The 60948-nt window shown below is 40.2% G+C and overlaps 1 long non-coding RNA gene across 2 annotated transcripts; it reads left to right on the top strand.

Moving 5' to 3' along the window:
• Positions 1-16032: 16032 nt before the first annotated feature.
• LOC146442412 (uncharacterized) lies at positions 16033-24747 on the top strand. Of its 2 annotated transcripts, XR_014850252.1 has the most exons (3): positions 16033-16142; positions 20514-20612; positions 24495-24747. It is a non-coding gene; the product is annotated as an uncharacterized LOC146442412 (long non-coding RNA). The 2 variants fall into 2 exon arrangements; XR_014850251.1 differs by lacking the exon at positions 16033-16142 and having other exon boundaries at positions 18781-20612.
• The last annotated feature ends 36201 nt before the right edge of the window (positions 24748-60948 follow it).

The following is a 60948-nucleotide window of genomic DNA, read 5'->3' as shown; positions in this document are numbered from 1 at the left end:
ATCAACCTCCTGCTGCCTCCTGAAGAGTGTTCTGAATGCTCCGTTAACTATATTGATTAGGTTGTCATGAGTTTTTGTCTTTATCACTTGTTTTTCAAGTCCTTTCTACGTACTCAGTAACATTCACATCCAAGTTGACCTTTTCATCCTCCTCACATTGTTAGAGAAGGTTCATAATTAGACAAAATAAAAATCTCTGCTTTTCTTTGCTCTGCTTAGCCCATATATTATGCAGTGGGAATAAAACACAGTCAGTATTGTTTAAGTGCCACTGGAATAAATCAAATGGCATAGCTTTCTTTTTAGAGAATCGCTGCACAATTAAATAACAGGCATGTGATTACTTAAAAGTGATATCTATGTAAAAAGAAGTGATTTAAGGTAAGCCTTAATGCAAATCCTTTGTTCTCATTGTCAAGTAGTTTAGACATTCCACAAAAGCTTGAGATATGGAAAAGTGTTACTTGCAGGAGTTGCTCTTTTAAAACATCCCCACAAGCTCCCTGCCCTTGTTTGTCAAAAGCTGGCAACTGAGCAATTGTAGTGGTAGTGTTCATTGCAGTAAAATTGCCAGCACACACACACAGAGGAAGCTGCAGGGCACTATCAAATGAGTCTCCCCCAGGTCACTTTGGCACTTTTCCTTAAGAGTTAAATATTGTTAGCACTTTGACCAAAGCAGTCAGTAAGTAAATAAGAACTTGTGGGAATATTTCTTTTTAAAGGGAAGTCTGGTATGAAACAAGTCATAGTTTTCGATGTAACCTTGTTTCTTTGCAAGGGACCAACCAAACTCTGCCTTCTGAATAGGCAGAAACAAATAACAGAACACAGCTCTCTCACTCACAATTTCCAAACCTGCTTTTCCAGTGTGTTGTATTCCCTAAAAGCCTTCCTGCTGTTTTATCTCAGGGATACACTCACAGATGTTTCTCTAGTTTTCTGCTGGTTTTCTCCAGCCTTCCTCCCACACATTCAATTTTTCAAACCATTTCTTAGCCTCTGAATTTATGCCCAGTGTCAGGAACCCCTTTCCCATTCCAACTATTGCTTTACTGTCACTGGGTGCCACCATTCCTGCAGCAGTGACTTTTCTTACTTTTTATTGCCATTGCAGTACTCAGCCTTCACATGGCTCCCTTCAGTCAGCTTCAGTGAAGGCTGAAATAGACTTGACAGCTTTAAATATGTCTATAATGGTCTTGTGATGCAGTACAAGACCTTTCAATACAGCACAGTTTAGCACTGTATCACTAGGAAAGCATAGGGTTGTTGGTTATACCCATCTTCCCACTTAAGCCACAACATTAATATTTATTGTTGTATTAATTATAATCATGAAAGCAATCATATACACATGCACACACAAACGATATTGCAGAGTAGGATCAAAAATCAGGTATAGTCACAAAAATATTTTTCATTGATTCATATCCAAGAAACTAAAACTTTTTTGAAGAGAGAAGGAAAGGTGATGATTCATAGGTCAAACCCTGAGGGTTTTACTCTATTTTGAGGCAATACTGCTCTAAAATCAAGGAGACAGAAATTTACAGCAGGATTTGTGAATTACTTTGGATATACTGTAACCACTACAAATATACACTTCTGGAATAAATCAGATTTACAATAGTGTTGTAAATGTTCATAATTTGAAAAGGTAGGAATTAGAGTTTGACAAAATGAGGTTATTTTTATCTTTTACAGCATTTTAGACCTATCCCAGGATATTGCCATTTAATGGATGTCCAAAATTAAATAAGGAGTAGCCATTAGAGAGCAGACCAGGCTGAAGCTAGAACAGAGCCATGGAGTTTAGGCCAATGTAGGATTCTTCTGTCAGGTGTTTCATTTGCACCTAAAAACTTGCTTATTTCAGCAACAAACCACTTCATAGAACCCTTTCCCAGCCTAGCAGCATGGAGATAAGGAAGGAGTCTCTGGTTCTTGCATCTGTTTCACACATCTTCTTATCAGGCACTATCTTAGGCAATGAAATCCTTCTGTAGGCAACAGAGCTTTAATCACAGTTTTTGTTTATCTAAAGTGAACAAATTCCACTGGACCTTTACAGCCTTAATGACATTCTGCTTACAAATAGTTTGGATACCATAGCCATAATATATGGCTGCTTTGTAGTAAACAAGAGGATAGCTACAGTTCAACTTCCCATGACTGGTGTGCACATTTGTCATTAAAAAGATGTAGAACTCCAACTGAAACATGTCATCTCTCAGCCAAGTGTAAAAGAACTGAAACAGAAATTGTCTTTCAGTACAAATGGTCATTTAAAAAAGCTTAGAAGCACATAAGTGTGGAAATATTCGTCATCATAGATCCCATTTTATGATTAAAGGCAAGCTGGGCATCCTCGGGGTATCACTAAGTTGCCTTCAGGGAAAGAAAAACTCTGCATACTTAATACTTTGGAAGGCAAAAAGGAAACCTGTAGCTATGGTAGAGCAGTGGCCACCTATTCTGGTGATGTATTAATCTTGCCTCATTGAACACTTGGCAAGATAAAAGCATGGAAAGGTCCTACAGAAAAAATCCCCAAAGGAATCACAGAAAATTCCCCTCAGATCTATTGCAGCCATCAGGAGAAGTGATTTTCAGATCCACCCATTAGAAAGAATGTTCATAACACTCTCTTTTCTTCAGAGAGCTGAATACTAATTTAGAACTCAACTATGTGGAAAAAAAATAATTATTGAGAGAGTGGTGAAAGACTTTTATGAAGCTAATGAATTAGCTCAAATTGGAAGAGAAGGTCAGTAAATTCAAGACTTTTTGAAAGCTCACTTATCTTCCTCTGTTAAAGTAGTAGCAACAATTTAATACACTTTGGGCTGTCCACTTCCTGCAAGCTTCTGAACTGCCAGAGCAGGCATGAAGAATTTGGTGTATTTTTGTTAATTTTTATTGTTGCTTGGGATTTTTACAAGGAGATTTTTGCACTTGACATTTTCCCCAAGACCATTCATTTTCTAAGATCCTCTAGAGCATTAAAATATGGCAATATTTTTTTAGACAAAGCTAGGCACAACTGGTGATAAAAGGAGAGTTAGTCCTGATTTACATCACAGCTAAAAAAATAAAATTCTTTGCAAGAATACCTTTGCAAGAAATGAATAAAAATCCCACTTCTTTATTTACAAAGGAAGATTCAGTGCACTCTTGCTTTCTGGTGATTTGAACAGACTCTCCTGTTTTAGTACATTTCTCATTTTGTGGTACTAATAACAAGAATTTTTAACATATTTTAGGATATTTCACTCTAGGGAGTGTGACTTATTTTTGAAAAAAAAACATGGTGTGACAGAATTCTGTGTTTGCTTTTTCTCATGGTTTCCAGATCAAACACGCTGACTACATAAATATTGTACAACTCTCCATGCAAACTCTACTTGGAATCTCAGAGCTCACACTAAGATCTCCCTTTCTTGTGTATCTTTGTCAGTGGTAATGATTCAAGAGAACACATTGTATCCTCAACAGTAAGTTTTGCCATAAAAAGGTAAAATGGTACAGAAATTCTTGAGCAAGTGGATTCCTAAGGGGTAAGTCATTTCCCATGGACTTACACAACAGCCTGGTTGTGGAAATACCTTTTTGCACTAACACAGTGTTAGGCAGGAACCATGGCAACATGGTTGAGATGCATCCAGACTCAAGCTGAGAAAACCCTCTTTGTCCTGTGCCATGCAAAGGTGTCCACAAACTCAAATTTATCCAGTACTCCTGAATTACTATGTTGCTCTATTTCTAAGTTTCCTCTGCTTTAGAGAGGGAGATAAAACAAAAGCCTAGAAAAAGCATGGGTAATCCTGGAGAAATGCCAAAGAAAGGGGGAAAAAAATCTAGCACCAGTGAAAAGGGAAGGAGGAATTAACACCTTAAAAGCTTCCTGTCACAGTAGGGTTTGTCTTTAAGGAAAGCTTGCTAATATTTCAGCAGTCTGGCATTTGTCACTATTTTTGAACACTGAAATTAATAAATTGCACTCAAAAATATAATTGTATTTTAAAATCACAGAGACATGACAAGGGACATAAAAGAGATCTGGGGCCAAGTATTGTGCAGGGTGGATGCAGCCAGTGTGCTCCTAAATTTGCTCACAGCAATGCAGCCAAAACCAGTTCACACCACCTGGCCTGGGAGCCAAGTTTTACTCCCATGAGAATATACACTTAGCAGTGTAGATGTAATTTTCAGGTTACAGGGTATTCAGTCAAGCAGATGTGATTAGAAAGGGACCAGGCAATTTAAAGGCAGTTGTCTGATCCTGAGTACTACATGCTTTTAAGCAGATAGTTCAGTGTCTGAGAGAAAAACTACAGTTTCTATGAAAGAATCACATCAGATAAGTCTTTAGTGCTTTTACTTATTGTGCTCTGTGTGACACCTTTTGACAAACACAGACTGCTTTATTTCCAAGAGATTGTTCCTGTGACATGCTATTTCCTGCTCTCGGAGGGAAAGGGCTTTGAATGCTGGTAAACCAAGCTGCAAAATGTGAAAGTGTCATGTAATGTCATTCAATTTTGGTTTAACAGGTGAAATCTCTTAAACTGAAGATACTAAAATGAGTCTAAAGCACAGCTTCTCTTTAATACTCATCTTCATACACTATACATAGATGAATAGGTTAGAGGGAGCATTTGAAGCTTCTGGATTGACTTTATGCACAGTTCAGACCACATATTTTTACAAAGCAGTTCTAGGAAGCAGAGATGAGCAGGACAAATTCTTTACAGACATAAAAATTCAGTTGAAAGTTTGAGAATGGAAGAGAATAAAGAACACGAAGAACACAAATACTTTTGAATCTCTGGCATAATACTAAAATAATAAAGGAATAATAAAGGAATAAATAATTCAGAAGGGACAGACCATGTCCCTTCACTGCAGCTTTTGGAAAGGAAGAGCATGACCTTAATCAATATTAAGGTAAAATCCATTCCTAACCTACCAGCTATTATGAGCAATGTTTTATTTGCCAGATAACTCTATACCTTCAAAGGTCATCAGTCAGAAGGGAACAACACTGCTAGTGTTGAGGAATCCAAGCTGCAGTGTGAGCTGCAGATGGAGCTCTGCGTGGTGGGAACACAAGGCAAAAGGCCTTGAATTGCTGACCCTTTGCACAGCAAAGGGCACAGGGACCTGTGGCTCCAGCCAGGTGAGTGGACACTCAGAGACACAGCAGTACCCCATGGCTCAGGAGGAAAAGTGAGACTTCCACAAGCTTAGACTGTGAGGAGATAAAATCCCAGAGATTCCTGTATTCAGGGTCCCTCCTTGGAGGCAGCAGCTGGAGCTGTTTCTGTGTTCCTGTGGCATGAATAAATTGCTCTCTGGAATGGGAAATGGGAGACTCTGCTATGGGTGGAACCAGTGAGGAAACCTGGTCTGACTGCCTGAGTGGGCTGTGAGGGGAGCCAAGCAGGGAGTCGTGTGAAGGAGCTTTGATCCCAGCAGTGAAAGGCTCCAGTGGTGGAAGTGTGACTGCCAGAGTGACTCCTGGGTGGTCCCAATTACTGTGGAATGACCTCAAGAGGAATTTGGGGGACAGTATCTGGAGAAACAACTGATTAACCTCACTAACTTTTGACAGTCCCAGAGCTAATGACATTACCCAGTTTACTGCATCCTTTTAGACAGACCACTTTGTATTTCATAAGAGAATTCATACCAATACTGGAAAAATTCAACATTAAGAATAAATTACCTAAGAACCCTTTCTCACAGTTTCCTCCTTTCTCAGGGAGTTGCAGATAGCTGCTGATACAAATATTGCATCAGCACACACTGAAGTTTGAGAAACAGAAATGTTCTCCCTTAATATGCAAGTGATGTGATCAGTCCAATAAAAAACACAAGTCTTTGCCACACTTGTCATGTTCTCAGGATGTTATCACAACTTACTGAAACTACCAGAGAAGTAAAATAAAATCTGAGGCTCCTTAAGCTTTGAGGGGGCATTGAAATTCAAGAGGAGTAATAAATACAGAGGAGCTGTTCCTAGAGAAGCTTAGGGATTTATCTACGCTACTTCCATTAATATATATTTGATGGAAGTTGAGCAAGTAAATCCCTGTGCACTGTGGTGAACACTACGAAGAGGGTGCTGAAACAAATATTTATGTTTGAATAAGTTTTCCTCCTCCAGATGCTATTACATGTATTTTCCCATGCCTTTCCATGTCCAGTAGTGTCCCCAGTGTCTTAATCTCAAAGGGTCCCAACAGAACTGGGAGAGTCACTTCACTGATGGAATGCTGCCCACTCTGAAGTGGTGGGCAACAACCTCTCTATGTCTCACAGAGAAATTTTGATCAAGCTGAGTGGGGCAATTCAGAATTTTAATAGGTGCTGTGATCCTTGTGGAACTAATGGGTAACTAAATTAGGGAGAGATGAAACTTCAGACAAATAAAAAATGCTCAGTTCATTTTTTCAAGGAATTGCCTTGAATTCCACCTTAGCAGGGCAAAATGTTCAGGCAGTATAAACCACTCTGACTACTAAAGTCAAAGTAATTATGCTGATCTGTACTAGTTTCAATAGAGCAGGAAGCAGGTCAAATTGAGCCACTAGATTAAACCTCTAGTACCAGTGTAGAAAGAGTGGAAGAATCAAAAGCCAAAATCAGATAACCACACAGATCTTCCCAAAGTGTGAAAGCACTCTCAGCACAGCTCATATCATCCATCTCTGCTATTACACACAGAACATAAACTTTGTCTAGTCAGAATGACACTCTCTATGACTTCAAGGAGATAGGCTTTTGAATTATCTGGGAAAGCTGCGGTACAGTGACATTAAACTTAAATTTATGGATATGCCACTTAAAATCTGAATGTAGCAAGCTCATTTTTACAAACAGTGAAGAGGAGAAGATAATTCCTTTGCATAATTAAACAGCCAGCAATGTCATTAAGCTAGCTAACTTCCTTTGCTGCTTTATGGTAAGTTGTCCATCTTCAGTCCACTTTAGGGCTTGGACTCCAAAGACAAGCTACTAAGGTTCATAAACTAATGAATAAAGTAAATTTTCCAGGAACATATGCATACATTTTTTCAGACATGCAAATGTGTCCAGTTATTTTTTTCATATCAGTAGGGAAAACAGAAATCCACATGCTCCAGTCCATCAGTTCTGTTTCTGTCAGGTGATGGTATCCCATGTTTCCAAAGGCAAAAAGCATCCCAGACTTGACAGATTGTTTTTAATGCACCTCCAACCTCTGGTGTCTTCTAATCTTGAATAATATTTGATTGGATCAAATCCAGGAGGGGAAAATAAAGCTAAACGTGTTCCAAAATGTTAGATTTTACAGTTTCATATCACTGTATTTTATTATCCCTATATAGTTTCAATCCTTATTGTGACATGTCTGTGTATTTCTGGCCTCTATGCCACGGTGAAGCTATGAGTTCAAACATAAATAAAAAGCTGCATGAAGAAATATATTCTTTATTCAGTCTTGATTTTGCCATCTTCTTCTGTCGCTGAAAGTGTCCTTGATCTGGAGTTGGCAGAAAACCAGAAAGGAAACTCCCAGTCTTTGTCCTTTGCACTGTAATTGCATAAAGAAGCACAAGACGGAGATCCAGTGTAAAAAAGAACTTCCAAAAATATACTGTGATTTATGTGAAGATAATAAAATTCGAGGGAGAGAGATTTTGCGAAAATGGATTGTATACCACTTCCTCACAACCCTTCCCAAAAAACTACGTGTACTGATATCAGAACAAATAGAGCAATGTCTTCTTGTCCAAGAAAGGCAGCAGAGTCTGGAATACTCAAACCAAGCACAGATGAACAAAATTTCACTTTAAATTCCACTGTGATTCATCCAGAATTTTTTCAAAGTTAAGAGCCATGATTCTGTTTATTCTTGTCCATTGATTGCTGATTTGCTCCTTAATGTCCTGCCAGATCCATCTGAGCTTATCCATGAAAGAAAAAATAGCTGGACAGGTGTCACTGGACTCATAATTTGTAATTCAGGTTTCAGAACTGAGAGTAGTTCTGGCACTGCACTTTGAGTTTTTCATGGATCAGAATTCAAATGAAGAAAATAAGTTTTTCTTCCTCAAATGAAGAAAATAGGTTTAGGTGGGCAAGTGATCCTGCCCAGCTACATTTGTGAACTGAACTCAATTGATTTTGGGAGTCGCTGATTTCCCAGTATAGTCCTACACAGGAGGGTTCTTTCAAATTGCCATAGTTATATCTGCTGCATTTGGATATTTGACATTTCAGTCAAGAATCTCTCCTTAATTACTAGGGCCTAGCATTCATTCCATTTGGCACTGAAAAATTAATTTTCCTTGATATGAAAAACCTCTTGCAAAGAGCCTATGACCTCAGTTTTCACGTACCAGCTCCACTGACACTAATTAGGAATTATAGTCTGTGTCCCAGAAGATTCCAATTATCCCAGTGAAGAGTTGCTTTTGCTGAGTTCACATGAAAGTTTCCAGAACAGAGCCCAAAACCCCAAAATGTCCTATCAAAGACCATATTAGAGCTCACAATCAAGTGGAAAATGGAGTTCAGGTGTTTTAACTCTTCTGTTCCTTTTGCTAAGCCTTACAATGATTTGGGACCAACCCCACTGGTATTTTCCATCCTACTCTTGCATTCAGGTCTGTGCAGCTTTCGCATGGCTTTGGCAGAGTACAGCATTAATGGGCAACTTGAGACCTCTTTCATCTCAGCAATAAGGGATTGAGGGGGAGAAGCTTGGGGAAACAGGAGCTGGGGGAAACATCCTCTACTTCTACAACATGATTCACAAAATCTCTTAGTGTAACAAATCCCATTGAAAGCAGTGGAACATCAGTGTGAGCAGTCAAGTCAGTGCTAAAGCACCCACAGGTACTTACCTGTCTTTCAGGAAAGATGTCCTTGTTTAAGTGTGTCACTTCATGTGGCTAGCACAGGTCTTTCCCATGAGAATTCCTTTTGTGTTTTATAAATAAAGTTTGGATGTTATTGAAAACAGTGTCCCAAGATCTGGACGGTGCAGGCCTGGCCAATCAGGCCTAGGGGGAGGCTTCTGACTGACCAATCTGGGTGACTTTTGAAAACTCTATATATATGATGAAATCAAAACAATAAAGGTCTTTCCTTCTTGCCACTGAGAACTGGATTCTTCTCTCTGCTAGCGGCTCAACAGCGACAACTTCATTGTCCCTGGTTGTTTGTTTGAAAGCCTCTGCAACCCTGTTCTGTGTTTGCATTAAGCTGTAGCTTTAAATCAAGGGGGAAAAATGTTCATTTTTCTCATAAGAAAGCAATAATCTCCCCAGCTTTGGGAAGTATAAAGGAGGAATTGTATAAATTGCAGTTGGCCAAGGTCAGCATTAACTTAAGCACTGGAGCTGATTGTTGGCATTTGCTCTTATCCACAGAAAGAGGAGAGGTTTTCAGGTCCTTTGGAGTTCCTGTATAAATCCATCCTTCCACTCTTTAAAAGCAAACAGCCAGGACTGCATTTGTAGTGAGACTCTAAATACATTTTCTCAGCTTGACAATTCCTCTGCTCACATTACCACTGCTGAAATTTGAGGGCAAGGGAGGAAGAAAATGGTGACGATTTTTATCTTGCCAATTTTAAAATGAAAATTTGTCTCCATTTTGCAGTCTCCTCCAATTTGACATTCCAGGGAGCTCAGTCCAGATTAAAGGCAACACAAATTCTCCTTTTCTGCCTGTATGAGCTTGGCTGGAGCCTCTCTGGTAACTCTCCCTGCAGACAGGCAGTTCAGCCAGTGAATCTGTGAGCCTCACCTGTCTGTTAGCTGAGCCTCATAAAAATACGAAAAATATAACCAGAAGTCTCATAAATAAGAGAAGATTCTAAAGATTAGATAGGCATTCATTATTTGGTGTTTTGGGGTAGGACTCTAAACAACAGATTTGTTTGAAAATTTTGATTTCTATTTTACATGTTTTGACAGCATTCTTTTCATTCCAAGATTGTTTGAAAAGTGTAAATCACAAAAGAGAAATGCATATATTTTGTTATAAAGATATCTTGCACAACTGCTCCTGGCCAGATTTTTGACAATAGCTTGCTATCTCCCACCTTCTTTTTTCCAGCCAACATCACATATAGCATTCCCTCATTTACATTTCCAAGCATAAATATGAAGATAGATTGTAACCTATATACTTGCACATCTAGGTTTCAGAAATATTAGCAAAAAATAAAAATCAAATTCTCATGCATTAATTGTTCATTGCTTCTGTTTTTTCTTTTTTTTTCCTCAAAGAAGTTTGACATATTAGCATGAAAAAGAAAGATTTTAATATTTTTTTAAAAACTTCTATGATCCTCATTTCCAATATATTCTGTGAAAGCAATAGAGAAAATTCTGTGAAAATTCTTTTTTGCTATGTGACAGATAACACAAGTGTCAAAATTATGATAATTCTTGTACTTTTGACCTTAGAATAGATAAATTGATATTCTATTTTCTCCGTTTCTGAAGAAAGAAACCTCCTTGCCTTCATTTTTGACAGAAATCTTCTCATGATTTTGGACTGATAAAGACAAATGTGGAAGAGAAGTAGGATTTATTCTAGCTAGATGAACAGATTTGACACCCATGTCAAACATTATTATAACCTATATGCTTCAAACGTAGACTGTAAGTTAAATAGTGCACAGGCTCAAGCCAAGCATTACAAAAGCAAAATGTTTCTCAGCCCACATACTTCTTACTATAAGTTCTCCATGGTTCAGTAATGAACAACATGCTGAGACAACATTTGAAGCACTGCAATGATGCACAAAGTGCACAAAGTGCACAAACAAAAATTAATACATTTAAAAGCTGAAATTTGCTGCAGCCATATGAACCTTTCAAAATCAGGTTCTGCATGAGGGGAGATGATGCTTGCAGGGGTAAAACAAATTCACAAGCCAGACTACAGATCTGCTTGCTCACTCACCCTCTCCCTCAGCATGCAGCAAATACATTCCCATACCAGCTTTTTAAAGCCCTGAGATTATTGAATCTTTACCAATATAAATCCATGGCTTTGTGTGCCCTCACCTTACTCCAGCAAGAAATTTAAGGAGGACACCCTTTTGCTTGGTGTTCTTGAGGTATTTAGCTATTTCAGTGGTGCTTTCCAACCTCTTTTCCCCAGGGAGATAATAAAGGGGTACAAAGTTGTGGGTCAGCTACTCAACACCAGCAAATATTTTCCCACACTTACTCTCCACTGCAGACTTCTTGTGGTTTCCACTCTCTGGAGCAGTCCTGTCCAAAGAGAGATGCTCCATCGGCCAAAGAATAAAATGAGGCTATTTTGGGGTCCACCAGGATTGCACAGCTGACACTTCATTGGGCAGGATTCAGGATGTGGCAGGACACCTCTCCCTGGCAAAGACTCCCATCAACACTGAAGAAAAATGACTCAGCTCCATGGAACTTCATGTGCTGTGGGCTCCTGAGCCCATGTTCAACCTCAAGCAGTGCCTGCTGCTGGGCTCAGCCTGGGAGTCCCAGCAAGAGGAAACACACATTTCACTGAAGACCAGGGCCTCAAGTCAAAAAGAGGCATGTTAAGAATGGAACATTTTGGGCCAAACAGAGCAGAGCAAGAAGGTGAATGTTGAAAATTAATGAAGTTTGCTTTTTCCCCAGCAGATCAGAGTTTGCAATATGCTTCTCCCCCCTCTTCTCTCTGTATGTATGCAACTCTTTCCCCTGTTCCTAAAGCACATGGACCCTTATTTCTTAAATATTCCACCTACACAAGCAAAGTATCAGTACTTCATGGATGTGTTACAGGGATAAACTCAGCAGCATTGAAGAGGTTGTCAGGCCCTGCTAATGCGAGAACTGTGAAGGTGATGCATGACATGGCAACACAGAGCTTTTGAAGTCCCATCTCAGCTCTATTCCAGCTTTGCCACTAAGCCATGCCTCAGTTTTCCCAGCTGTAAAAGTGTGTATAATCTCACTGCTCCCCTCTCAGGACTGCTTTGATGCAACTCACTGTATGAGACATTTTAGAGAGTTTATAATGAGACATTATAAAGAGTAGATGCACAGTTCCTGCTTCTTTTCCCCCATATTTACACTGAGGAAAGCAGGAATTTTGTTTAAATTTTTCAAAAAGCTGATGCTTACAGGTCTGGTGTTGATAAAATATGGCCTGCTAGCTTAGCAAAACCACAGGAACAAAATGAAAAATCTGCTAATTTTGTTTCCTGAGAACAAACACACAAAATGAATGTCACGCATTTCAATAACAATTGGCGTCTATGTAGTTCAGAGAAAAACTTCTTGTCCAAGGAGACAACAGATTTTATTATACAAATTAGGAATAGCAATCGCCTGCCAAGACAAAGAAGCATTGATCAGAATGCAACACACAAGGAAGGAAGAAAGGAACTCTGATTTAACCTGCAGAATACTAAAATTATTTCTGGTCAACTTGTGTGCTGAGGACATAAGCTGAAATTCTCTCTGACTGCCTAGCTCAAGGAGTACATGTGATGAGATTCTCTATCAGCTCTTCAGTGATGGTGCTGGGGAAGCCATGTCCAGCTGTCCTGGGAAGGAGTGAGCACCACACCTCAGCAGCTGCTGCCCCTTGGCTGCCCACACTCCCCAAAACTGCCCCAGTCCTGTTTCCATGGGATAAGTCTAAACCATCAATATAAACTGCTTGCTGTCCAATCTATCATTTTTTTCTAAGTGTTATCAGTACTGGAGAGGTTAATGAAGAGGTTAGATTATCTGCAGGGAGGTGACTAGCAGCAGGAGAATCTGCCCTGTGTGGGGCCTTGGCTCCAGAGAAAAGAAATCAGTTGGGAATGAGGTCAACAGAGGGGAAACAAGCTAAATCTCCTTCCTTGCTAAATCCCTCATCAACTAAATCTTCTATCAAGCCTGCTTCATCTAACCATTGCCTAGTCCTCTGTGCTTGACTGGGAAGGGCAATTCCTTAGAGGAACTTGAGTGAATGGAAGATAAGAAGCACAGGATGGGCTCATGATGGCAAGGGAAAATATTTGGGATGCTGTAAGGGAGCCTGCCCCACTGCAGCATCCTGGGCTGCTTAAACCTGCTGAGTTGTCCCATCACCCTTCTGATTTGTACCTAAATCAGCAACACCTGAAAACAAAAAAGGGCCTAATGAGTATATTTGGCCCAAATATCTCCATCATCCCCTCCCTGCTCCCCAGGTACATGGACAAAAATAATTTTCATGCTGAGCCTTTGCTGATATATGCTTTTACAGGCCTGAACACTCAGCACCATCCAGGTCCAAAGAGAGGTAAAAGGCAGTTATAATTCTACTTCACCACACTCTACTTCAAATCAAAATTAAAGCCATTTGTCTAGTTCAGCTTAAATAATGCATTCTTTTTTACATTAAAATATATCCATCTCTGTTTTGAATAATAGGGTGCATTCATTAGGCCAATTTGGCTTTCAGGAGTTGCTCTGCTACCTTTTCCAGCTCTGATCCATCAAGACCAGATGTGCAAATGGTGTTTGGGAACTCAGCTCCCCCAGTGTAGGTGGATCTTTTTTTACACACTGTTCAGCTCCTGTCACAGGATGCCAGGTCCTGCATGGGTAAGTACAGAGTAACAGAATTTAGGTAATAGTGTCACCATAGCACACACAGTTCTGGTTTTAAAGTCAAGAGAAAATTTTCCACTTACTTCTTTGCAGGAAATAGGTAGGAAGCAAGACAGAATGTTAACAGCCAGCATGAAATCCCTTTCTCCCTGACATAAATAGAAAAATGTTACCTTTTAAATACAACGTTTTCACCATCTTGCAGCCTTTCCCTTCAAATGAAATTCTTCTTCTCTTCTGATCATACAGGTTTGCCATTTTCCCCTCCCTTTTCCTAACAGGCTTGATATCTTTAGAAAATTTAGCCCACCATTTTGGCAAAACACATTTGGAAGGAATTTCCCTCTGTTTCCTAATACTGAGCAACAGAGCCTCTAAAATGCTGATAGAGAGCACATTTTCCTGGGGCTGCAGGGAATGAGTCATGCCAGACAAATGCCAGATCAAACACAGAGAGGGATCAGGATCTGGCACTGGCTGGCCTAAGAAAACAGCATTTCCTTTATCAGTCTCGCCGTACCTACCTGCTGCAGCAATTTTCAGGGTGCTATTCAGCAAGGGGATAGACTGTCCCACGCTGTCTTCCTGCTTCAAAGTCTCACAAATGGGCATGAAATAGATAGCTGTGCACTGGGAGAGGCCCTTCTGGGATCACAGCTCGGCGTGCTCTGGCTCAAGGCCATGCTGTGCCTTCAGCACCAAGTGTTCCCCTGGCCTCGGTGGGGACCAGTGGGAGTCAGTGCCTCGGAGTGCTGGGCCTCAAGGACTCAGCTGTTAAATACCATTTGAAAAGGCATTTTGGTGCCTAACTATATTCTCCAGATTTAATTACTGCATAAATCACATCTGTGCAGTAACCTCAGAGTGCTGGGATCAGAAAGAAGGTCCCTCAGTTCTCAAACAGAAAGAAACCTCCTATTTCTGTGTTTTGCTTGCAGTTGCTGGGAGGGGTGAGACATGAGCTCTCAGAAATAGCATTCACTTGGTGCCCAGCTCTGCCATCCACATGGAATGGGTCACACTGAGGTTTAGGGAAGCAACTTAATGACTCTGTCCCTATGGCCCCATCTGCAAAAATTGGTTGTTTCAAGGTTGCACCACTCCTGCTGAAAAAGGTCCATTAAAAGTGTGCGTATGGCTCTGAATGCAGAAAGTAATGATGAAAAGTAAAACCACATATCTTTTTGGTGGAAGTTTGGTTTCACTGGTTTTTTGATTGAAGTTTTGGGGTTTTTTCTGTTCTTGGAGAATTCATTTTTGGATTTTATTTTGCCAATTCTGCACATCCCAAACCTTCTGGCCACTATTGGCTAAAACACTACTTGAGGAGAAGAGGATAAACTGTGAAGTTTGGTGTGCTTTGTTCTCAGTAAGTGAAAGAGCACTATAATTCAAAAAAAGATCTGCACCATGCAATAAAGTGCTTTTCCCCACACTTCTCTGTCAGCCATGCTGAAGCATGGCAATTTTCCCTTTTCTCTTCTGGTCAATTGTTACAAAAGTTTCATGTGTTTTGCTCCATATTTATCATCTGAAATAGGGAAATAATATAAATATAAAAATAATTCTGTTCTAATCAAAATTCCAGAAATAATTATTTTTATCCTTAAATTACCTGCATTAAAGTTACCTCAAGGTCCACTGCAAAGGTATAGTAATTATTAGCTTAATTATTAACATCTCTCAGCAAGCTAATTAGTTGGGCACCAAATTAAAACCATTTTGGCCTGAGGTCTAAAGGGGCTAAACCAGAAGCTTATTTTAATATTTCAAGTTAAATGTTCAAGGTGACAGAATTTCTGTCTCTGAGAACCACAAGCTATTTTATGGTGGAAAATGAAATTAGAAAAGACAAAAAAATCAAACAAAAATTATGAAAATTGGCCCACACCTTAACTTTAGGCATTGCTAAAAGATGGATGTATCACCTTTCACTCTCGATGATGATGGCAATACTTGTTGAGCAGGCTGGAGCCTGATTATTCCACCTAAGAGGCCCCACCAGGACAAGCTGTTTTGTCAGTCTGAAAGGACCATCACTAGAGGGGACAAATCATCCAGATTTCTTATCATTACACCTTTATTGGAGACATTCTGAACTCTGTGACTCCCTCTGCAGCAGAGGACACAGAACCCTACAGGAAAAACATCCTAGGTTGTAATATAGATGTATTTCTATTGCCCCCTCTACAAGCTGTTAAAGCAGGTGGGGCACTGGTTGTTATCTCCTGCTATGACTCACCCCTGATAACTCTTAATGAGCTATCAAGAACCCACCACGACTCATGGACTTATCTCATCCTATTGTGAGATGCTCCACCCAGGAGGGAGGAGCCAAGCATTCCCACCTGGATATAACCTGGCCTTGGAACTGCCCAAGTTACCCCTGTCTACTGGGTTCCCAGAGGACAAGAGCTACCACTGGACCTTCAGCTAGTGACCAGCCCTTCCGCAGGATCACTGCTTCAACCCAACTACTTCACTTGGACTGTTACCACTACCCTAACAGGGTGTCAGGTTGTATCTGACTCTGTCAGTGTTTTTTCTTGTATTATTGCATTTATTTTAAATTTTGCTATTGAAATTATAATTCTGACTTGCAATCTCCCACTGGTTTGTTTTCAAACTAATTCAATGAAACTTCTGGGGATTCATCTGTAACCATAGCAGGGATTAGATGGACTGGGCTGTGGTGACACAGCCTTTGGAGTTTGTGGGCTGCTCTGCCCTGGGCAGGAAGGTGATCTCACAGCAAACAGTCTCTGTCATGTGTAAAAGAGACCACGAGTAAATCCCGAGACCACGAGTAAATCCCCAGACCAGCCAAGCCCTCTAGACAGCCAGAGACAGGAGTGCACTGATTTCCAGGTCCCATCTCACCCTTCTCAGCAGTGGTGCCTCTCCCACAGCAGGACCCCAAATGCCACACTCAGCCATGTCTGGCATGAGGGGTCAGAGGTGCAGTCCAGCAGGATTGTCACTCACCCTCCCTATTGCCATGGGGCCAGAGAAACAGCCACAACACTACACATCCAGCAGGACAAGCTCATCCCTGTCTCCTCAGTGGAAAATATGGCATGAGGAGCTTTGCTCACTGGTTCTGGAAAGAGAACCCTATTGCAATGGTAGGCATAGCTTTGGGAAAAGCAGAGTTTTATCATGCAAAACCCTACATGTTACCCCTCTTGCTAAAGGAAATTCAGCTGCTTACCCACAGCTCTGGTGTTCTCATTTTGTGAAAATGAGGAAAGCTCATGTTTTTTAATTCTTCTTTTACATACATGTCTGAGCAGCCCAGAAAGGCTCTGCCTCACTGCCACAGCAGCCAGTCTTGAGGGGTGGTGGCAGCCCTGCAATAGCAGGGGACATCCCAGGGCAAGCTGGGCCATGTAGCTCATCCATCTCTATCTCAGGCACCAGTCACAGCCATGTGTCTCACAAAGGGATTTGTCACCATCCCTCAAACCTCATGTCACAGCCACTGCTCTGTACATACTTGGTGGGAGGCTGACAGAGAACCCTCTCATGTTTATCTAGCACAAAAGTCTTTTCAAGGCTGCTGTTTTCCTTGTTGTGCTATGAAAGATAACAGCTTCATACAAAAATAAGCAGGTTTGCAAACACTTCCCGGGCGCTATCATCGTGCTGGTGTAATATACCTGAAGTCTGATGCAAAGCAGCTTTTTAGCAGACACTTTCTGCTCCTGCCTACCCCTGATACAAATGTTTTTTACAAATGTTTCCATACAAATGGAAAAAGCTAAACTGATTTTTTTCTTTTGAACAACTCAAAATAACTAAATTTATAAATGAAACTCTAATCAAAAGCTAAACTATCCAAATATTTTGTTAAAATACAGCAAGAAATAACTTCCTTACCAACTGTTGATTATGGAAATGAGTCAAAAACTCAAATGGGTTTAAGAAAAGAACCTGATAATTTTATGAAACAACACATACTAAGGTAATAGGGTCTGCATGAAGTATAAATTGAAGCAACCAGCCAGTATTCCTCCCATTCTCCTCTCCAGTGTCAAACATGGACAGACCCAAATTTTTGGGGCCAAGGAATGAGAAAATGAGGGGATTTGCACAGCACTTCCCCATCCCCTCTGCCCTCCTGCAGTCCTGGCCTCACATGCCCACTCCCAGCACTCTTCTCAAGCTCCAGCACAGCTCCTGCTGGCTACCAGGTGCCAAAGCTGCACTGGGAGAACAGGAGGCAGGAAGGGTTTACTGCAGTTTGTGTCGAGGCTGCTCTCCCCCATTTTGGGACAAGACAGGGGGTTTGTTAAGGGGATGTTTCCCCTCCCTTTGGGGCTCTGACCATGTACCAGGGTATCGGGACTTAAAAAAACATTTGTTCACTATGGTGAAACACACTGAGGATGATTAATCAGAATGATCTAAGCAAAGTAGTAGAAAAATGACCACACTAAAAATTAGGATGCAGGAGAGTCTGTGCACAGACCAAATCTCTGGCCTCTTTTAATCCAGAGAGTTGAGTCTTCTGTTCAAAACACTCCTGCAATCCATCCCCACAGTGAGTCTCACAGCCTGATTATTGCCCATTCAAACTGAAAAGACTGACTGAGGACTCTGGATATTCAGTTTCACTTGGAGCATGATAATTCTTTATCCACAGAGATCACCTAACCCCTTTTCCAAGCATCTCTTGCAGAATTACAATGGCTTTCAAGCATGTCTATGAAAGACTGCAATTGTTATAAGTTTATATTTTTTTTAAATGTAAGCAGGGTTAGTCCCTTATTTCTGAAAGAAAAAAACCTTATTTTTAATCAGATAAAACAAATGTCCAGATAAAATTCTGAATAAAACTTGGGCTTTATTTATATATCAGTTGGTCAGTTAGTGTTCCCTTTAGGTTGCAGTCCTTATAAATAAGTTTCATAAATAAAAAAGCAGTGAAGCTCACCTTTAACCACACATGAAAATAAAGGAAAGAAAATGGTGTGGTTTCTTACATACAGCGTTTTCTGACAACACATAAGCATTTCTCGGATATTGCTTTAAACGAGAAACAAAGTACATCTTATATGGAAGAAAAGGTTATTTTTTGATTTGATTTGTGACATGCAAGGGAGACTGAGGATCGTAAGAATAACAAGTTTGGGGGGCATAATTGGCACCTGAAATGCTTCAGGATCCTCTGTGGTCTAGCAGTGGTGACCAAATCAAACCAAAGAGAGGAATTGCATGCAGCTCACAAGCATTATGCCCACAGCTGGGTGTTTTGCTTCATTCTAAGCTATATGTGTTTTAGCAAGACCATCTGGACACTACCAAATTGGTTCTGAATAGAGAAATACATATAAATCAGACTTGTAAACAGCAGCTTCCTTCCTGTCTAAGGCTGCATGTCAGGTCTCCCTTGTTTGCTGCACACCTGTTTCAGAGTATACAGGGTAAGAGTTAGCCAGGCTGCACCTGCACACCCAGCAAAACAAGGGGCAGTAGGTTAGGTGTGGGAACCAGAGCTGGGAGTGAGTTAGGGTGGAGGAGGAGCATGGATAGAGACCATAGGGTTTTGCTTTGGGAGCAGAGGGAAGGGCTGTGGACAGTGTTATCTGAGAGCTGGGGAGGAGGGAGGGCAGAAGGCCAATACTGCCCAGCTTCCTCACACATCTGGTGCCTCTCAGTCACATGCACATTTTTATAGGTGGCAAGATAAGGCACTAGCATTTGGCCATCCCTAGAACTCCAGAGGATTAGCAGTGTAAGAGGAATTTAATCTCCCAACGTGTCTAAATAACATTTCAGTTTATGCCATTTGAAGGGTTCCCAATGCTGTTGGCAGCCCAGCAGCAGAGAGAGGCTCCCAGTGAGCTTCCCAGATGGGAATTTTCTCTGATATACCAGATGGATTAACTTTAGCTCCAAAGACATTGCACGCTAATGGACAGGAGGGTCATGCCGCAGAGCATTGACTGCACAAAAGCAGGTTGTTCAACCCTAGAGCAGTCCCTACTTGACTACCCATTTCTCTCATAAATAGTCACACCTGTGCTTGAGCAGGAGCTCTCTTCAGTAATTTGAACAGTATTGGTTTCCACCATTCACACGGGCTTAGGAAGAGAAGTGCATTAAATCTCAGTCATCTTCTTTTTTCAGAGATAATGGACATTGATAAAGCTTTGCTATTTAAACATCTTTGATCTCTCTGTGACATCTGCCTTCTATTTCATAAGCTTTAGGTAAGCAAGCAGATAGACTGGGAATTGGATGTACTTGTTTATATGTGGACATTCATACACAGACATCCATGTCCACATTAAAGCTCTTTTGTCTTTCAGTGTCTAACAGGCAAGAAAAAGCTCTTGACTGCTATGTCTGGCACACTGCTTATCTGGTCCTGAAGTCAAAATCAATCAGGAAACACTTCGTTGCTGTTACTGGTCATTGAGTTACCAAATCTGAATTCACACAGGCAGGCACTCTTTCCCACTAAATGCAAAGCTGGAGTGAGTGGATACTAAGCAGGATTTCCTGTCCTCAGGGGTCCTGTGGGTCCATTTCATCCTCTGGGCCAGAGCTCCTAGAGCATTCTTGGATCGCTTTGCCTGTTACTGTGTGAGAGTGTACTGGGAAGCCACAGGGTAAAGATTCTGAGACAGCTGTTGAGTGGATTGAAAAACTATCTCAATTTCCAGGTGAATAAGGGGATTTCTGCTCGGGTCATATCTCACGCCCATTGTTTTCTGTTAAGTTTAATCTATAGGAGTCAATATAAATAGGAAATTTTCAGCAAAGCAATTTGAAGTCTCTCACAAAGTGATGGGGGGAAAGGAGAAGCATTAAGTTTCTTTCTCCTGACTTAAGGTCTAAAGCTGTGCTAACTGAAGTTAAAAACTATTCCACTTATTTCAGGAGCAGAAATATCCTCGTGCATTTAAATCACTAAAAGCCTGAAGTATCAAGGTATTTCCACCATGTAGACCATTCTAGCAGCATAACAGACTCTATCAGGTGAGTAGAAGTGTAATTTATTCTGTTAGCATGCACAGATGACTCTTCATCACCAGACATATGTAACATCTAATAGAAACCCAAAGCATGCAAAAAAAGTAGTTACTTCTCTGAATATTTGAGAGTAGGAAGAGAATAAAAAGGATGACAAAGCAAACTCCTTAGCCACGATTTAAATAAATATTGCACAAATTAATTAGATAATCCAAGCACTTCTACAAGAAAAAAATTGTTTCCCCATGATTAAATATACATTACTGCTGGAGGTGTCTGAGGGGTCTTCCTGTCATAGCACTGGAATTCAGTGTCTGATCTTCCTACCTGAGCTTAAACTCATCTGCTGGCAATTCCTTGTCTTTTCAGTTTATAAGTGTGTCTTGCTCTCCTTTTTAAAGAAAAGGTCAGTCTCTTCACTTAAGTAATGTCATTAAGAAATCAAACCTCATTTTTTCAGCTTGTGCAGCTGAGCTACTGAAAGGCACAACCTCCATTCACCTCAATTCCACATTTTGAATATGAGGGAAAAAAATGGAACTGCAGATAATCACAGGCAATGAAGAGTAATTTGTCGTAGTCTGTCTCCAGGATTGTTCCCTACAGCATATTTTCCAACTTTTTTTTCCGATCATATTAAATTACTCATTTAATAAGCTAACTGCTCTTTCCTATCCTAGGGGAGACTATTTTGCAGTGCAAGATGTTCATGTTGTAAGGGTCTCTTTGTTTAGCTTATGCCATTATTCCTAGTTATATATTCTAATATCAGTCTACCTGACTACCTTTTCACTATCCTGCAGCCTGTTTCTTTATGTTTCTGTCAATACAATAAACTGATTTTGCACCAAAGAAAGAACATGTATTGTTATTAGTTTCCCCAACTCTCTAATTATTCTGCTCAGGAAGTGTTATTTAATGTAATGTACAGTATCAGCTTATTCTCATGATAAAAACATGTCTATTTTTTTTAATTAAACAAAGATAATACTGTCTGCAAAATCAATGTCAGTTTAATATATTTTGCTGCTTTCTGGTTAGCAGGTGGCTCCCTCTCTTTAAAAAACAAGACAGCTTTCCCTCCAATCATGAAATTAGGAAATTTTGTACCAGTATGTAGTAGTCAAATTGAGAAATTATTCTGAAAGAGGGAAGGCTGCTTCAGTTAAGCTTTATAGCTCTTTGTTCAGCTCAGATTTCTAGTCAAAAGCCAAGACTGAACACAAATGATTTTAGTTTTGATGCAATGACTTTTTGGGGCATAAGTCCCACGGAGAATTTGAAAATGGGATAAGACTTTAGATTGCAGTTTGGGGTTAATTGTTGTCAGTTACACCTTTAGCCTGTGGTTAATCCAAGATCCCCAAAATCCATCCATAATGTTCCTTTTATGATTACTCTGATGTTTCCTTTCCTGAACAGAGCCAGATTTGGGCCTAGGGTATAAACTACATTGAGCTATGCCATATTCCAGCTGCTTCACACATCCTTAACTCATGTTTTATGTGAGTTTATATGATGCTGAGGGCATTAGTTTAGCAATGGCCAGTTACCTGTTGATAGCATGACCATATCCAAGTGAAAAATTGTCTCCTCCTGGGAAATATCTCAGGATGTTTCTGTTTAGTTCAGCAAACAGCATCAAAATGTACAGGAGCTGAATTTCTGTTCACTTCAGTAATGTGATATTCTGCTGCTGACAGCCTCCCTGGATGGCTTGTAGTCAACTTTCAAATCCAATAAACCCACGATATGGGCATAAAAATGAAGCAGAGTCAGATAAACATAAATGAGAGAGCTCTGCCAAGGAAACTGATAAAGCACTGTGCAGGACATAACAGTATAAAACCAAGAGGCCAAAGAGAAATTAAATAGGCCTTGGATATAGGAATTTCCTAATCAATATGTCTACAACATTTCCCCTCCCTGGAAGCACTACTTGCCTCTTTTTTGTTCATCCAGGCTTAGAAAAATCTGGAATATGAGGCAAATATTTTCTGTGGAAGTTAATGGTTCTAATCCCATCATGTGATTCATCTGAAATTGCACCCATTGTTTGAATCATTCAAGGGCAGGTTTGGAGGGCAGAACTTTGTCATCATATGTAAGGCTGAAAATGTTCGTGACATCCAAAAAAATATTTCTCCTCTCTTTCTGAGTGCTGCCCCCACCTATGCTTCCTTGTGCTGCCATCTGTAATTCCTATTTTGCTCAGGTACTGGAAGGGCTGAATGGTGCCCAAAATTCACACAAGCCTCTGCCTGAACAGAAAGTGCCTGTAGCTCAGGTACATCCACCAAGACCAGCACACAGAAAGCCCACAGGTACATGCAGAGAAAGGCCATTGCCCTCATCAGAGAATGGAAATTAGAAAAAAAACTAAGAGTAACTTACAAGAAAAATTAGCTCTCATATTTTCTTCTTAGTATAGGTTCTGTATTTGAGATCTCCTGAGATACCACTGCTGTGCACTGATGATAAATATCATCCAGATAAACTATGGCAATGGAATTTTTTTTCAGTTGAATCCTTTGCCTGGGCTGAAAATAAATATGTTGCTTTCTGACAAATGCTGATTAACACAAATCCATGAACACTTGATAAACCAGCACTGAAATGGCTATTGTTTGACAAAGTAACACTCTGAAAGCAGGAAAGTGTGGCACAAACACAAAAAACCCCACCAATTTTGAAACCAGAAATGCCATGTTTCTGCAAGGTGTGTCACACCCAGCCTGATTTCAGCTGGTATAAATCACTGCCCTGCTGCCAACAGCAAATGGAAACAATCTCAGCTACTACATTTCTACGGGACTGTGCCCCTACTTCACATCACATTGGATTACATGCCATGAAAAGGCTGGCATTGATTTACCTTGAATTTTAATATAGCCCAAGAGCTGGCTTTAAAGATCATCTAAAATGTGATTGCCCTGATTTGTTCTATAGTCTCACACACAAATCACAAGTATGATGAAATATATACCCATACCCCTCTCCTCCACACCCACAGACAGACATTATATTTCTTTATTTATTGTGCAAGCCACATTTACATGAGGATTTGGACTGCGGCAAAACTAAACACCGTGACAAGCTGTGCTGCAAAAGTTGTTATGAAGAGTCTCTGTACAAAAAGAATCTGCTTTAGGATCCAGGTTCCTTCCCAAACTGTAGAGGCAGTCAGATATCTTTTCAGATGCATAGAGACCTGAGCATTGAGTTTTTAATGGCCACATTATATAAACTTAAATTTCCATCAAATTTAGAGATTGGCCTTTATCACCCATAGCTTGCTCCATGCACTCTAGACTTCCTGTAAAACACCCTCTAAGGAAAGCGCCATGCAACAATCAAAATGTATCTTGTCACAAAGAGAAACAGCAAATTAGAACAGTAAAATCCTTTACTTAATGCTAAGCTTGAACTTTTTAATCTCTCTCGGTAGATCTTTCCAACTACACTCCTGCTGATCAGGAGTTAAAAAAAAAACAAAACAAACTCATGTTTTTCTATGCAGTCTCTTCTGCAAACTTACCTCATCTCCTACAAAGACATAATAAAAACAAATTCAGTTTTGTCTTAACATGAAACCTGTTCCCTTTAAGTCAAATTCTTCAGAAAGTCTCTGAGTGAAAATATAAATTGATGTCAAATTTAGGTGTTCTTAGAGTTTTTAATTTGGAAAGGTCAGAGATCAGCCATAACAGGGGAACAGCAGGAAGCAGTTCATGTTCCCCAGCCAGCACAGCAGTTCTGTGTCCCATTCTCACCTTGCAGAGTGCAAAGAGGAGCAGCTGCAGGAGACTCAGTGGAAGGACTCTGACAGCATAAAACACTCTCACAGAGTTTAATATGCCACCATTTTCATGATCATTCTCATTACAGAGAAGAAACCCCTGCAAAGTAGAGGAGCAGAGGTCTGAAACGAGATGTGGCCATCAACATACTCCAGCCTCACAACTCCTCTGGGTACCTCAGGTCTTTGGTGGATCAGAAGACCTTGTACCTCAGTATCCACTCTTAGCTAGTGATGTGGTTAACACATTTCATGTGCAGAGGTGTTAATTTTGTTCGGTTTCATTGTTGTTCTATTCACATTTAGTTAAATAAGAGTAAAAATATGTTAATTATGTTCAGTAACCCTAGACTTGGATGCATATTTTTCTTTCGCAAATAGCTGATGTCCACAGTGAACTGAGTTCTGTATAAAAGCTGTAAAGGGCCAGCCTGCTTTGAAGAACTTGTACTCCAAGGACTTGAGGGGTAAAAAGGGGACAGGGATAGCTGTAAGTAAACAACAAACCACTGTGGCCTAAAAATTGCAACTAACCAGGCACAGATAACACAAACTGTTAGAAACACAGTAGACTCACTGAGACTGGAAGGTGACATATTTTTTACTGATACAAGGACACTGTTTCACACTAATTTTAATTCACCTGTCTTTGGCACAGTATGTCATCAAGGCCAAGAGCTTCACAGCAATCAAAAAGATCCAAGATTTTATACAAGTATCAAGAATGGGCAGAATTATAGTAGCAAACCATAAAGAAAAGGAAAAAGGAAGAAGACTTGCAAACCTTCTTGCCTCCAGGCGTAAATGAATTTTCCACCTATGGAAGCTGGGATAAAATTTCTAAAAGGTTAATTTTCAAATTGCCACTAGCTGTGAAACTTCTTGTCTGCTCTTTTGAAGCAGCTGGTGCTGTCTGCTGCCAGCTGCAGAAGGCTGGCCTTCATCAACCTTGGGTCGGACCTGTTCTGGTGATTCTCCTTGTCCTATATATATATATCAAAGCATTAAAAAGAGTCTGCTGTCACACAAGAAACCACAGACAAATATGTTTTAAAAGACAAGGTTATCCTTTTCCCTTTCCTTGGTGAAGGCTTGGAAATAGAGCTGCTGATATCATGGATTTTCAAACACCCCAAATGTTTAGAAAGTAATGTATGACACTGAGAAATCTTATAAAAAAAAGTTCCATTCCTCTTCCACATAACAGCACAACAATGGGTTATTTAATAAAAAAATATGAGTGCAATGAACAGAATTTGAAATTGCCTTAAAATCTCATCTCCACTTCAACGATTAATCAATTTCAACAGCCTCTTATTGCTTAATACACAACACATCAACAGAGATTATTGCTGAAACAACAATTCCTCTTAGTCAATCCTAGCAGGGGCTGAAATTTTCCAGAGCAAAACAAATTATTCACACTGACGGGCCAATGATTGTCTGCAGAGAAGGACAGGTAATAGAATCGTTCCCAAAGACAAACACAACACACACTTTGGACCACTGAATGTGTCAAATATGTTATTCTTTTTCAACTTTACAAAACACCAACGCAGCAGTTTCTAAATGCACTGTGACTTACTAATTCTCCTGAAACAGAGAATAATTTTATTAAACAAGTAACAGAAGAGATATTATTTCCCTAGCTATGAGAAATGTGGCTCTAAGGCTCATAAATACACTTCTGAAATCTCTAGCTGAAATCCTTGCCTCATTACCCACAGCTACTTTCTGTACAGGACTCTTTTATTCTGAATATACATTTTAAACCCCAGATCTGCATCGTTTGGTGGAAATTGGGATAGTTTCTCTCAATTCAATAGACCTACGTCAACCTGTATTGCCTATAAATCCATCCAGAGAAGCAAAAAAAAGAGAGCAGAGACATAACCACTGTTTTAAGCATTCAGAACAAAGTTGAAACAACGCTTCATGTTCGGGGGAAAAAAAAAGCTAGAAGGAAGGATCTGGAAACAAAGGTGATTTTTCTCAGTCAGGCCCTATTTTATACAGTGGCAAACGGACAGCCCCAGGTCTGTATGTACCCATCTGCCTCAGCCTTTCCTAGGTGGAGCATTTTGCAGAAGGATGCCAAGGTCCTGTGGATGTGGATTTCTGCCTTACATACCCAGTCCAATAATAAAGCAGATGAGTCAGAGTGCAGATGGAGACTTTGAGCAAATCAGAAGAAACTTCATTGCAGAAAATATCAGCAGCAATTTTGGTCCATACCTCAGAAATTAGGCTCTTGACAAATGTTTGTTGAGACAAATTTATTTTCATTTATTCTCATCACTGTCTTTTTCTACCTTCTGTACTAAACATTGATTCTTCTCTGTAACTTTAACAACATCTGCTTCTGGCACCTCCCATACTACCTGCATGGTAACAGAAATCTTGCTGTGAGAGCCCTTGAAGGGTTTAATAATTCTGGAGCTGTTTACGAAAAGAAACAGTTCTAAGTACCATAAAAGTTGTCTATGCTCTTTAGAGAGAGAGGCATAGCAATTCCTTACTGTATGTATAAGGGAAACACTTTTCCTTTAATAAAAGCAATAAATACTATCTCTCTCTTTGTTATGAGAAGATCCTTGAAGAGACTTTCTGGTGAATGTCCCTAGCTGTGGCTTTGTAGTCGATGAAGAATGGGGCAGAGCACAGGTGTGTGTAAATGCAGCCAGTGCAGCCTCCTGACACTCATGGGAAATTCAGTCTCCCCAGCTGGGTTTGCTCCTTTTGAGGAGATGCTCTAAAACATAGGCTTCTCTGTGCTATAGTTGCTATTTTTATCTGTGCTTATTGTTATCAAAAAGAATGAGTTTCAAAGAATGCCATGCAGGAAAACATCTGTAGCATCTTCATCATGGACTCATAACCCTGCAGGGTAATTAGTCAAAGGACTATTAGCCAAGGGTCTGTTCACAATGAAGCTGGAAGAGGGTCACTGCATGGATCAGGATGAAGGTTCCTCCTCCTCCTCAGAATTTGACAGGTAGGACTGGCACCTTCCACAACAGGTGTGACACTCTGGAGCTAGAAGCCCAGACAACTGATGAGGTAGGCAAAGGTCCTTTTGGGATAGTGGGGACTCCTACACCACCTGTACCCCACATCAAAACCTCCTCTGTTAAGAGGAAAGAAAGGGTGGTTGTAACAGGAGACTCCCTTCTAAGGAGGGTCCAATATGCAGAGTGGACTGCACTCACAGAGGTCTGCTCTCCTCCAGGGGCACAGAAAAGGGACATACTGGAAAACTCTCCAGTCTAGTAAGGCCTTCTGATTACTATCCGCTATTGGTTGTTCAAACTGGCAGCAATGAAATTACAGAGAAGTCCAAGGACAACCAAAACAGATTTCAGGGCCCTGGGTCGATCAGTGAAGGGATCAGGAGCATGACTAGTGATTTTCTTGATTCTTCTGATAACAACAAATGATATTTACAGGAATAGGCAGATCTATCAAGTCAATGCATGGCTCCAAGGTTGGTGACAGCAGAAAAAAATTGGGGTTGTTTACCATGGGAGGATCTACTCAACCCCTGCTCTACTGACATCTGACAGGATTCACCTTTCTCAAAAGGGAAAAAGATTTAGCACAAGAGCCAGCAGGGCTTGTTGACAGAGGTTTAAACTATCTTGGAAGGGGGAAAGGGACAAACCCAGACTCACCAGTGATGAGGGCAGGGATGGTGCATTAGAACTTGAGAAAAGGAGCACTAATGGGATCCCTCAATTGGCTTTACCAGGTGTTGGCTACAAAGTGCCACACCTGAAATGTTTCTACACTGATAAGGCAGCACAAGGAGCAAACAAGAGGAGCTTGAGGTTTTGTTCCAATCCCAGTGATTTGACATTGTTGGCATTAGTGAAACCTGGAGGGGTGAGTCCTGTGATTGGGAATGGCCTGAAGTTGTGTCAGGGAAGGTTTAGATTGGATATCAGAAAAGGTTTCTTCACCCAGAGTTTGGTTGGGCATTGGAACAGGTTCCCCAGGGAAGTGGTCACAGCACAGAGCCTGACAGCTCAAGAGGCATTTGCTCTTGGGCACATGGTATGATTCTTGGTGGTGCTGTGCAGGGCCAGGAGTTGGACTCGGTGATCCTTGTGGGTCCCTTCCAACTTGGCATGTTCTGTCATTCTGTGATCATGGGTCATCAGTTTGTGTAAGGTCCAGGGCAAGTGTAGCCCCCACATCATACACTAGATATCCTACACACAGTGTTTAGCACACATTTATAAAATCCAAAACACTGTTCATGTATCTCCTCCACTCCACCTCTGTCCTTTAAAACCATTCAATAACAGCTTAGACAAAGATGCTGAGGACTGATTTGCTGAAGAAGACCCCACGCAACTAAAACAGGACCAACAAAGAGGCCACCTGCTCCCAAATCAGGCAGCCTTGTCTCAAGTCAAGATCAATGTAAGTCTCTGCAATTGCAATGTTTACCTTGGCAAGTACTGAGAAACACAGATGTCCCTCCAAACTCAAGCATCGCTGGCAAAGACTCTGGATTTTGGGAAATATGGGAAATATGACCCAATGGCATCAAACAACCACTGTACCAGCTCGTGTTTAATCATGGCTGCAAGCAGAGCAAGGAGAGACACATGCACTTCTTGAGCCTCCCTGCAACTTGTTCAGAGTGATGTATTGCACTGAGCACCCATCTGACTCACCCTTCCCAGCACAGCAGTGACTGATATTCCTGGATTACTTTCTCCTGACACATTTTCTGTTGAATAACATTAAGTACACCCGTGGTTCATCACAGTCAGTGCTGTAGCTGTTCCCGATATTCTTGCTTTGAAGTAAAATAGTAGGAAACCAGCAGGAACATTTTGTCCCAGGAGGATGAGGGTTTACTTTGCCTTTTATTTTATTCAAATCCTTTCCCGCAGCTCAGAGGAGCTATACAAATGAAAAAGAATAAGGAGCAGGTACTAAATTCTATTGAAATCATTGGTAACATTTCTGAACAGCAGTCAGGGATTAAACTTTTTTTTTTTTTAAAGACAGGCTATTGTACTGGGCCTAAGAAGGTTGGAGATAATTTTTTTCACAGGAGCTTGTATGGTGCTGTGATTTAGACTTATGACCAAAACAAGGCCATTAACAGACCAGTGTTTTACCTATTGCTGAACAGGGCATTCTCTGTTTCTTGCTCTGCTCCCACCCTTGGTGAATATATTGGGGCTGCACAATAGGTTGGGATTGGACATAAGCAGGCAGATTCCATGAGGTTTAGAGAGGTTACTTATGTTTTACTCAGGAATTTGCTGGGCATTGTGTTTTGCTCGTTTTGCTTGTTTTCTTCTTCCATTTTTTCTTTTTAAGTTTGTTTTTTGCTAGTTTGATTGGGGTTTCGGGTTTTTTAAATCTTTACCCACAAGTTTCCTCACTCCTCCTTCCCACTGGGACTTAGGTTTGGAGGCAGGGAGTGAGCAGCTGTGTGGTGCCTAGTTGCCTGTCAGAGTTAACCCACAACAAGGTTTGTAATTAAAAACTTTTTGTTTTATATCATACAACCTTCTGCCATTGGGCAACACCTGTGACCAGTGGACCACACTGTCAGTGGCCCTCAGCAGCTGTGCAAATGAATGTAGAAAGGGTAGAGCAGTGATGTCTTTCTCTCCAGGTGAGTGCCATCCCACAACCAATGCTTTCCCTAATTTTAACTGCAAGGCAGAGGGGGAGGCTGGCCCCTGGGCTCCAACCCTTGTGCTGCAGACACCTGCAGAAGCCCCAAGCCTGTGGTTTCAGGCTCAGAGCAGCTGAGTATTCATGCCCAGAGCTGAGGAAAGCTGAGAGAAATGCAACACTGCTGGAAGCTCTGTTGAGTTTTCTGATCACCAGTGTACCAGTATTTTCCCACAAACTCCAGCTCCCAGAATCCAGTGACTAAATGAGATTTTTTTTTTTTTTTTGCTTTAAAAAGAGAACGTTTCTAGACCTTAGGGTCAGGCAGGAAAGGCATAAAATACAAGGCTCAAAAAACCCCAATGTCAACCAAGATCAGCCTCTCATTTCTTAAACTCATATTAAGATGTGGGGTTATCAATGTTAGAAAACACCTGAGCAGCTGAGTACAATCACATACAAATTAAGGCTTCTCCCCCAAAAAGATGGTGGGCTCCATAGCCCAGCTGAAGTGCATCTATACCAATGCCTGCAGTACAGGCAACAAACAGGAGGAGCTGGAAGCCATTGTGCAGCAGGAAAAGTGTGACATAGCTGCCATCATGGAAACCTGTTGGGATGACTCACACAACTGGGGTGCTGTGTTGGATGGCTGTAAACTCCTCAAAAGAGACAGGCAAGGAAGGAGAGTGATGAGTTACTCCTGAATGTTAGGGACTGTTTTGACTGTCTAGAGCTTGATGGTGATGATCACAAGGCAGATATCAAGGTGGGATTCTGCCACAGACCACCTAGCCAGGATGAAGAGGCAGATGAAATGTTCTATAAGCAGCTGGGAGAAGCCTCACAGTCACTGGCCCTTGTTCTCATGGGGTACTTGAACTTGCCAGATGGCTGCTGGAAATACAACAGAGCAGGGAGCAAACAGTCCAGGAAGTTCCTGGAGTGTGTGGAAGAGAACTTCCTGACCCAGCTGGCAAGGGAGGCAACTGGTGGAGATGCCCCTCTGAACCTGCTGTCTGTGAGCAGAGGAGGACTGCTGGGTGATGCAATGGTTGGGCACTGTCTTGAGCAAAGATATCATGAAGTTATTGAATTTTCAGTTATCGGAGAAGTAAGAAGGGATGTCAGCAGAACTGCAGTTTGCATCGGATATTAGGAAAAAAATCTTCACCAAAAGGGTTGTCAAGCACTGGAACAGACTGCCCTAAGGACCATCCCTATAAGTATTTAAAAGATGTGTAGTTGTGTGTAGGTGTAGATGTGGCTCCTGGGGACATGGTTTAGTGCTGAACTTGGCAGTGCTGAGTTAATGGCTGGACTTGATGATCTTAAAGGTCTTTTCCAACTTAAACAATTCTATGATTAACAATGATGTTTGAAAGATCAGTCTTGTGATGTTGTTGGAGGAGAAGTGAGGAGAGCAGATTAACAGCTCTCAAGTGCTTTCAGCTGGGAATGACATGGATACTAGGGTTCTTACTCCCATGCTGTGTCTTTGCTGGAGGACAGTGGTAGCATTGATCATCTGGCATTTTGTATAATGCAGTGCGAATATCTCCCAGCCACATCCTCAGACATAATGAGGAGAGTAATTCACACTTCCCCTTGCAGAACTATCTAATGTCACTGTGACCAAAGGTAGTGATGCAAATTCCCTGTAAAGCAAATGGAGAGAGGTAGGAATTACCTCCCTAAGCAGAGGAAATAATGTGTAAATTGTCTATTTAACATGTATCATGAGTGACCTACACACATACACAGTGAGTATAGAGCATGTAAAAATTTACCAGCTGGGATTTCCTTCATCCAGAACAGAGAAAAGGACTGTCACTACCTTTAGTTCCTTGCCCTTGCTTAAGGTGAACTATTTACAGACCAACTTATATTGATGTTCATGAATCACATTCTGTACTTGATTGCTTCAGTGTAAAGTGGAGTAACTGAAAAAAAAGAAAGTAATCATATAATATATATTATATTATATAATGTATGTATATTATAATTAGAAATACTAGAGATCCATACAATTGCAAAAGCTGAATCCCTGTTCTTCCCCACTTGCCACATCCAAGAGTTGCAGCTCCAAATGAACCAACAATGATTTCATGTGAGAGCTGGCCAGGGAATTTGGATCTGCTGAAGTTTGGAAAAGAAAGAAAAACCCACACAAACACCTACTCCTAACCTCTACAGAGTTAGTCAAGGAATTGCTGCAGATTTGAAGATGCAGTTTAATTGACCAGTAGAGTCCCAGACCTTGACATTGTAAATGAAGGTAAACAGCAACACATTAAAAACTCATCACTGTAATTAACCTTGTTTTTAATAAACACTAAAGTTCCATAGAAAATTATGGGTTATTTATGTCACTGATTTCATTAATGTTGCATAACAAAAATTTTAAAAATGGTCTTTCAGGCTTATATGAGAGCCTTAAGGACAGAGTGACACTGCACTGAGTGCAGCTTGACAGTGTTGTTATTACAGCAAGAACCACATTTGTCATGCTTCCAGATCACAGGATATTCTGGGATGGAAGGGACCCACAAGGCTCATCAAGGCCAGCTCTTAAGGGGTTGGCCCACACAGGGATTAAATTTGCTGCACATTATTCAAAATGCTCCTAACAGAAATTTGGGTTATTCTTACACAATGCTTCCAGTTGTGGGTTTCTGTTATGCTTGTAAGACTGCATTTTCATATTTGTGCACTAATGTTGTGAAATAACTTCTCTTATGTTTGCTTTCCAGCAATTAAATCAGACCTTAAAAAGGTTGCAGGGTACAAACAGGAGGGAAAATTAAATAAGTGAATAGTAGTTAGAGTTTATATGATGCTACAGTGGTTTTCCTGTGTGTAGATCAGTGCTTGATTATACCATTCTGTTTGATTGTTTAAAAGTATTTTAGTCAAAGACTTTTGTTTAAAGTCCCCTGTTCAGATACACTGAGTCCATTTGCTACCTGGGTTATTTGGTGGGAGAAAAATTCAGGGCCAGAGGCAGAAAATCTTACATTTCAAGTAGCACTGGGCAGGTGGAATAAACACAGCATAGTCTGCTTTAACCTTTAAGAGGTCTCTGACATATGTAGATATTTATGTAGAAAGACAGCACAGAGAGAGATGCAAAGAGAAATGGAAAAGGAGAGGAATGCCTCAAGAACATCAATATGCCTATGACCTACACATTTGCCTATGGCAAACACAAACCTCTGGTTTTCTAAGTTCTCCCTGCCTTGGAAACACAAGCAAAAATTTCACTTTTCCTCCACATGTGACCATCACACTTCCTGCTCTGTCTTGGGGTCTGGCTTGTGCACAGCACTAAGAATGTCCTACAGATGTCTTGGTGTCTGCCCTCCCTCCTTTCCCATCAAGTGTCACAGCTTTAGCCATTTCACAAATATATCCATGAATATTGCCACAGTAGTATCACAAAGGCCACCCTGTACAATCAGCACCGAAGGCAAATGGAGGACAAATTAGTGCCACATTTATGGTAAAGAATCACGGGATGCTTGGGATCTTGTTTGATTCAATTCTGCTTTATGGAGACAACAGATACTTTGTAGGATAAATCATTGTGCAATTACTTGCAGAATAAAATTATTCATCCTGTGTATTAGAGCTATAATGCAGAAAGCAAGGTTGACACTGGAATGAAAAATACAACCCTTCTTTTTAAACAAATTAGAAAACTACTATATATTGTGCAACTCCCTGTAAAGACTACTGTTTCTATTACAGTTGCTCACTGACTTTGAATTTCTGAATCAAGGCATGCATGCAAGTGAAAGGATCTTATTCATGAAATGTAATTATCTTTCTCTCAGAACATGTTAAGCAAACCATATGAAATAGATGTGCTTCAGTCAGTATGTTTCAGGGAAAGTAATTCCAGATTCCTCAAAGGAAATTAAATTATGTAGTTTAAGGAAAAGAAAAAAAAATCATATGTCTTTTTTTATGTGGTAATTCTGTCCGTGGCTTTAATGCTATCCAAAAAGACCCCAAACATTCAGGACTACATCAGCTTGTGTTTTGGCGTGTCTTCACACAAAATATGTGTATTTTACCTTCACACAAGATGTGTGTATTTTGTCTGTATGGGTCATTCAGGTGTGGAGGTCAACTCATTCTTAGCTGGGACCCACTGTCATTGTCCACACAGGCCACCAGCCTCTCTTCCCTCCAGAAAGGTCCCCTCTGCTGCTGGACACCCAACTGTTAAATGGGAATCCAGCCATGGAGAGATATGTGCCTTCCAGCAGCTCAGGGCCAGGAGGGCGTCACATACTGACCATGAAGACACACAAAATGTGTGAGCAGCATCTGTTAAACAAAGATTGATGTCTCAGATAGATAAAGCACAGCGGGGTGGGAAAGGTCAGTGCTGGAAGTCAAGCAGACACCAGTGATTGCACATTGCTTGGATTCAAAGTACTTCAAGCTGCAACAAATCTTGGAAGTCCTGCGTTGGTTAAAACAGGGTTCACCCCCCTGGATTTCAGTGTCCATTCAGGATACAAGGACCGTAAGCCTGCAGGCTTGTCTCTCTCTTCTTTCTTACTCTACTTAGACCAGGTTTGTTCCCCTCCCTCCTTACAAGCACTCGTGTGCTCAGGCCGTTTCACCTGTGTCAGGTCACAATTCTGTGAGCATCTATGGGTAAAATAGCTGCTGAAGTGATGTCTTAAAACCATCATATTTGTGTTTGTAATTTCTTTGAATTCAGATGTAAATAGGGTAAACTAACTCAATAGTGTATGAAGCACCTTCCTCATCCTTCCCTAAAACTGGAATTTAGGCCTACCTGAAAGCAAAGAGTTAAGTGGAGGACTCCAGTCCACTGCGTGTTTATTTTTCGTTTTGCTGTATGTGCAAGCTCCTGGCAGATCAGAACTCAGAGTCCCTGCATGTAGGGATAATGGTGTGCATTTGAACTGGTTAAAACTGTGGAACCCAAGAAAAGAGGATATTTTGAAAAACAGTCAGTATGTGCCTTCTTGCCTTGCCAGAAAAATGAAGGTTATGCTGTTGCCCCTACCTTTACATGTGTCAGCTGGGTTGGAGCAGAAGTCTTCCTAAAAGTCCTGTACAGGACTTTTAGATGTCCATGCCCAAGGTAGGTAAATGCTGAGCATCTGTTTTATTAACAGCACCTCATATTCCAATAAAATAATCCCAAAGAGCTGCATTAATACTGAAAAACAAACCAAACAACTCAGGCTTCCAGCAGTACTTTAAATTCTCTGCATTATTAATGACCTCTTAGATTTCCACCTAGCAGCTGATCCTGCTTTGAGTGGGAGGTGAAGCTAGAGGATCTGTAGCGATCTCTTCCAGGCTAAACTATTCTATGGGTCCAGAAAAAGCATATCAGGTAATAAAAGGATGCTCCCAGAAGGATGCTGTCACCTTTTTGAATCTGAGCTGTCTTTTACTGACCTGCTTTCCTTCCTCCCCATGCAGCAGGAGTCAAGATCAGACACAACCACAATAACTCATACACTGGCAAGTGTTGGCTGTAGCAACCATTCCAGAGCAATCATCAGGCTACACCCAGTACCACACAGTACAAAGTAGTTTTAAGATTCCTCTGTGCACATTTCAAGTTCATACCCTTCTTCTAATGTCCTTCACAGACAGCAACAAATTATCTAGCTGGTTCTGTGATAGGGTCTGGAGAGCCTAAATACTTCTGATTAGAAGTAAGGATCACTTCATCTCTCATCACTTCATCACTTCATTTCTGCCTTACTGACTCCCCTCCCTTCCCAAAGAATCAAAATCCCTTTAACCCTCTGTAAATTGCATTGGCAGAGTGGGTGCAAGGGGTTTTGTTGCCACGTGAAGATAAAAATAACATCCACCCACTCTTATATTTTCTAAGGTAAATTATGCATGTGTAATAGCAAGATATGTGATTGCTGTCCCCTGATTTTTAGTAGGAATAAGCAGCCAAAATATTATAGGTCGTAGATGGGAGCACAAGAAGCAATCTCTGTTTTGGACTGGCTCCAACTTTATTAGATAAATAAGATTCCTGCAAGTGAAAAAACATTAAGCCAGAAATGGGATTGATAAGTCTTCATTTCACACATTTCTGGCTATTTTGTATTTTTTGTTTCTTCATACAATAAAATTTAAATGCAAAACCAGCTTCCCTTCAAATCTTTTGCTTTCAGCACAGTTAACAAGGCCTTAATTTCCCACCAAAATATAGCAAGATAAACCTACAATCAAAATTATGTCTTCTTGGCTTTCCATTTCTTATGGTCTCTTTTCCATTTTTTTTTTTGCTCTAGGACATACAATTTTTAAAAAGTCTAATCTTCCTGCATAATTCTGATTTTTGTTTGTTCTCTTTTTGAAACGTGCAATTAAGTTTGTCAAGCTGCAATGAATGCAGTTGAATTGAAGGGATCAGAAACAAGATTGAAAGTTAAAACATTTTATTTTAAGAATCTCAGGTCTGTGGGAACATCCCTCATGAGTTTTGAACTCACGGAATTTTTGAACTCATGGAATCTCAATCATGGGATTGAGAGAAAAACAGGATTTGAACATGAGTAGCTAGATTTTAAATAAATCACCTTGCAGTTAAAGCCTGCAAAAAACAAGAATTCTCTTCCAAAAGCGAGAACAAATACACTGCTTTCTAAAGGTATTAGAGATGATCCTTTCAAAATACTCAAAGCCTGGATCAGAGTTTATTCAAGCTGGAGGAGTTTAGATATATAACTGAGGAAGACCAGGTGTGATTCCATCCTGCCTTCAGCTTGGGTAGAGTTCATTTCTTCCCAGTAGCTGTCACAGTGCTGTGTTTTGGATTCAGAATGAGAATGGTGTTGATAACACACTGATGTTTTGGTTTTTTCCTAAGTTGTGTTTACCCTAAGTTAAGGACTTTTTTTTTTTCCTTCTCTCCTGTTCTGCTAGTGAGGAGGTACATGAAAGAAACTGGGAGAGCTGAGGCAAGCTGCCCCAAGGGATATTCCACACCATAGAACCCCATGCCCAGTACAGAAACTGGGGGGAATTACCCAGAAGGGGCCAATCTGGGTTTGGGAAGGGGGTAGTGAGAAATTGCATTGTGCGTCTTTTTTTTTCTTTTTGTTATAACTATTATTTGCTGCTATTATTGCATTGTACTTTATTTTTAATTATGAAACTGTTCTTATCTGAGCATACAAGTTTTCCTTCAATTCTCCTCCCCATTTCCCTGGGGTGGGACAGAAGAGAGAGGGAGTTGAGTGAGAGGCTATGTGGTGTTTCATCACCGTCTGGCTGAAAACCACAACAGATTCAAGGTAAACTGGACCCTTAGATTTTCCCTTCAACTTCTTCCCAACCAATTAAACTTCCTTTTATAGGTGAAGCAGTGTTTGTGGAGGTTAGTTGCTCTTAATTAAAGCTACATACCAGGAGCTAGAAGTCCCTAAGTTTTGAAAAAACAGACTGGATTCTTACTTCTAAACTAATGCTTTCTTTTTAAATTTGGGGTCTTAACACCACAAATATAAAAACAAGTGATTGAAACAGCTCCAAACTTGCTCCATGTGTGGATAAAATTCAAAAGTAAAGATAAATTTGCTATGGAAAATTCAGCTTGTAGCTCTTCACCTGAAAAATTAGTGGAGAATTAACATTTTCTTATCATCCCTTAAGGCATGTTTTGTCATGGGGCTGAGCAGGTGGTATAATCCCTCTCTCCTCAGTCTCTAACAGCAGTTTGCTTCCAACAGGCGCAGTGCCTTTGAGGGTAGAATGAGCACTGCCATCACTGAAAATAAGGCTGCAGAGCACACCAGTACTGGATTGACTATATGCAGGCAGAACAAAAGGGCTGTGAGTGTGTCTGACACCTGTCTAGGGGTGTAAGTAACTGAGTAAAACTTCTTTCTGCCTCTTCTTTCCAAGTGTTTGCCCATGCAATCATTATATTACTGTTGTTGTTGTTGTTTTCCTCTGTGGAACTTATCAAACTGAAAAAAACCCTCTTTGCAATCTTAAATCTACCTATATTTTATGCTTCCATTTATTTTTGCTGCACTCTCACCCCTTTAACACATCCATATTTTTTGGGGTGTTTGGAATTTCGACATAATTCCTGCACTAAGCCATCCCTTTTCTGCTCACTCCCCATGCAGCTCTCTCAGTTCACTTGTGCCATTTCACAAGTGGAAGGTTTTCCATGACCAATGGTAGCCAGCATTGACTGGGGCAGAGGCTGCTCCAGTGCAGAGGCACAACTTGTCTCCACTGCTGAGCTGAACCTTTGTTTCCCTGCCCACAGTCCCCAAGCTCTTGTTCCAGCCTGGGACAAGAGCTGTTGGAATTCAGTCAGGAACACTGGGCCAGGCTCTGTGTATCTCAGCTGCTTCCTGCCTGAGCTGTCAAACTGAGAGCAGCCCTCAAGCAGGCAGTCTGCTGTTAGTTACAGCGAAGATTTTGTATTGGCAAGATGCTGGGAGCCTGCAGAGATTCAATTTCCATCCTAAGGACCTAGTTCATCAATTAATGTCTAAAAGTTTTAAGCATTTCTCACTTCTGGCAAGGCAATGGCTGAATTTACAGCCCTGAAGAAGCCAACATTTCCATCAGTTTCATCACAGCTTTTGCAAATAGATGATGCCCAAAGAGAGGTATCCAAGTACAGTTGCAAGAGATTTTCTTGGGAGTTTTTGGAATATGTTTAATGCAGATGAAAATAAATGATACCTTAATGAGTAGTCAGAATGAACAGTTGGCTATAACTAACAATGAACAAACAAAATAGACATTAAGAATAAGCAATGTCAATCATTTTGACATTAAAGCAAATTTTATATCAGTCAGTGACACCAGATGATAGCATGATTACAAGGGGAAAGAATTGCATTGCCTATTTCTGTCTGGATAAAAATAGACGGATTAAATCTCTTAAGATTTGCCAGGGCAGAGACTGTCTGGTGTAAATGTACACATTGTGTCAACTACAATTGAGTTAAAGCAGCTGTAAATGCTGGGAGCAAGCTCTATGCTAATCCTCAAAAAAATTAAAAACTCTTCAGAAACCTTTCTGAACTGGATATAGTTGGTTGGATATAGTTGGCCTGAGTGTTGTGCAATTTTTAACTTTCAACACATCAAAAATTTGCAATCGGACACAAACAGTAAAAAATATGTAGTCATCCTCTGAAGATGTTTCTATTACACTTCTATCCCTGGCATGTCAGCCATGAATTCAATGAATTACAGAAAAATGTTAATCTCTTCAGTTATTAAGGTTAAACAATCTTTCATTACAAATTCTTTCCAGCTACCTTCTCCAACATTCAGAAGTCATGTCAGTATCATAGAACTCATTCATAAGTCTTGAATTTTTGTGATCCACATGAAAACAAATTAAAACATACTTCAGAGAGATACAGATTTAAAAAATTACAAAGGAGAATAAGTTACTCCTTTCCTGCATCTCAGGGAATCCCTTTCATTACAGCATAGCACATTTTCTCCTCTTGAAACAAAGCTGGGGCTGTATTCTCACAATCCACAGAGCTCTACTGATCTACATATGGCAAAGGAGTCACAAAACTGGGCATGTAACATTGGTCAGGAGTTCAAAGAAATTCAAACACCTAAAAATAATTCCCTCAGAAACAGAAATGAGAAACAAAAATCAAAATGTTTGGAAGGGTATTTCTTCAATTTTCTGCTAAATTGTCTCATTTTGTTGTAAGTCTGTAAGCATTCAGCCTCTTGTAGTTTAATCATGTGATGCAAAAGTGAACCTTAAGATATGCCAACAAATCATATGTGCACTATTACTCAGTGCTCAGCCACTGTCATGGATTATGGCAGAAAATATCAGCTAGGTACATTCCAGATATACAGTAAAAGCCTATAATTTACAATTTAAGGCAATTTATTTACAAGACAACTAAATGAATACACACTCTACCTTGTCAGACTTTTCTTTTACAAGGGAATCCTCTTCAGCAGAAAGCGTCTGAATGATAACAGTTCAGAAAACTTCCCAAAAAAAAGATAATATTATGAAGTTTGCTGTATTTGGACTATGCTACTCAAGTGTTCAGCCAGAATTACAGTTTCTCCACCTCCCAATAATGCAGCAGAAAGGTCAGCACCTCAACCATTGGTTTATGCAGCAGAACTTGATAATTCTTCCATCCTCATCCAGTAATATGGAGAAGCTCCTGTCTTAACCCAGGGCAAACACTGACAGGACACAGAGTATCAGAAGATCCTGTCTAGGGTTCCAGCACCAAAACACTTGTATAAATAAACACCTGCAGAACCTTTGAGATTCACAAGTTTTCAGATGTGAACACTCCTGACAATCTCCTACTCTTGGAAGAGTAGGAAACCCAGTTTCAACAGAGTAAGCAAGGCATACAACCAATAAGTAAGCCAATTAACAAATTTTATAATGCTGGAATATAGAAAAAAACTTGAGCTGTAGGATCAGCTCTGAAGAGCTGAGATGCTGAATGATCATGAATTGTATCAGTACTGAGAGTAGTTTTCTATACAAGACATTTTTGTCCACCAGGGTTTTATTCAGAGAAGAAATAAAACTGAGATAAGCAGTATTTCATCACTTTGTTTGTCAGCCTGGAGTCCATTACCACAGCAAATTGGAAGATGGAATGTCAAATAACACTAACAATAACTAGTGAAAAATGAGAGTGGAATTGCAGACAAATAATCTATGATTGCTGAAGATTTTTTTATGTATAACAATCAGTCACTTAGATATGCCTCATTCCCTCTGTGGCTGTTATGGAGGCCATAACTGTCAACCCTACCCTGGTTTTGCTGCACTCACTCCCATAGTCTGTTCCTGGATTAAATAGGCATTAGGTATCTGTCTGAGGGTAGTGGAAAAACAATACAGAGCCTTTGGATAGTGGAAGAAGAACACATACTGACAATACAGACCTATTTACTGGCCAAAGCTGCAGTGGGGCTCTTAAATGATGTTGCAGAATGAGAAAGACTCCACAGTTAAAAACATTCACTTACAAGTCTATGCAAGAATAATGAACTTACCATGAGAAAACACAGATGAAGATTCAGCTGTAAGTAAAGATGTCCCTCCAAGAAGATATACTGACCTATAAAGTTTTAGTATTTTGCCAAGGGCCTTCAGAGTTAAAAAAGTATGCTCCAGTAAAACAAATGCAGCAGTAAAATTTCTTTAAGTTACAATATAAGAAAGGTATGTGGAAAAAAAAAATCAGCACACTTCAAGGCACCAAGGTCACCCGAACCAGACTGCAGTCAGACAAGAAATTAGAGGAACTAATACAAGGTGTAGGACAAAGGGTGAGGGTGACTTTTGCAAAAGTGACCTCTGCAGTATTACATGCTACTCATTCAGAGCAAAGGAAGGAGAGGGCAGAATAGGGACTTCACTGAATGACTGGAGAGCTAATATAAAGTAAAAAGAAGGAAGATTTTCCTTCTGTGGTGAGCAAATGTCATTTTGAGATACAAAGACCCTATCCAGATGGGACAGAATTAATCCAAACAGTGATTTTGTTGAAACAATAAACTCCTGAGAAAGAGCTCATGGGGGAACAGAACTACACAGAGGGAAAGAAAAGTGAAAAACCTGAGGATCTAGCTAAAGAGAAAAACAAAAAGGATGACAGTACTTGCAAATGAAATGAATTAACTCAGAGATTAAATTTGGGATTTGAGAGTACTAACAAAGGAACAAAAACCAAAACCTCATGAAGGAGGTCATTAAAGGTTTAATGCCCAAACACAAAAAGTTTAGCAAAATAGAAAAGAAGGTCTGGAACACCTATATAAAGAGAAACAGCAACAGAATCCCTGAAACAATAGTTATGAAATCACAAAGGCATGGATATAAAGTAGTCATGGATATAAATTGTTTGCAGTTTGTGAATGATTTGTAACACATTCCCCTGTGGTGGAGGCTATTCCACTGAGTTAGAGGTGGGCAGCATATCACCATATGGTCTGCTGTTCTCTGATTTTTATATTGAAGGGAATATGGTGTTGTCATACCATCACCTGTAATTAAGACATTTCCTTGACTTCACAAACCTGGGAAGTTTACATTTCCCTCCAGAAACTTCTCTTCTGATGGCTAATGGATGAATAATCTGCAGCCCATGGGAAATAACTCTTGTTATTAACTAGAGGATAATTCCTCTAGCCTGTTCCCAGATACCATTTTTCACAGGAGCATTCTTGTCTCATGAGGCTCATACCACACTTTTGGTAGCAGAGAGGTCCTGGGAGCCCAGATGAGGGCACTGCTCTTAGTTACTCATCTCCTGCCCTGAGTGGCCAGGAGGTAATATCCACAAGGCCTTTGGAGAAGGGAGTGAACCACAAGTCAGATGAGTTGACTTGGCTGAAGGTGGCCTGAGCACCTCATCCTGGGGAACATGCATGGATCAGACACCACATGTATCAGCACAATACATTTTAGGCCTTTAGACCTCAATAGATGGACACAAGGATGGACAGCTGAAGTTTCCATATGGTCTACGAGAGAAACCCATAGAGGAATTCCTTTTTCTCTGAGTAAAAGTGTTCAAAACTAAAGGAGAAGGAGTACAAAGAAGGTTGCACAAACAGCATAATGCCAACTAATACACTTCTCAGTCTAAAATTGTATTTCAGATATCTTTATTGAGACACTGAGAGTTCACTGTTAGCCACTTTGCTGGGCAGTTGTCATGAGTTGAACTAACAGCCCTGAAGGATTGATTTCAATTACTAGCTGAAGAGGTAAAGTGAGGGATGTTGCAGAGACACAACATCCCTAGATGCACATGTACCCCTGTGGATACAGCATGTAAGGTGTGCTTCCACTGCAGAATAGAAATATGAAAATCCTGTAATGTCTTCTCCCTGGTCTTGCAGAGTACAGCTGGCTTGCAGCTGGAAAAAGCTCCTTGTAACCTTGGTTATCCAGGCTGGTCTAGGCTGAAAACACAGCAAGTTTCCTTTAGAGCCCAGTTTGTTTTCTCTGTCTTTGCAGCCATCTCTTTAAGCAACACAAATGCAACAGAAACAGAGAAGATGCAGTTCCACAACAGCAGGATGCTTGTTTCTCTGTCTGACAGCCTGGAGTAGAAGAAGCATTCCCCAGTTTGTTTTCCAGTTAAGTCTTAGCAAGTTATTAGATGCTGATTTTTGCACTAAACTTCTGAGTCAATAACCTCAGCTAGAACCCTGCCAAGAAAAAATGCTGCGAAGGAAAAACTAGAGAGGCACATAGGATTCAGGGTGCCTAGGAAATAGCTGAAATAAATGTATATTTACAAGAGGAGATAACTTTTATGTTCATGCTGTCTCGTGAATCCTCCAACAACCCAATTTTCCTATGATATCACAGACTCTGGAGATATTTTAGGTTTCCAGAAACAAATTGCTTCTCCAAAGACCTTACAATACAAGTATTTTACACAGTGGATTATGAATCAAGCTCAGAGTTGTGTGAATGGTGAACTCCACAAATGCAGTGTATTTGCACACATCCCAGAAAACAGAACCAGCCACTCTGGAAAAAACATTTCTACTTAACATTTGTGGGTCATTGAAACAAAGTATGAACTCATTACTACATCATGATCCTGCACTGGACCCTCCAGTGTCCAATTCCTTGGAAAAAGAAAACAGGAACAGTTCTGCATATATGCACAAGACGAACTACATGAAAGAAACATAACACTTTGTTGTATTAACCTGTCTGGTATTAGAAATTAAATTGGTATTAGAAAGCAATTTAATTATTCACCTTAGAGAAAAACAAGAACCCTCATCATGGCTCTTGCTAAATTATACCTCTTGCTGGTTACTCATTGCTTCACCATTGTGGTAAAACCTGCAGAAATATTATGAAATATTACAAAAAGCAGCACTTAAATACATGGTACCTGCTTCCATAATATGTATCAAATTTCTATCCTACCAGTGTCCCACTAATTTACTCTGCTTTTATAGAGTCCTTTCACCTCACCCCTGACTCAAGCTTCTAACTCTTTTGGTCTGTTTTCATAAGTGGCAAAGTCTTCTTTTCCCATTGTCAGAATGTGGCTTTGAAGCATGCAGTGAAACGTTTTGCAGCCTCTCTTAATCATAATTCACCCATTTGTTGATAGTCTTTTCCACAGCTGATTTACCTCTTAATTGTTTTCATTTCTGTGGAACAGAAAGATTTTACACATCAAGTATCTATTTTAGTCCATTGATCTTAGTTCTGTTATTTTGCTTGCAAATATAATCAAGCAAAAATCATTTGTACCTAAGCAACCCTATCTTTCAGGTTTGTGATCTATTTCTCTTAATCTTTCAAAAAGATGTTTCAGTTAGAGTTCCCCAAGCTTAGATGCTAAAAATAAAGAACTTTTATCTTCTTTCAGCATGAAAATTCAAACGTATCTCACACAGTCTCCCACCCTACATGTTAGGGCAGCTTTTCCTCACTGTAAAAGGAGAGGTCAGTCATCCTGCTCTCTGTCTTGCCTTGGTGATCTGCTGCAGATGCTGTCAAGTTGTGATTGCTCTGGCAACTCATAAGTAAACTTCAGAGGCATTTCTCTCTTCTTTGCATAGTCCACTCACAGAAATCAGTGTGGGGTTTTTTAAAATTTTCAGTCACACAGACCTTCCTATCAGGCTTTATAAATGTCAAGATTATTCATAAATTCTTACACAGAAATAATTTCAAATCCATACTACTATTCACTCCCTCTCCCAATTATTGGCATAAAGCTAATCAAAGATCTTATTTCCACGTCTCTTGATGCTTTGATTCATTTTATTCTCAAGACCATTTTATATTATCCTGAGTTCTCATTTTAATCCATTTTGTTATTAATTTAACCTCCTCTGGTAACATCCTCCTTCTCCAGAAATCTGGCTGCTTTTCTGATATTGAGGATTGAAACTTTATGATTCCACTGTATCCTTAGTAAGATAATCAGTTATCCACTGCAAAAAAACCTATCCCTCTTACCAAGTAAGCTGCTGATTTTCAGAATGCTGTCTTTACTTTGGTTTCCCTTCTTAAGGAGCTTCTTGAGTTCTCTTGGTTTTATCTCCATTCCCCAATCCAGCATACCCAGCATCACCAGCAGATCCACTGCCTCCCAGAGGCAGAAGCCTTTGCAACTCTCGATTTCCATTTCTTATCATTATACTGGAAAATGCATGGCCCTTTTACTTGTTCCTTGAAAATATTTTCCCATCCTTTTTGGCCCAGAATTGCTAACAGGACCATCTTTTCTCTTTATGCTTCTGGAGATCTCCATTTAGACACCCAACTGCATTGCAGACTGGGCTGCCAGCCAGCCACAGGTTTGTCACCTCATAAGTGTCTAGTTCAGCCAGCCAGCTGTGTCTTCAGCAACAGCTTCAGCTGTTTTCATATTGGAGGCATGAAAATAGCAGGGTTACATCCAACTATGTTTTATTATTTTTCCTTTTTTCCAGGGTGAACTGAAGGAGCTACAAAGGAGAGTTTTACATGACATGACTTTATTGACTGAGTTTTGATGCAAATTTCCTTAGACTTTTTCAGGAGCTGCAGGAAAATAATAAATCCCTTCAGGAAATTATTCAGGCATATAAATAACAGTCCTTAGGAGAGAAATTCTTAGAGGCATCCCTTTTCCCTTTCTTAGAGGCATTGGCTAGACAGATCAAAGGAAAGTGGCTCCATAACACATCAGTTACATAGAATGCTGGGCACTGGGAGATCTGGGTATCTCTGCTTCACAGGCCCTGTCACCTGCCCTGAGCCATGTTGCATGTTTGGTTGACATCCTGACACTTCAGCCTGACTGACCAGTGTCAATGTCCTTAAGACATTATATATGTGTTAATGTCCTTAAGACATTAATACTTAAGACATTAATACTTGAGATTTGCAATTTCAAAACTGATGCATCCTCCATTTCCTTATTCAGTATTTGGTCATAGCATGCGATATCTGCATTTGTCCTTCCAACTTTTTCTTCCAGTATGGCCACCAACTTGTATTCTGGATAAAGATAATCTTTGCTGGCTTCAGGCAGGAAAAAGAAACCAACAAAACAAACCCAATTGTAGACACAGTCACTGCTCCCTCTCCAGCCACTGTATAATAGTATACATTAATATATGTTGTATATTTAAGTATATATGAATATATACTCATGAGTATATATGAATAGTATGTAGGTCATTTAAAGCAAAGTACAGATGCTGGCATACAGCATTTCCTAAATAACACAAGCATCCCAATTAGTTATTTGCTACTGCCCTGCTCCAGCAATCTGTTGGCAGGAGTGAACTGTCCCCTCCAGTGCAGTCAATGACTTTTGTCTCCAAGGTCTCAGCCACACAGACTCACAGATGTGGCAAAGTGCCATCTGCCAGGATTCTAATAATGGGAAGAACAAGATGAAGGCAGTAAAAATACCTGCACAAGCCTAAAAAGAGGAAACATTTTAATTAGTTACCCCTTTCCCAGAAGAGGTGCCTGAGACTAAAATTATAATTTTTATAAAGAATCTAATCTAGAAACAGAACTATCTAAACCAATGTACATAATCCTAGCATGCATATCTCACTTATGCCTGAGGTCTCATAAGTGAACATGGAATAAGAAAGAATAAGAGTAAGAAAAGAATAAGAATAAGAATAAGAATAAGAATAAGAATAAGAATAAGAATAAGAAATTGGATCTGTGATAGTACCAAGAATTCACAGTTTTCAACTAATAATTGACACCATTCCTCAAACAAAAAAAGACCAGGCCACTTATCTCTGGTTCCACTGGCTTTGTCTGAAATTGCAAATACTGAGGCTTACTGAAGAAATCAAGTGTAGCAGGTTGAACGCCTACTTTCAGTCACCATGTTTGACATCCCCACAAATCTGTGTAATAACATTTTGGCCATAAAATACACTGCACTATTTTAACACTCAACATGTTTATGCTTGAAGCTGCCTCTTGAATTCCCAGGGAGGCATTAGAAGAAAATTAAAAAGCACAGCCAAAAAAATATAACCACAGTCAGCCCCCACTCATAAAGTTTAATTGGAAAGCAGATATTAAGTATGTATCTTTATTACATTTTGAAACAATGAATAATATATATGTTGTTGGCTAAAGACTGAGCTCTGAAGAGTGAGTACATTGTTTTATTATTCAAAGGCAAGTGAAAGTGCACTGTATTTTCAATTCATATGGGCACTACTTTCTGTGAAATAAATAAATAAATCCACCAGCCTCAGATGGTGATTTACATACTCAAGTACCTTTAATCACAATCCTAAAAGCAAGGGTTGGAAGAACAGTAGCCAAAGCTGTTGCCAGGACAACTTATCCCTGGATTTAGCATTATCATGAAGGGAAAACCTACAAGGAATTTAATTAACCAATACCTCAAACTTGCAGCCTGCCAAGCACTGACTACTCCCTTTTAAATCCAAATCCCTCAGGAATGACTGCACCACTGGTGGCTGCACCCGCTCGACAGAGCAGCAGCATGGGATTTGTCCACAGGATTCCTTACGAGCCAGCAGGAGCCTGCCCTGTGCCCTGAACCACAGCAGGAGACTCGAGCCAGCAGTCACACCAGACTGGCTGTCAATCTGGAGCAGAGCCACAGCTAATACACTCTAGAATCTAAGAATTATAGGATTGTCTATGCTGGAAAAGATCCTTAAGATTATCAAGTCCAACAGTTCGCTCAGCACTGCCAAGTCAGCCACTAAACCATGTCCTTAAGTGCCACATCTACACATCTTTTAAATAATTCCAGGGATGAGGACTCCACCACTTCCTGGGCAGCCTGTTCTAAAGTTTGACAGTGCTTTTGGTGATGGATTTTTTCCTAATATCCAATCTAAATCCTATCTCCTTTTCTGATAAAAGAATATATTAACCTGAGTTTTTTATTTTAGTAATATGATCATGCTGCCCTTCATGAGCTGAGTGAACAGGCTTGCATCTGTCCCTCTCTGTAGTGTGGATTTAATCTTGGACATAAAATCATAGAACCACAGAATAATTTAGGTTGTGATGAACCATAAAGATCATCTAGTTCTTCTTTGCCCTGTAATGGACAGGGACGCTTTTCACTAGACCCAGTTGATCAAAGCCTCTTCCAACCTAGCCTTGAAAACTCCCCGGGATGGAGCAGCCACAACTTCTGTGGCCTGTTCCAGTGCCTTACCCTCTCAGAGTCAGTGAGTTTAATGACAAACCAGTCCATCAGATACATTTGGTTCATGCAGCTGGTTGGACAGCAGACAAAGATGTGGTAACATAGACAGGATGTCCATGCTGCAGCTACTCCTTGCTCCTTCAGACTTCTCTTATATCTTTACCCAGATGACAGAATTTCTCCCATCACTTGTGAAGAGCCGTGCAGCTCTCCTCAAAACTTGGATTGTCTGATGTCCACTGTAGCTTTGAGCAATCTGCTCCAGTTAACCCTACTTTGAGTAGGCAGGTAGCTGACCACAGAGGTCATGGGTTTGTCAACACCAGGGCTGATGCTTCAAAGCATTCTTTAAGCATTCTTTAATTTTTCCTCCCTGCTTAAAAATAATAATTATGAAGTGTTTTTTAATTGGAAATCAACACCATTATTAAAGTTTTAAATCGCGGTGGAAAAGAAGCCAAATTGTTTAGGTTAGGGTTAAAAAGGGGGATTTAAGGAGGCAAATATTAGAGCAGCATCCAAGAAAGTTTTGAATTTCAAAAATACCATCAAGCAAGAAATCAATAAGTGGAATAGAAACAACAGAGGTTTTCACGACTCATGCAAGAAAAGAATAAAAGAAACATCAGCAGGCTTTCAACACTTATCTTTCATTCTTTTCTGAGGTTTTTCATACATTCATGTTTACATTATATGTTTTTGTAGTCTCTCATTCCTCACTTCCCTTTCAAGAGAAGTTCAAGAGATGAAAGTATGAAACAGATACTCTGTATTACTCTATCATATCAAAATAACAGTACTGGCACATCATCCCTTCAAGTACTGTGTCATGAACAAAACAGATTTTTTTTTTTCACAGGCCTGTGTGATTAATGGTCTCATCTTTGTCATGCTGTAACTGCAAAAGATAAAGACTGAAATCTTTTCACATTGTGTGTCATGGCAGCTTTGGTCAAAAAACTTTTAATCATTCTTTGTACTAACAGAGAAGCCAAGGATATCCAAGTGGGATACTGATATGAAAGCTTATGTAATACAGGTGTTATAAATATATCTTCCACAAAACTTCCATTCAACATTTAGGCATCTTATGGTGAAGGATGAAGAGTTTGATTACAAAAAAGTTTTTAGGCCACTTCAGACTACACTGAAGCCCATGTTTTTAAAGTCCCTTTTCTCATGATGAGTGCTGGCACTGAAGCATTTTCATGTTTGGTGATAGTAAGTAAAAGGCAGGCATCTCCTTCCTCCAACATGCTAAAAGTTTCCCCATCACTTTCAGGGAGAGGACAACAGTGCCTCTATAGTGAGTTAAATTATACTTGACTCCAAAAATGAAAAATCCACGAGATATCAAGAGTACACAGGTCCATATCTCCCATATCTTTGATACTGCTACTCATGAGTAAATGCAAGGATGTAGCTGTCAGGTGTTGTTTACATCCTCACAACCTTCTGCAAGTGACCTTTGAAGTGTCCTCTCTGGAGAACACAGTCACAGTTCTCATGTGCCATGATGTATATGTTTACAACTTCGTTGAAAGTCCATAGAGTTCTAGTGATTGATTGCATGATGCACAGGATGGAGATACACAGAGAGGCTGACCCCAGGTGTTTTCAAAAGTTGCATACAATGCCCTTTTCTGCTTAGGACACAGAAGAGCACTGTCATGCAGCCCTGGCTCATATCCTCAATATTCTTATGCAGATATGTAAGTCTACAAGTCCTACTGGTATCTGATAAGGAATCCCAGAATAAGAATCATCAGGGATATTCAAAACAGTAAAGAAAGGTAAAATCATATAGGTATCATAAGAGTTTATCATAATCAAAAGTATGGGAATGAATGCAAACACAAGTCTTTGAGAGTCCCAGGGGATCACATGGAAGGTGTGAAAGTGCTCTTTGTGTCCATGAGGGAGATGGAGAAAGCATTGATTTTGATATGAGAGGAAGAGGTAAAAGTATGTACAATTCCTATATTAGGATACTCAGTAATAAGGGGGAAAGACACAAGCCCAGGCTGCTGGAAGGAAACATCCACGGTATATTTGCACAGGCCCATGCTGGCGAGATTGGCTCACAGTGGATCCATTAGGAGGTGTAATGCCTCACTGTAATGTGCCCTGTGCAGCTCCTTCCTGCTTACAGAGCTGGCTGGCTCAGAACACAGGCAGAGGAAGGTATGATAATGTGTCCAAATATATGAAGAGGTTTCAGATGTAAGATGATGCAGTACTCTGTCTTAATACCTCTACATCGAGGAAATTATAGCTTTGACCTTAATTACCTTTATCCTCATCTCAAAAACTGCTTTCATGTCACCTTTGTGAGACCATCCTTTCCTGCAGTCTTCGCCACATCTCGCTGTTATCTGGAAATATTCCATTTGAGAAGGGAACTGCTGGTTGCACCTAGGAGGTAAAAACACGAAAGAATCCTGACCCCACAGTCACAGTCATTCAACAGGAATCACGTGGCATGACTGGAAAAGGAGGCAATACCTGGGCCTCTGTGCCTCGTTTTCCTGCTTGGATAAAAAGTGAGGGGAAAAAACCAAACGTGGAGATACTGCACAAAAATGTGAGCAGCTTTTAAGTTTGAACCTTGAGGCTATCAAGAAGCTGGCTGCTGAGAGCAGCTGGAAAACAGGAGGTACAGACACAGCACAGACAGACACAGCTGGCAGATAAAATCTTGCAGAAAATTTAGCCTCAATTTGGTACCTTTGTTTGCAAGCACAGACTTACCTGGAATGAGAAGAGCAGTCATACTGGCTGGCAGATGAGCATGAAGTGTCAAAGTGAAGGGGGGAGAAATACAAGAGATATAAGAAGCCTTCATGTGGGTGTTTAACACTGGGTTGGCTCCTCTGCAGGTATAAGTCAGCACTGTGCAAACTGAGCTACATCAACTGAGCATCCAGTCCAGTATGGTCAACTAATTTACATTTATATAATTCTACCTTGAGTTCAAAGTATCAATTATCTGCAGACAAGAAAGGTAAACTGCAGCCTGAAGAGAGGTAGGAATGGAGCAGGGGGAAGAAATAATCAACTGGCATAGGAGACAACACTGCAAAAAGTGGACAAAGACAAGGAAGATCATCATTCTTAGAAGGAAGGCATCCTGTAGTTTTCCCAGCATACGTAGCTCAGAAAACTCATGATATATTCAGTTACTAGCCCAACTTGTTTTGCTCGAGTTTGGGAGCTAGATATTTATTACTCAGGTCAGTTTTACCACAAATTTACATTGAGCTCAGTGGAATAATCCCTGATTTACAGCATCTTAAATAAGATTAAGAGCAGACTTTTGTTTTTCAATGTCTCCAGTGAAGCATCAGGAAAGACAAAGCTGAGACTCATAGCTGAGATTCACACTTCCAGGATCTTATGTCATTTTTTGGATTGTCATGCTCTGTTGTGAACAAGTCTTTCATGAAAGGTGAAGAAAGCCAAGAAAAGAGATTACAGAGAAAAGTTTTGACAGATCTGAATGCACTGGCCTCTGTTCTGCCCACCTAGAGTTATTTAACACCTCAAAAACTGGTCTACAAGCAAGCCACATTTTGTATAAAGGCAGAGTACTAAAGAGAATGAGATTTGTTGCACCTAATTTTGCATAGAATTAGTCTGTGAGAGTTCCCCCCTCAAGTAATGGCTGCATGTGGGCTTAGCAGGGGTGGATGAGGAGCTCCCTCTCTGCCCTGTCTGAAACTCAAACTGATATTGCAGTGAACTGGGGGAGCACCTGTGGTGACTGAGTATTTAACTCCCAGCCCTGCCTGCAGAGCCCTGTGAGTCAGACAGAATCTCAGCAATCAATTTTCACATGCCATTTGCAGCATGGTCCCTCTGGGATATGAGGCAACAGCATTTGGCTAAGGAAACACAAATACCTCAGGTGAAATAATTTCACAAAACCTTAGCAAGGCACCAGGGTTTTGAGGACTGAGAGTATGACATTTTTGTCTTGTACTATTTTGGAAAATCAATACTTGCGTGCTTGTTCTGTTCTCAAAATAAATATTGTCCAGTTTTTCCTTTTCTGTTTTGGTTTTTCGGTTTGTTTTTTTTTTGTTTTTTCACCCATACCTGATCTCCACACTTACAAGCTCCTCTGCAGTAAGTAGCTGTCAGCCTGGGAAGCACAAGACAGGAACCTCAATATTTACAGATCTGTGGGTTGAACATCCATGCTAACAAATTTTCAGGCTGTGTTTGTTCCCTCTCTACCAATGGCTTTTGTATTATTTAGCCTGTGCCAACTAATTTCATCAGGTTTAATTAATTTAACTAATTTTGCTGCACCCACAGTCCTTCTGAGGACACTGAAGAGTCGAGTCTTCCTCCCTCCATTCATGTCGTTCTGGGCAAGATCAGATAAAAGGTTTGATTTCTGTCCCCTCCAGTTCTCTGTGGTGCAGGTGACAGTCATATATATGATGGGAAACTACTGAGCACCTCCATCACTCCTACAGAGAGCAGAGAGACAAAACACTGGGAAAAGCAATTCAGGGAAGCCAAAGCTTAGTCCTCCATTTCTCTGTACTCTAAGAAAACCTGCCAGCTACATAAATAATGAACTCTTCAGAATAGGGAGATTTTCCTTTATGCATGTTTGGGCAGTGCCTAAGAGCACAATAAAACCCTGGTCACCTCGGAAGCCTCTACGTGCCTCTATAATATAAATATATAATCATAAAGAATGAGTTGTCAGAGAAAGAGGTCATAGATCAGCAGAGTAAATCAAACTTTACAGCTCATCAGGGCCAGACTGCCTAGCAACAAAAAAATTCATCATTAAGAAGTTTTTGTGCTTTATAATAAATTTAGATTTAAAAGAAATGTTGAAAACCCTGGGTCAAATTTTGCTCTGTTACTTTGCTGCAAACCAAGAGCAATTTATTGAAGTCAATAGCATTGCTATAAATTGAAAAGAAAAAAATTACCTCCGTATACTGTGAAAAAAACTTATTTATGCCTTAGTTCTAGGGAGTACATACTACATTCTAAATGTTTAGTGCTACAGAAACATGGCTATTTTCTCAAACAAATTATTGATATGGATTTTTTGTTGTTGTTTTTGGTTTTTGTTTTTTGGTTTTTTTTATTTACACTTCTTTTGCCACAGTCAGTTCAAACATACATAAAGCAAAATGCTTGGATCTCAAGTGATCTGAATGAGTGATTATATCAGAAAGTTAAAACCAAATCAACAAAATCTTAGTGTTTAAATTAACATTAAACTACTCAGATGCTATTAAGAAATAAACACATAGTCCAGATTAAAACTATTTCAACTTTAGGAAATGTCTTAACTGACAAGAATCACTTTTCCTTCATATTTTTTTCTTCTCCTACACAGTAAGGGATTCATCTCATTTGTACTGCACATGACACCAATTGAACTGTTGGCCTCGAGTCTGGCTTGGTCCATGCAGGCATCTCTCATCTTCTGCACAATCTTTGAAAAAGAGCAGAGCAGATAAGTTAAATTCTTTTTTTAACTCTTAGTAATTTTCAAGCAGGTTGAATGCTCAATTTCAGAAACCTGGTCACCCCATAAGATTGTTCCTTGTCAGATGAGACACTATTGAATTTAGTCTTTTAAAACCATCAGAGGATCATGCCAGCTGTGCATCTTTCAGTCTTTTTTCCTTTTTTTAGTGTCTCAGGGTGATTTATGAAGCATCCACCTCTTTCTTAATAGAACTTCGTATATGGTTCTTGCAGACCTCAGAACCAGGGATACTTAATAACTTTCACATCCCAACCCTGTCTCTTATAGCTTTAAGCATTGCTGCATCTTGGCTGACAGTGTCAGGTGTGGTACTCATCTATTTCTGTAGATTTTTCAGGAGGATTTAATATCAATTTTTTACTACACCTTCTGAATAATTTTCTGTAGGTTATAGCTTGGTCATCTGGAAGTGCTCAACCTCCTTCTTTCACTCTCTTTCCTCCTCTGCAAATAATAAAATAGACTTGTCAAATGTTAATGGCTTTCACAGTACTAGCTCAGCCAAGAGGCATGAGATGGCCAGTTTCATCTTATCTTTGATGATGTCATATAAGCCAGTTTGATCAGAATATAAATTGTGTTTGTCTTTCCAATTCTAATTCCAATGACCTGGTAAATTCTTGAGTAATGTCAGAAAATAGACATCTGATTAGATGAATAGATTTTACGATGTGAAGCTGTTCTAAAATCTGATAGATTGGGTGACATTAATGCTTGGAATGCTAGATTTTTAATTGTTAACAGAAGGTCATCTGCATAGATTAATAATTTGTGGGTTTCTGGCTTGTCCTTTTATTTGCTTTTTGCATCCAGCAGTGTTTGTTAATGTTTCTAGTTATAAGACAAGTAATTGCCTTTCTCTGTATACTGTTAGCAGCAGGGGTTTTACTATCACAACAGATGGGGATGTATACAGAGCTTTGATTAACACCCCAGATTTATTTTACAAACCCCATGTTTATTGAGCCTGTGGCACAGATAATTGATAGAGACTGACTTTTTTTTATTTTATTTTCCTAATATTTTGTCATTGAGAATCACCAGAAGTCAGTGTTACAGAACTATACTGGTTCATATACTAAGATATTTTAAAGCATCTGAATTACTTAGGACCTTTAAGCTTCTGAGTTTTAATGAAACTTTCTGAAATTAGGCATTCAATCTGCTTGAAAATCTGTAAGAGTTGACTAAAGAATTTAAGTTAAAAGTAACCAAAAACTTCTGTGAGTTTTGAAAAGTATTCAAAAGATAACTGGAAATCAAATTAGGCAGACAGAAACATAAAGCAAACAAAGCAGAAAACCATGGGCACATGGAGGACAACTTAGATGGTGTTTAGGTATCTATCTCTGGAAAACTTGATCAAAATCTAAAGTACCAAGATTTTTCCTGGGACTTATATTTCACCAAGACAGAAAATCAGTACCTGCTTCTATCTTGCACAGCATCCCAATAGCACAGAAAATCTTACTACTGTTAACACACCTCATCAATCTGTAAGAGCCCTTGCAAAATTCACCCTCCTAACCTCCCTCTTGATCTCAGTATGAAATCTAGCAACTTCAGCCACTTTCACTGAAGAATGTAACCAGAATAGAGAAAGGATTAGGGGAAGAAGTTTTTAGAATGGTATCCTAAAGTGTGTATTTGGATTATTCCATTTTGAATCACATCTTCATCCTGAAGTCATTCAATTCCATATGTCATACCCCTGGTGAGTGTGTCCAAACAATAGATTTTCTACAAGCTGTGACGGGAAGAGGGAAGAGACATCCTAAGCCATATTCATGGCTAGGTGAGCAAAGAAAGGGGTGAAGAATGAGGAAGAGAGTGCAGATCATGGATCTGTTGAGCACACATAGTCTTTGCTCTCTCTACTTCTCCGACATTTTTCCTTGAAAAGTCATCAAATAAACGTAGCATACTTTTAATTTTCTTTAATTCTTCTCTTCCAGACCACCCAGATCAACTCTGAAATTAACAGTAGGGGTAGAAAGCTGTCACAGACTCCAAGTGCAGAAGTCTTTTTACAGGTGGTAACATCCATGTCAATATAAGCCAAAACCCATAGGAAAGGAAGAAGAGAAGTAAAATAACTTGGAGACATTTCAAAGCAGAGGGTAAGCTTGTTGAATCTACACCACTGAGCTTATTTTGGGTAAATGAATAGAATTAGTGCCAATGATCCTTTTTCCTTAAGGGTTAACATCTGCAGCTGATTTATCTCTAAACATTTATGGCAACCAGAACCATCCCAATTGCTAAAGCAGATCACATGTAAAAGCTTTGAATCAGAATACTTGCAAATTTGCTTTTCTTGGGGAGGAAAAATATATTCCTATTTTACAGCACATTAAAGGGGATTCTCTTTGAACTTCATGATTTAGGAAAGAAAATCAAATTCCTCTACATATTTATATCTACATAAATATAATCAAACAAAAGAGAGTTATCTTTCCTATCAGGTTACACATTAAACCTCTGTTAAAAGTTATTCATGGCCACCATCAAAAGAGTGAGATATAATCACTACTCTGCCAGTCTGACCCTATATAATGCTTATCTTTCGTCAGCAGGTATAACCCATAGACAATTGTTACACATACAGATAATCAGGAAGAAAAATATCTGGCCAGAAAGAAGTCTTGGCAGAAATATGGCCTTAATCTTCTGGAGAAATATAGTTAGGGAGTCACCAGTGGCACCAGAAATCAATATGTGGCCAAATGATTCAAGCCCCAAAGCATTCTATTCAGGAGAACCCACAGAGCTCTCTCTAAAGCAGATGCCTGCTGAGAAGTGAGCTCCATTGGTGCCATCAGTCTGTGGGAGGAATGCTTGATTCAGCTGCCTAAATACAGGCATCTGATGCCATCAGGATATGCCACTGGGCTCCAGCTGTTCTCCCAAAGTGTACAGCTCTTCCTTAAATCTTCTGCCATAGCTGCCAGTCCTCTAAATCAGTGACAGCTCTCTGCTGGTGGAATACTCTGTAAGCTTGTGAATGGCAGAGGTGACTGAGTTTGAGAAGCTGCATTCCACTCTAATTCTCCACTGCCTGTAATGGAAGCTCAGGCACTGGCAGCACATGTAGACTAATGCACATCAACACTGGTCAGAGCCAGCATGGCTTCATGAGGGGAAAGCAAACCTGATTTCCTTCCGTGACAAGGTAACCCTCCTAGTTGATCAAGGGAACCCAGCTGATGAAATCTTTTTGGATTTCAGCAAAGCTTTCCATACTGTCTCTCACAGGATCCTCTGGACAAAATGTCCTGAGCTGGACACAGCGTGCAGCTGGACACAGCTGGATAAACACATCCTGAGATGGGTGAGCAGCTGGCTCAGGGGTTGGGCACAAAGGGTTGTAGTGAATTGGGTGACATCAGACTGGGAACCTGTCACTAGTGCGGCTCTGCAGGGCTCCATCCTCAGCCCTGTGCTCTTCGACATCTCCACTAATGACCTGGATGCAGAGCTGGAAGGGATCCTGAGCAAGTTCATAGATGATATGAAACTGGGAGGAGACATTGACTCCCTCGAGGGCAGGGACACCCTGAAGAGAGATCCCAAAAAATCAGAGGACTGGGGAATCACCAAACATATGAAGTTCAACAAAGGAAAGTGCCAAATTCTGCACCTGGGATGGGGCAACCCTGGATGTGTGGATAGACTGGGGAATGAGATGCTGGAAAGCAGAGCTGTGGAAAGGGACCTGGGAATCCTGGTCCATAGCAAGTTGAACACAAGCCAGCAGTGCCCTGGCAGCCAGGAGGGCAAACCCTTTCCTGGGGGGCATCAGGCACAGCATTGCCGCCAGGCAAGGGAGGGGACTGTCCTGCTCTGCTCTGCACTGGGGCAGCCTCACCTCCAGTGCTGGGGGCAGTTTTGGATGACACAATATAAGAAAGACATTTAGCTGTTAGAGAGTGTCCAGAGCAAGGCAAAAAAGATGGTGGAGGCCCTGGAGGGGAAGATATGTGAAGAGTGGCTGAGGGCACTTTGTCTGTTCAGCCTTGGGAAGAGGATACTGAGAGGAGACCTCATCACAGTCCACAACTTCCTTGTAAGGGGAAGAGAAGGGGCAGACATTGATCTCTTCTCTCTGGTGACCAGTGACAGGACCCAAGGAAATGGCCTTAAGTTGTGTCAGGGGAGGTTGAGGTTGGATATTAGAAAAAGGGTTTTTACCCAGAGTGGGCTTGAACACTGGAACAGGCTCTCCAAGGAAGTAGTCACAGCACCAAGCCTGACAGAGTTCAGAAAGCATTTGAACAGTGCTCTCAGGAGAATGGTGTCACTCTTGGGATGGTCCTGTGCAGGAACAGGAACTGTACTTGCAGTGGTCCTTGTGGGTTCCTTCCAACTCAGCATGTTCTGTGATTCTGTTATTCTGTGATCAACATTTTGGTGCTCTTGAGTCTGTCTACAGGTCTGCTTTATACCCTAAGAACAGGGAAAACCTTCGACTCTGTGTGGCACAAGCAGTGTAGAAGTTGTCTCATTAGGTACCAGAAGTAACTTGCCCTGGTTTGATGGACTTTACCCTTACCTGAATTGCCCAGCTTAGAAATGATTGCTATTATCCTGGCATGCAATTTATGGCTATTAATGACTTTACTGGGTTTTTTATTGTGGCTTGGGTACTTCTGTACAGCCATCTCTCCTCCCTTAACAGGTTGAGTCCCCTGGTCCCAGGCCTGTTCTTTGGTTCCATGAAGCAATGCCCTGTAAGACTGTATTAAACTTGACCAATTACAAAGAGGTAGCTAAGAGGAGAATTTCAAGAGTGATACACCAATCCACCCAGTGATTCAGTGTTGGACTCCATGGTTGTCATGCACCACTCAATGGTCCTTTCCTGCTTTCTTTACAGAATCATTTTACCTGGCTGCATTCCCCCCTCAGAGCTCCCTGATTCCAGCTTCCTTAACATCATTCCCTCTCATCTCCTCTGCTATTGTGTTTTCACTGCTTGCATTCCTTTTCCACGGCACTTCCTTCCTACAGAAAATCTGAAGGGAAGCAGCAGCTCTGAAGCACATTAGCTTTGGCTCATTTAAGTTTTTTCACCTCTGCTCCTTACCCTCCTACAGATGAGCTCTTGTGCCAAGGGAAGGAGAAGGAGAAGAGTGGGAGGAAGAGCTATTAGCATACACTGAGGCACAGCTGTACTGACACTCTCCAAAGCACCACATGCTTTTGGCTGAGCAGGCTGGAGCCAAGATGAATGTGTTGTTACATGGCATGGGCAGTTAAGAATCTCATCTAACTTCTGAGATTTTGTTTGATTTCCACAGCAGCTATTTTTGTGTGACCTGCAGAATAATTCAAGCTCAGACAAGATACTTAATCAGAGTAACATTTCTATCTATTTGCTTTCTTTACAGAAAGGTGAGCTGACAGTGAGTTGAAATCCAGATCCTGCAAAAAACAAGATCTTTTGAAAACTATTTTGAAATTATGCTCCTTGTAGCTTGGAAACTTGGAAGCTGAAAGATCATGAAATTTTTATAAGTTTATAACAATTCTTCAAAATATAATATAAAATGGAGGGCTAGTCAAAAACTGATCAGCAGGAAAAACTCGAAAAACCTTTCTTGGACATTGCAAAATGTTTGTTTGTTAGCATAGAAATAGAATAAGAGGGAAGGAACCCAAGTCATTGAGTGCATGGTTCAGATATTTACAAGAGGTGTCCAGAGCCTCTGTGTAAATTTAGATACCACTGGTCTTCGGGTGCTGCTACAGAAAACTGCCTCTGATATAACTCATGGCTTATCTGTGTGTCCTGTGCAGATTTCTAGGATTTTTTTAGGGAACAGTACTACAGACTTTGGTGTGAAAGAACTCAGGAAGTAATCAGTACCAATGATAGGCTCAAATACTGGTTACTTCAAAAGTCACATTTTAGGAACAATAGAAAGCAAAAAAGAAGGCAAGAGACTCTGAAAGCCAGAAAAATCTCACACTTTCCTGCATTTGGGCATAATCCATTGTCATATTTTGAAAAATATCTGAAGACTATCTAAACTTAGTTTGACATCTCAGTCCAATGAAGTGTAGTATTGTTTTCTTCAGAGATCAGGCCAGCTAGCAAAAGTGCAAGTTTTTAGACTGCTTTCAGCAATGCACTTTATCCTAACCCAGGAAGGAAGGCTTAACTACCATTGTCTTCAGTCTTCAGAGAAAACACCAGCAAAATCACATCAATGTGCCACCAATAAAAAATTATGCCACATTAAAATGGACAGAGACCTTTATCTGAGTACTGAAGAGATCTCAGGTGGTCACAATTTCAGGTTTCTCTCCATCAGGACTGAAATTCAATGTGTTTTAATGAATTGTAATTGGTGTGGAAGTTACAGGCTGTATTGGACTAAAACTTTATAGAAATAATGTCACATACCTGAAAGCTCACAAGGTTTTTACAGCCCACAAGTTTTCTTATGCCCTGAGAGTATCCATGTCAAATGCAGATCCAGAAGAGCTGCATTAATGTTAGATCACAGTACTGATGATGACCATTTGTCAGATATTAGGGCCAGGGCTACAGTGCTCTTGTTTGAACAGAATCACATATTACCCCAAAACTAGACTTATTTGGTCTATTAAAATAAGGGTAACATTATATGCATTTATTTGTTTATGTATGAATGCTGAAAAATCTCTGGTTGAGTTGGTGATTAATCTTTTGATAATACAAAATTAATTTTGACCTACACCCGGGCATTAAAAATGTTGATGTTTTAACTGCATGACAGATTAAAATACAAATATTAGTTTAGAACAGTAAATTAACATTTTGATAAAGACAGATAGTGCACAACTGACTGCCTTTCAAATGTTTCATTTCAATCATTTTCTGATTGATAAGTATTTAAAACAGATACACAATAAGTCAGAGGAAAATTAAAGAGTCTTTTTCTCTCCTGTGAAGCTATTTCTGTTTTCTCCTTCATGGCCATATTGAAAATAAGAGAATCAAAGAGGTTTACCTATTACTTTTATTCCTGGTCTGCCGGAGGAACACACAAATAGACATTACAGGGGAGAATCACATGTTCTTGCAATTCTGCACAGATGCATACATTCTAGCACAGTGGCAACTAAAAGAAAAATTATCCTTAAAAATAACCTTAATGTGTGCATATTTGGGTG

The sequence above is a fragment of the Lichenostomus cassidix genome, chromosome 2, assembly GCF_008360975.1.
Source record: "Lichenostomus cassidix isolate B80296 chromosome 2, HeHo_3.0, whole genome shotgun sequence".
Lineage (NCBI taxonomy): Eukaryota > Metazoa > Chordata > Aves > Passeriformes > Meliphagidae > Lichenostomus > Lichenostomus cassidix.
This window is presented reverse-complemented; position numbering and strand designations above follow the sequence as displayed.